This window comes from Bufo bufo, chromosome 3, assembly GCF_905171765.1.
Source record: "Bufo bufo chromosome 3, aBufBuf1.1, whole genome shotgun sequence".
Taxonomy (NCBI): Eukaryota; Metazoa; Chordata; class Amphibia; order Anura; family Bufonidae; genus Bufo; species Bufo bufo.
In genome coordinates this window covers 248,061,812-248,133,900 of record NC_053391.1, presented here as the reverse complement: position 1 = coordinate 248,133,900, position 72,089 = coordinate 248,061,812, and the positions used below count along the sequence as shown (strand labels likewise).

General features: G+C 43.3%; 1 protein-coding gene across 1 annotated transcript; it reads right to left on the bottom strand.

Moving 5' to 3' along the window:
- Positions 1-28,879: 28,879 nt before the first annotated feature.
- On the bottom strand, positions 28,880-71,458 carry LOC120995089 (glutathione S-transferase Mu 4-like). Its single transcript, XM_040424082.1, has 9 exons — positions 71,442-71,458; positions 69,844-70,029; positions 69,690-69,765; positions 45,530-45,594; positions 45,298-45,379; positions 42,566-42,666; positions 32,642-32,737; positions 32,403-32,513; positions 28,880-29,305 (listed from the first exon to the last, which is right to left on the bottom strand). Exons 2-9 carry the CDS (start codon positions 69,874-69,876, stop codon positions 29,216-29,218), a joined length of 654 nt encoding a protein of 217 aa, XP_040280016.1. The 5' UTR covers positions 69,877-70,029; positions 71,442-71,458; the 3' UTR covers positions 28,880-29,215.
- Between the last annotated feature and the right edge of the window lie 631 nt (positions 71,459-72,089).

Genomic DNA, 72,089 nt, shown 5'->3' with positions numbered 1-72,089 from the left:
TTATGGACTATTGATACAAAATGGATACTTGCTTGTTGAGGACTATGTTTAGCTAAGATGGCGGCCAGGCATTCAGCCAACACCTATAAACTAGAATCTTATTTTGTATTTTATCATGTGTTTCTTTGTGGTTTCCGTTCAGCTCAAGCAAGCAGTTACAGAGAGGTTTCCGTTCAGCTCAAGCAAGCAGTTGCAAAGCATGAGAAGTAACGGTATCTCCCACGAGCCAGGGGATTTCTTCTTCTGGCCGTCAAGGTTACAGAGAAGCATAGAGTAGTGTTTGTAGCCAATAAGAAAGATATACTTTATCTTTCACCCCCCCTCCCTGTCGTAAAACCTATGTATTGTGTGTTGTTTTACTAAATAAACTAGAGATCCTGTTTAACCCCGTGCTGTGGGTTGTCTCAGTTTGATCTCTCCGTGCACGTACACTAATTGATTTGGATCAGTACATCAACCGAACTGGCAGCTTGGCCAGAACCAGAACAATTTTGGCGCCCATCGTGGGGCTCGAGGATTGGACCCTCTGTTCCCGTACCCCCAGAGACCAGACGAGGAGAGGCGCACTAACGGACACCGGGATCGCAACCCGTGATATGAGGTGAGAAAATTGAGTCATCTTGCCTATAAAGTGTCCCCTGGTGTAGCCTCTTGGAGTTCGTCTGAGGGAGGGGTGCGGAAGCAGTCTGGGACGTCCTCGAGGGCATGAAAGTAAGAACCCCATATGTTTTTTTAAAGTCTTGATGTACTGTGTTGTGCCTATAAAGTTGTGTAGACCCTGTTGACAAGTATCACTGACTGAGACACGGAGTTCTCCTGTGTGCCTGTATCGGAGTTCAGCCCGGCGTCTGACTCAAATCTCCATAAAGGGGACGATCACAGATGGGTGGAGAGCGGTTCGGGGTAGCCCAGAGTGTGCTGCCGGGACTCAAAGGTCTTCACGTCCAGTGATTACTTTATACAGAGGTCTTTAGGCGGCTCCAGTAGGTGCGAGAGACGATTAGACAGTACGCAAGGGTTCTTCCTTGATGTATTGTGGTTTATTGTTTTTAATGTGCGACCCTTTGTAACGGAAACACAGACTGATAGAAACCCAAAGGTCTCCTAAAGTGCCTGTGTCAATCGGTCACCCTGGTGTTGTGACCGAGAGGCGACAGAAGGGAGGAGACCGGCCAGTGTCTACCCAGAGTGTGTAGGACATTAGGCTCAACGTGTTATATCAGGTTTCTGTGTTGTCCAGAACAAGGTGAAGGATCCAGATAATGGGAAATGAGGAAAGTGTCCCGAAGGGTTACTGTTCTCCTGAACAGTACGTGGCGGACAGGAGAGGCAAACGTTTCATAAAAGGATTAACTAAGTTGGAGAAGAGTTATAGTGTCTGTAAAGGAGGCATCCTTTGTAGTGCTACCTGGCAAGTGTTGTTAAACGAGAAGAGGGGGAAGTTAGAAGATGATAAATTGACAGACATGGTCCGTGTGTGGTTGGACTGTAGTAAAGAATTTGAACAGACCGGGGGGGAACTAAATTTTGATGAGAAAAGACAGAGATATTTCTGTAAACCTGGTGTTGCATTGATACATGACTTGCCAACACCCTATAAATGGCGCCGGGAAGAAAGCAGGTGGGTTGACCTGCAAAACATGTGGTCAACAGAATCCCTCCTCCCGAAATACGTGCCTTCACTGTGGGGCTCCCCACCCACAAAACCACACCTTGGTAACTACTCCCCGGCACGTCCCATCACTTCCCGTGTTAGCTACAGCGCCATCTTGTCCCCAGGCAACGCCCATGAACGGACCTTTAATATCATTCGGGCCGGACCCCCCCCCCCCCCCCGTCACTCCTATGTCACCCTTGCCCCTTCCTACTACCTTGTACCCCATGGTTAACCCGGACGGTACATTCATGCTACCACACTCACCTGCCACCCTTACTCCTATAATGGTAGGGGGGCAACCTGATGAAGCAGAACAGGGGGATGCAGACGGTGCTGCAGAATCCACATCCCCACAACAGTTATTCACCATAGTGAATTTACTGCCTGACCCTGAGACCCATCCCATGCCCTTTTTCAGGAAACTGTCTCAAGTGCACCAAACCTATGGGTGCACATGGTCGGAACTGCAAAGTATAGTGGAAAACAAGACAGGTGAATACTCCACACTGGTAATGGATCAAATCCACATCCCTGAACTTAAAGGTGCTAACTTTGACCCCCGGGATCATGAGTCTGGAGAATTCTTTATAGAACAATTACAGACAAATGGGCGAAAGCAAGATTAGCAGATCATTCCACCACATTGCAGGACAGCTACGGGGGATCAGTTGACCCCCACTTTTTTTTTCTTTTCACAGAAATGTTAGTTTCTGCTGTGTTAGTTTAAGATCCTCTTTCTGATAAGAAACTGTCTTGCTTCTTGGTCTTTGTGGTTTTCACTCAAATTATGTGACACCCACGGCTGCTGGATGTCTGACAATAAAATTCTGCACTGATTCATATGAACAAGGGGATTCGCTGCAAACCATTTTGCACCTCATCCCCAATACTCTCTGGACCAAAGGACCCCATGATATCGGACGCCTCAATGTCCCACCGGTCACTGTGACCCTGAAGGATCCCAAGGTTCTGCCATACAAAGCGTAATATCCGCTTTCTATCTCACAACAGGATGCTATTACCCTCCAGGTGCAGGCCCTCCTGCAGAATGGGGCAATCAAGATCACTACTTCTCCCTGTAACTCACCCCTTTACCCAGTACGGAAGAAAAGGGAGAAAGGACAGCCTCCAACGTACCGCATGGAGCAGGACCTCCGAGCTGTCAATGAGGCTACTGTTCTTGAGACACCTATTGTCCCCAATCCGCACACACTCCTTGCTGGCATTCCACCCACTGCCACAACTTTTACTGTCATTGATCTGGCCAATGCATTCTTTTCTGTTCCCTTACATGAGAAATGTCAGTTTCTTTTTGCTTTCACACATGCAGGCAAACAGTACACCTGGACTGTTATGCCTCAAGGGGCTCAAAACAGCCCTTCCTGCTTCAGCAAGGCTATGTCCTCTGTTCTGCAACCCTGGCAAGCAGATCACCCGGATGTGGAACTCCTCCAGTATGTGGATGACCTTCTCCTCTGTGCGGTCTCTCCCCAAATCTGCATGACAAAATCTGTCTCACTTCTCTAGTTTTTAGCCTCTGCTGGATGTCGAGTCTCACAAGCCAAACTACAACTGTGTCTCCCCAAAGTTGTCTTCCTAGGTCATTGCATCTCTCAAGGTCACAAGCACCTAACTGAGGCGAGGAAGAAGGCTATCTCTGACATCCAACTCCCGGACACTCGTCATCAGCTGCAAACCTTTCTGGGACTCATCTCCTACTGCAGGCCCTGGATCTCTGATGCTTCTATCCTCATGCAGCCCTTATATGACTGTATACCTCGCAATGCTGCTACTCCTTTCCAGATGACAATGGAGGCCGGAGAAGCTTTTCAGTCATTGAAGGCCGCCATTGCATCTGCCCCTGCTCTTGGCATCCCCAACTACAACCTTCCTTTCCGGCTGTAAAATCCTGCTGCACTCCTTCCTCTTCCAAGGGGGGAGTATAATGGAGATTCTGAAGATTTTATTGATCTACATGCTGAAGAGGATCTTCAGGAAGAAGAACTATGGGCCTCAACCGACTCTCTTTACAAGGAACAAGAACATGATTGCATCACAATGATGGAAGCTGAAGTAGGGACACCACCATCAGTCCAAGACACTCCTCTGACAAACCCTCATTGGATTTTCTTTGTGGACGGCTCAAGGTACGCCGATGACAAGGGGAAGTTCTATACAGGCATGGCAGTCACAAGTGAGCATGAAGTGCTGTGTGCAAGACAATTGCGCCCAGACCAGTCAGCACAAGAAGCTGAACTCATTGCCCTCACTGAAGCCTGCCTCATGGCAAAAGACTCTACCGCCAATATCTACACAGATTCTAGATATGCCTTTGGAGTGGTTCATGACTTTGGACTAATATGGAAGGCCCGGGATTACATCACAGCTGCAGGAACCCCGATTAAGAATGCTGCAGCAGTAGCAGCCCTAATGGCAGCAGTACTCCTGCCCAACCAAGTGGCAGTGATCAAAGTAAAGGCCCATACTCGAGCTGACACCCCTGAGGCCAGAGGAAACGCCCTAGCTGACCAAGCGGCCAAGGAAGCAGCAGTGAAAGAGGAAAGAGTCCAGTCAGACCAGATTATGATAACACAGGAGGACCTGGAACAAGAAGAAATCACATGGGACCTACTGAAACAAATGCAGAAACAGGCCACTCCCAGGGAAAAGGAAATCTGGCTGAAAGAATCAGCCCTCGAAGAAGAATCTGGACTCTGGACACAAGGAAAAAGAGAGTCTGCCTACCCAGAGCTCTTTATCCCCTAATAGCCTCAGTGGCCCATGGACCCACCCACCAATCCAAAACCATCATGAAAGAACTAATTGACAAAATATGGGTGGCCCCAGGGATAACCCCTGTCCTGGTGAGACATACCCAAGCGTGTCTCATCTGTGCAGAGTGTAACCCCGGCAGAACCGAGCCCACTCCCAGAAAGTGTCTCCCGAAAGCCTTATATCCCTTTCAGAGGATACAAATCGATCATATCCAGATGCCAATGTGCCAAGGGTTTCAATATGTGCTAGTAGTGATAGACTTGTTCTCTGGGTGGCCAGAAGCCTACCCCGTCCGAAACCAGACAGCAACCACTACTGCAAAAAAACTGATGCAGGAGCTTGTCTGTAGGTTCGGAGTACCTGAGGTCATTGAGAGTGATCAGGGCCCAGCATTCACTGTTAGTCTAACCCAAGAGGTCTGGAAGATGGTAGGGTCACACCTGGCGTATCATACCCCATACAGGCCCAAAGCAGCGGCAAAGTCGAAAGATTGAACGGGGTGTTAAAATCTAAAATGCTGAAGATGACCAGGGAGACAGGGCTTAATTGGGTTCAGTGTTTGCCTATAACCCTCTTTTCAGTTAGGCATACACCAAGGCCCCCACACAAACTAACCCCATATGAGATCTTATTTGGAACAGGGCCAAGAATGGGACAGTATTTACCACAACAGTTACAAATGCATTATGAATCTGTTGCAAAATATGTGATAGCCTTGAGCAAGCAATTGTCTAATATACATGCACAAGTTTTCTCTTCCATTCCAGATCCTAACTCCCTGGAGGGAAGCCACACTCTCAAACCTGGAGAGTGGGTGGTGGTCAAGAAACACGTCAGAAGCACCCTCGAACCACGATACGAGGGACCTTACCAGGTGTTGCTGACCACCCCAACCTCTGTGAAACTCGAAGGGAGACCCACCTGGATCCACGCTTCACATTGTAAAAGAGTGAAGGCTGTCCCACCGTCCCAGGAACCATAAGCCATGAGGATTCACATACTGATCATGACTTTGACAGTGGGCATATATGCAGTATTCACGCCACTGGGTGATGAATGGGACAATTCACTGATACGGCACCATCAAATTTTAGTCCAGGGGTTGAAGGAGACTGAAACTCTGAGAGATTGTTGGATCTGTACCCACAGTCCCGTGAGTTCAACCAGTATGCCTTATTTTGCAATACCCCTGGACCTTTCTGAACTGATTGACCTGTCTAATTCTACCATCTTTCTCACTAGTATACACCAAGTTAAATCCAGTACAAACAAGGACAGGGAAGTAGCCTTACCTGTTGCAGGGTGGGCAGATGCCCCATGGCTCATGATAAACAGATCAGGACCCTCGGTAGATCATAGCTCTACTCCTTGGCAAGAGGGACACTGGGCTAATGTCACATGTTTTCCTAGCTGGACACACTGTTATTGTCTCCAAGTACAAACCAAAGGTATGACATTTAGTCCACACATACACTCAGGTTGCAATGATTCAAAAAAACAGACAGCCACGTGCAGTGTATTGGTGTAGATGCTGTGAACGGAAAGGATCTGCCCTGTAACAACCGTACTGTACAGGACCTTATCACAGGTATATTAGCTAACGACACCGAAAGTTAGTCAAAAGGTATTGGGGGTTGGCTCATGGGAATTGTCCAAGTAATATTACAGGTAGCCCTAATAATATTGGTGATATATGTAGTGATTAAGCTCGTTCTTATTTGTGTGACCCGCTTTTCAAAAAGAATGAAGAAAACTGATGAACGACCTATTATGCTCCTCTACGATGAGGAAGGACAGAAGGAAACATCGTTCAACACAGCTCCCCCTCCTCACAATGATGCCTGGCTGAGATAGGGTGAGATGAATCCCAGGGTATTACCACAAGTCCGAGCAACCGGGAGCCTACCTATAAGGGGTAGGTTGTCGCCACTGCGGGTGAAGAGGATACGAATGGTATGCCCAGGGGATTCGCTAGGCGAAGGGAAAGTCTACAATCAAGTTTCCAAGGGGGGACTGTTATGGACTATTGATACAAAATGGATACTTGCTTGTTGAGGACTATGTTTAGCTAAGATGGCGGCCAGGCATTCAGCCAACACCTATAAACTAGAATCTTATTTTGTATTTTATCATGTGTTTCTTTGTGGTTTCCGTTCAGCTCAAGCAAGCAGTTACAGAGAGGTTTCCGTTCAGCTCAAGCAAGCAGTTGCAAAGCATGAGAAGTAACGGTATCTCCCACGAGCCAGGGGATTTCTTCTTCTGGCCGTCAAGGTTACAGAGAAGCATAGAGTAGTGTTTGTAGCCAATAAGAAAGATATACTTTATCTTTCACCCCCCCTCCCTGTCGTAAAACCTATGTATTGTGTGTTGTTTTACTAAATAAACTAGAGATCCTGTTTAACCCCGTGCTGTGGGTTGTCTCAGTTTGATCTCTCCGTGCACGTACACTAATTGATTTGGATCAGTACATCAACCGAACTGGCAGCTTGGCCAGAACCAGAACACCAGGACTTTGTAATGGACATACTAGAAGATGTCCTACGTATAATGAAAAAAAAACTTGCAACCTCATGGCAATCTCAACAGTCATCTTACCCACCAAATATTGCAACAATTCCTAAACCGGATAGACAAGAACTTATTCAAGAACATCAATCCAGATTCTGAATACACAACTTTACACTAGTTGAAACGTCTGTTTAACAAATTGATTAAATGGCTAAATATATTGTTATTTATTGTTATGCATTAATATTTACCTGTTACCATATAGATTTATAATATAAAAACAAAGGCTTTTTGTTGAAACATTTTTTATTTTAAAAATAACATACATATTTAAACCATACAAAATCGATCCCATATATTGCAACAACCAAGATCAGAAACGATTCTTTTGTATAGAAATATACCTATTTTTTTTAAAATGTATATGGGATGGATAAGAACTAAAGTCATGCATTGCAAACCATTTGAAACCAGTATAGGTTTGATTTTTTTCTGGAAAAGTTAGTCAGATTTTGTTCACTACACAGGATGGTATTGGTACTCGATGTCGTTTTCCCAGGAGTCCATACACTATGCTGGTAAATTTACGATATGCAGTTAGACATAGAATCCTATGGCAAAAAAAATGGGTAATATGCTTTTACACTTGCAGATGAGGCGCGGATTGTATAGAGAGAAGCGTTCCTTCCCGACAGTTGGCTGCTTGTTCACTGAAGGAGACCGCACCATTTACATACAGCGATCTCCGTTGCAGTCTGAGAACCATCAGTCGCTATTTTGATTGATCGTACCCATACAGAATCATGGTTTCTGGGCAGCAGATTGCTACATAGAAGTCATGATTCAACATCTGTCAACCTAATTATTGCTGGGCCGACATCCTTCACTGCAGAATGCATATGCTGTTTCAGCTATCCCAAATCATTTATTTGAATTTAATAGAGAAGGAACTTGGGTAGAATGTGTAGGTGCATGGCTTCCTGCTGCCGCTGCAGTACACTAATACACTCGGATAGATGATACGATGTTATTACAATACAGGTAATACCAGGGGCACTGGATGGCAAACGGGGGAACTGGATGGCAAACGGGGGCACTGGATGGCAAACAGGGGGCACTGTGGATGTCATTGTTATGGGGGCGGTGTGGATGTCACTGTTATGGACGCACTGTGAATGGCACTGTTATGGACGCACTGTGGATGTCAATGTTATGGGGGAGTGTGGACGTCACTGTTATGGGGGCGCTGTGGATGTCATTGTTATGGGGGCACTGTGGATGTCACTGTTATGGGGGCACTGTGGATGTCACTGTTATGTCACTGTTATGAACGACTGTGGATGACACTTATGGGAACACAGTGGATGTCATTGTTATGGGAGCACTGTGGATGTCATTGTTATGGGAGCACTGTGGATGTCACTGTTATGGGGGCACTGTGGATGTCATTGTTATGGGAGCACTGTGGATGTCACTGTTATGGGAGCACTGTGGATGTCACTGTTATAGGGACACTGTGGATATCACTGTTATGGGGGCACTGTGGATATCACTGTTATGGGGCACTGTGGATGTCACTGTTATGGGGCACTGTTGATGTCACTGTTATGGGCGCTGAGTATAAGTGAAAGGGCTCGTGCACAGAACCGTTTCGGTTTTGCGGTCCTAAAGTTGCGGATCCAATAAATAAGGTTACTGTACGTGTGCGATTCACATTTTTATTGCAGTCCCATTGAGTTCTATGGGTTTTAGATCTGCATTATGAGGACCAGAATAGGACATGTTGTATCTTTCACAGAACTGACACACGGATGTGGAAAGCACATGGACGTCCTTCAGTGTGTTTTTTACATCCGTATGTCAGTTCCAGTAAAAACAGAACATGTCCTATTATGTTCCTCAAAATGACCACCTCAAATCCATCGAACTCAATGGGACTGCAAAAATTGTGAATCGCAAAATGGATAAGGTCGTGTGCATAAGTGTTTAGATAAACAGCTCAGCAGGCAGGATCATACAAGATGTGATTAGATACACAGTTTAGCAATGTCAGTGATGGTATTAGATACACCGCTCTGCAAGCTGTATCACACAGGATAGGATTAGATACACATGAGAGGGCAGAGCCTGTGGACTGTCAGCAGGGCCGTCTTTAATATTGATTGGACCCTGGGCAAGAATTTACTTGGGCCCCCTGGATCCCGCCCCCCCCCCCCCCCCCCCCCCCGCACTTTGCTGTACTTGCTATACAGCAGCACTTACCTGTCACATCCAGGGCCTCCAGGTGACGTCTCCTCTCTGTCATCATCTTCTCTGTAGATCTTCTCTCTCATCATCTTCTCCACTCGGTCCGGACAACATCTCTCAGCCGCTTCATCTATGCAGAGTGTGACACACAGACATCTTAGCTTCCTCACATTCTATCATTATCCCCCAACTGGAGTCCCCACAGTGTTATCCTGCTGCTTGCTGTGCCCCTCCCCCCCAGGGGTGTAGCTATAGGGGGTGCAGAGGTAGCAGTCGCTACCGGGCCCAGGAGCATGAAGGGGCCCAAAGACACTTGTGCCGCATAAGAAGACACACAAAGCACTGAGGGAAGGGGGGCCCAAGCTGAACTCTTGCACCGGAGCCCATGAGCCTTTAGTTACGCCCCTGCCCCCACCCCAATACCCCCAAATACTATCCTGAAGAAATATTACTGCCCCCCATAGTAATAGTGCTCCTCTTAGTCCCACCAATAGTAATTCCCTTCTAGAATGCCCTCATTAGTAACACTGCCCCAACCGTGATAATGCTCCTCAACAATGCCCCCATTATTAGAAGAGCCCTCCCATATTAATAATACCCTCACAGAGTCCCCAGTAGAAATAAGGCCCCCTATTGTTCCCCCAGTGGTAATAAAGATCCCTACAGACCCCTCAGTAGTAATAAGGCCCCCATAGTGCGCTTAGTAGAAATAAGGCGGATCTATAAGACCCTCCTATAGAGCCCCCAGTAGTAATAAGACCGCCTATAATGTCCACTGGATCTGCAGTGCCCCCTGCAGTTATAATCCTTTCTCCACCATACAGTCCCATGTAAATAACATCACCTCCTCCCCAGCCGCCTACAACGCACAATCCCATGTAAACATCACCCCCTAAGGCTACTTTCACACTTGCGTTCGTGCGGATCTGTCCTGTACTTGTACAGGACCGATCCGCACCGATAATACAAACGAATGCATCCGTTCAGGACCGATTCGTTTGTATTAGATTTGAATTTCTAAGTTTCAATACGGATCCGTCCTGACTTACATTGAAAGTCAATGGGGGACGGATACGTTTACAATTGCACCATTTTGCGTCAATGCGTCAAAGGCATCCGTCCCCATTTGTTTACATTGTAAGTCAGGACGGATCCGTTTGGCTTCGAAAGGCCATGCGGACACTAAAACGCTGTTTGCAGCATTTTGGGGTCCGCCTCCAAAAGGGAACGGGGGACTGTACGGAGCCAAACGAATGCATACTGAATGGATCTGCATCCATTCAGAATGCATTGGGGTTAAACTGATGCATTTGGGGCTGCTTGTGAGAGCCTTGAAACGGATCTCACAAGCGGATCCCCAAACCCAAGTGTGAACGTAGCCTAAACATTAAGTCCCATGTACATAAGCATCATTCCCCCCCACCATCCACTTTCAATATACAGTCCCATGTAAATAACATCACTCCCTCCCCCAGCCACCTCAAGCACACAGTTCCATGTCAATAACATCCCTCCCTTCAGCCCTAACATACATCCTAGTTAAATAACTACAACTCCCAGCATTGCTCTGCCTCTCCCTTCACTTACCTCTCCAGTCCTCATATACAGACATCAGCATTAGGCCTCATGCACATGACCGTTGTGTGCATCCGTGGCCGTTGTGCCGTTTTCCGTATTTTTTCGCGGACCCACACAATTAACCCTCTATGTAAATGGCAACTTTTTAAATTGTTTTATACAAAGTTGTCAATTTACAGAGATATATTTCTCTCACCCAGCATTGGTATATGTAAAAATACACCCCAAAACACATTGCCCTACTTCTCCTGAGTACGGCGATACTACATGAGTGACACTTTTTTGCAGCCTAGCTGCGTAAAGGGGCCGAAAGTCCAACGAGTACCTTTAGGCTGGGTTCAGACCTGAGCGTATTTGATATGCGCGTTTAACGCGCGTTTTTGTTTGCGTTTGACGCGCGTTTGTGTGATTGACTGCAGTGTCCTATGGCCACAAACGCGCGTCAAAACGCCCCAAAGAAGCTCAAGAACTTGTTTGAGCGTAGGGCGTTTTTCAGCACGTTCAAACGCGCTGTAAAACGCTCAAGTGAGAACCAGGGCCATAGGGAAGCATTGGTTTTCATGTGTTGAGCGTTTTACAGCGCGTTTGAACGCACTGTAAAACGCTCAAGTGTGAACCCAGCCTTAGGCTTTACAGGGTTGCTCACAATTTAGCCCCGCCCAAAATGCCAGAACAGTAAACACACCCCACAAATGACCCCATTTCGGAAAGTAGACACCCCAAGGTATTCACTGAGGGGCATAGTGAGTCCATGGGAGATTTTTTTATTTTATTTTTTTTATTTATTTTGCCAGAAGTTAGCAGAAATGGAAACTTTATTATTTTATTTTTTTTCCTCAGAAAGTGTCATTTTCCGCTAACTTGTGAAAAAAAAAAAATCATACATAAACTCACCATGCCCCTCCGCGAATACTTTGGGGTGTCTTCTTTCTAAAATTGGGTCATTTGAGGGGTATTTATACTATCCTGGCATTCTAGCACCTCAAGAAACATGACAGGTGCTCAGAAAGTCAGAGCTGCTTCAAAATGCGGAAATTCACATTTTTGTACCATAGTTTGTAAATGCTATAACTTTTGCGCAAACCAATAAATATACACTTATTGGATTTTTTTTATCAAAGACATGTAGCACAATAAATTCTGACACAAACTTGTATAGAAATTTTATTATATTTGAACAATTTAACCAGAGAAAGTTAAAAATACACTTTTTTTTTTTTAAATTGCGGTCTATTTGGATTAATATCAGAAAAACGAAAAATCTCAGCAGCAATCAAATACCACCAAAAGAAAGCTGTATTTGTGAGAAGAAAAGGAGGTAAAATTCATTTGGGTGCCAAGTTGCATGACCGAGCAATAAACTGTTAAAGGGCTTCTGTCACCACCCTACAGTCATTTTTCATTTTTTGGCTACTTAAAATCCTTATACTGCGATTTATCAATATATAGTGCTCTTACTCTTTTTCGTTCAGTAGTTTCTTCAAAAAACGGACTTTTATAATATGTAACATACCCCTCTACCAGCAAGTAGGGCGGCAACTTGCTGGTAGCAGCCGCATCCTCCTTTCATAATGACGCCCCCTCCTCATCTTGATTGACAGGGCCAGCGAGCGCGAGATTTAAAACGCAGACAGGGCCAGCCAGAGGACGAGAGCGTTCGCTGGCCCTGTCAATCAACATGAGGAGGGGGCGTCTTTATGAAAGGAGGATGCGGCTGCTACCAGCAAGTAGACACCCTACTTGCTGGTAGAGGGGTAGTTTACACATTATAAAAGTCAGTTTTTTGAAGAAACTACTGAACGAAAAAGAGTAAGAGCACTATATATTGATCGCAGTATAAGGATTTTAAGTAGCCAAAAAATGAAAAATGACTGTAGGGGGGTGACAGAAGCCCTTTAAAGTTGTGAAGTGCCGATTTGTAAAAAAAAGGGCCTAGTCACTAGGGGGGGTATAAACCTGTGGTCCTTAAGTGGTTAATGGAAAATGGAGATGAAATTTCAGAATTTCACTTTTTTGGCAGATTTTACATTTTAATCCATTTTTTTCCAGTAGCAAAGCAAGGGTTAACAGCCAAAACAAACTCTATATTTATTACCCTGATTCTGTGGTTTCCAGAAACACCCCACATGTGATCGGGCACACGACAGGGCGTAGTAGGAAAGGAACGCCATATGGTTTTTTGAAGGCAGATTTAGCGGAACTGGTTTTTAGATGCCATGTCTTATTTGAAGCCACCGTGATGTACCCCTACAGTCGTGGCCAAAAGTTTTGAGAATGACACAAATATTAGTTTGCTGCTAAACTGCTTTTAGATCTTTGTTTCAGTTGTTTCTGTGATGTAGTGAAATATAATTACACGCACTTCATACGTTTCAAAGGCTTTTATCGACAATTACATGACATTTATGCAAAGAGTCAGTATTTGCAGTGTTGGCCCTTCTTTTTCAGGACCTCTGTAATTCGACTGGGCATGCTCTCAATCAACTTCTGGGCCAATTCCTGACTGATAGCAACCCATTCTTTCATAATCACTTCTTGGAGTTTGTCAGAATTAGTGGGTTTTTGTTTGTCCACCCGCCTCTTGAGGATTGACCACAAGTTCTCAATGGGATTAAGATCTGGGGAGTTTCCAGGCCATGGACCCAAAATGTCAACGTTTTGGTCCCCGAGCCACTTAGTTATCACTTTTGCCTTATGGCACGGTGCTCCATCGTGCTGGAAAATGCATTGTTCTTCACCAAACTGTTGTTGGATTGTTGGAAGAAGTTGCTGTTGGAGGGTGTTTTGGTACCATTCTTTATTCATGGCTGTGTTTTTGGGCAAAATTGTGAGTGAGCCCACTCCCTTGGATGAGAAGCAACCCCACACATGAATGGTCTCAGGATGCTTTACTGTTGGCATGAAACAGGACTGATGGTAGCGCTCACCTTTTCTTCTCCGGACAAGCCTTTTTCCAGATGCCCCATACAATCGGAAAGAGGCTACATCGGAGAATATGACTTTGCCCCAGTCCTCAGCAGTCCATTCTCCATACTTTCTGCAGAAGATCAATCTGTCCCTGATGTTTTTTTTTGGAGAGAAGTGGCTTCTTTGCTGCCCTTCTTGACACCAGGCCATCTTCCAAAAGTCTTCGCCTCACTGTGCGTGCAGATGCGCTCACACCTGCCTGCTGCTATTCCTGAGCAAGCTCTGCACTGGTGGCACTCCGATCCCGCAGCTGAATCCTCTTTAGGAGACGATCCTGGCGCTTGTTGGACTTTCTTGGACGCCCTGAAGCCTTCTTAACAAGAATTGAACCTCTTTCCTTGAAGTTCTTGAAGATCCTATAAATAGTTGATTGAGGTGCAATCTTAGTAGCCACAATATCCTTGCCTGTGAAGCCATTTTTATGCAATGCAATGATGGCTGCACGTGTTTCTTTGCAGGTCACCATGGTTAACAATGGAAGAACAATGATTTCAAGCATCACCCTCCTTTTAACATGTCAAGTCTGCCATTTTAACCCAATCAGCCTGACATAATGATCTCCAGCCTTGTGCTCGTCAACATTCTCACCTGAGTTAACAAGACGATTACTGAAATGATCTCAGCAGGTCCTTTAATGACAGCAATGAAATGCAGTGGAAAGGTTTTTTGGGATTAAGTTAATTTTCATGGCAAAGAAGGACTATGCAATTCATCTGATCACTCTTCATAACATTCTGGAGTATATGCAAATTGCTATTATAAAAACTTAAGCAGCAACTTTTCCAATTTCCAATATTTATGTAATTCTCAAAACTTTTGGCCACGACTGTACAGTAGAAACTCAAAAAACTAACCACATTTTGGAAATTACGGGATAAGGTGCCAGTTTTATTGGTACTATTTTGGGGTACATATAATTTTTAATTGCTCTATATTACGTTTTTGGTGAGGCAAGGTAACCAAAAAATTGATGTTTTGGCACCATTTTTATATTTTATTTTTAACAACATTCATCTTACAGGTTAGATCATGCGCTATTTTTATAGAGCAGGTTAAGGACGCAATGATGTCAAATATGTCTACTTTCTCTGATGTTTGCTTCAGTTTTACATAATTTTGAAAAAAAAAATGGTTTTTGTATCTCCATTTTCTGAATGCCCTATTTTTTTAATTTTTCTGCCAATCATCTTGTGCAGGGGCTCGTTTTTTGCAGGAAGAGTTGACGTTTTTATTGGTACCATTTTTGGGTACATATGATTTTTTGATCATTCATTATTACATTTTATGGGGCAAGGTGACCAAAAAATTGGTTGTTTTGGCACAGTTTTTATTTATTTATTTTTATAGCGTTTACCTGAGGGAATAGGTCATGTGACTTTTTTTATAGAGCATATTGTTACGGATGTGGCAATACCTAATATGTCTACTTTTTCTTATTTATTTAAGTTTTAGGCTACTTTCACACTGCCGTTTCTGGGTACGCCTGTGAGATCCGTTTCAAGGCTCTCACAAGCGGCCCAAAATGGATCAGTTTAGCCCCAATGCATTATGAATGGATAAGGAGCCGTTCAGAATGCATCAGTCTGGCTTTGTTCCACCTCCATTCCGCTCTGGAGGTGGACACCAAAACGCTGCTTGCCTGGCGATGCAGAGCCAAACGGATCCGTCCTGACTTACAATGTAAGTCAATGGGGGACGAATCCGTTTTCATTGACACAATATGGTGCAATTGTAAACAGATCCGTCCCCCATTGACTTTCAATGTAAGTCAGGACGGATCCGTTTGACTTACACTTAGACTTAGATTATTTTTTTTACAGAGTAATGCAACGGATACCAGCGTTTGCATTATAGGTGCGGATCCGTCTGTGCAGATAGCAGACAGATCCGCACCTAAACGCAGGTGTGAAAGTAGCCTTACACAATAATAGCATTTTTTGAAACCGAAATAATGATATTTTAGTGTATCTATAGTCTTAGAGCCATAGCTTTTTTTTTTATTGACCAATTGTTTTAGGTAAGGACTCATTTTTTGCGGGATGAGGTGACGGTTTGATTGGTACTATTTTGGGGGGTATATGCCTTTTTGATCGCTTGGTGTTGCAATTTTAGTGATGTAAGGTGCCAAAAAGTATAGAGCTGGTTGTTACGGACGTGGTGATACCTAATATGTATATTTTTTTATGTATTTCACTTTAGCACAATAATAGCAATTTTGAAATAAAAAAATGATGTTTTAGTGTCTCCATGTTCTGAGAGCTATAGTTTTTTTTATTTTTTGGGCGATTGTCTTAGGTCGGGGCTCATTTTTTGCAGGATGAGGTGAGGGTTTTATTGATACCATTTTGTGAGACATACGCCTTTTTGATCGCTTGGTGTTGCACTTTATTAATTTTATTAAAAACACTTGTTTTAAACTTTTTTTTCTTTACTTTATTTCTGATAATCACTTTTGGGGGTCTGATCCCCTCTGCAATGCATTACAATACATCTGCATTGCCTGTTCGTGTACTACAGTAAATAGTAAGTGAACAGGTTGCCTAGGAAACCCAGCCTGAGACTGGATCTCCTCGGCACCCGTAGAAGGCAGGTCCCGATGCCGTGCAAGGCATTGGGCAGCCTCTGCATGGCATCGGGCTGCCTTCTGACACATAGAGTCCCCGCCACAGAAGCTCGGGGACTCGATGCACTCCCTCACCCGACACAAACCCCTTCTATGACGCGGCCCGCAGCATAGAAGGGGTTAATCCGCCAGCATCGCTGTAAACAGCGATGCCGGCGGATACAGCAGGGGCCCGGCTACCAGGGACTGCCGGGCCCCTGCAGGGATCGCTCGTGCACCGCTCCGGTGCCCGCCCGATCACCACGACGTACTATTACGTCAAATTGCAGGAACGCGGTGGCTTCCATGACGTAATAGTACGTCGTGTCGGGAAGGGGTTAAACCACAAGGGCATTTGAGGATATAGATCACATATCGACTATCACATGTAAACATGCCCCGTACTGGTATACTTTCACCTGAATGTGGATGGGAAAAATGTGTACCTTTTTATTACGCTTAAACAATTTATACAGTTTAAATAAGGGAAGGTGCCATTTTTAGGGGAATATAGTACATTCTGTCTCAATGCGGTCTTATTGCTCCCGGTGTCCTCCCTACTGTAAGATAAGATTGGATGAAATGACCACAACGTTTAAGGAGAGAGGTTATCCCATACACCTATTGCAGGAACAGAGAAATAGGATTGAGATGACACAGGGGGTTAAACCTAAAAAAGAACCACGTATTCCATTAATTGTCAAAGACCATCCCTGGACCCAGAAATTAAGGGGAATTGTTAATAAACACTGGCATGTTATTTCCAGGTCGTATCCACAGATAATGGAATTCCAACAGCCACCTATGATGTGTTAAAAAAGAGCCAATAATATTAGGGATAGAATAGTTAGGGAGGACACCGGGAGCAATAAGACCGCATTGAGACAGAGTGTACTATCTTCCCCTAAATATGGCACTTTCACCTTGTTTAAACTGTATAAATTGTTCAAGCAAAAAACAAAATGGCTGCACACCGTTATATATACAAACAATAGACCTAAGAAATGGGGGTCATTCTAGATAAAAGTGGTACAATACAGACTATAAATGAGTATACATGAATAAAGGAAGCTCTTAGCGCACATACGTGTCGGGCCCACCTACCAGGCGTCAAGGTGACTTCCGCAGATGGGTCCCTATCACTAAATATACTGCCTCACTTTGGACTTATTTAAGCCTACAATATTCAGGGCATTATAGGAACCAGCTACAAACATATTCTGCTCAGAAGTCCCAGGTAGATGGGCGTGTCCAGTCTAAAAGGGGTGCCACCCCCAATATATTGCAAGAAAATTTAGATTAAAACCTTCAGGATCACAGGTGCATATCCATGAAGCATTAATTGTTTTTTGTAATTATGTTTGCTTCATGGATATGCACCTGTGATCCTGAAGGTTTTAGTCTAAATTTTCTTGCAATAAATTGTTCAAGCGTAATAAAAGGTACACATTTTTCCAATCCACATTCAGGTGAAAGTATACCAGTACGGGGCATGTTTACATGTGATAGTCGATATGTGATCTATATCCTCAAATGCCCTTGTGGTTTAATATACGTTGGGGAGACTTCAATGAGGATGAAGGACAGGCTTAGTAAACATAAGTCCACTATCAGAAAGGGCAATTTGTTGCTCCCCATACCATACCATTTTCACCAGCAGAAACATACGGTAGCACAGTTACATTACCAAATCATTGAGGGGGTCTCATTACCTCGTTGCGGTGGTGACAGGAAGAAGCTACTATTAAAAAGGGAGGCTTATTGGATCCACCGGTTACAAACGTTGTAACCAAGAGGTCTCAACCATGATTACAATGTGTATGGCTTCCTATGATTTGTTACTTTAATGTAATTTTATTTTATTTTTCTCTTACCGGATTGAAACATAATGCTATTTTTTCCATCGCACATCTATGAACTTCCACGTTATGGTTCGTGCTGCTGATTTGATGTTCACTCATGTATTTGTATATACAGTTGGAAGAAAAAGTATGTGAACCCTTTGGAATGATATGGATTTCTGCACAAATTGGTCATAAAATGTGATCTGATCTTCATCTAAGTCACAACAATAGACAATCACAGTCTGCTTAAACTAATAACACACAAAGAATTAAATGTTACCATGTTTTTATTGAACACACCATGTAAACATTCACAGTGCAGGTGGAAAAAGTATGTGAACCCTTGGATTTAATAACTGGTTGAACCTCCTTTTGCAGCAATAACTTCAACCAAACGTTTCCTGTAGTTGCAGATCAGACGTGCACAACGGGCAGGAGTAATTCTTGACCATTCCTCTTTACAGAACTGTTTCAGTTCAGCAATATTCTTTGGATGTCTGGTGTGAATCGTTTTCTTGAGGTCATGCAACAGCAACTCAATCGGGTTGAGGTCAGGACTCTGACTGGGCCACTCCAGAAGGCATATTTTCTTCTGTTGAGGCCATTCTGTTGTTGATTTACTTCTATGCTTTGGGTCGTTGTCCTGTTGCAACACCCATCTTCTGTTGAGCTTCAGCTGGTGGACAGATGGCCTTAAGTTCTCCTGCAAAATGTCTTAATAAACTTGGGAATTCATTTTTCCTTCGATAATAGCAATCAGTCCAGGCCCTGACGCAGCAAAGCGGCCCCAAACCATGATGCCCCCACCACCATACTTCACAGTTGGGATAAGGTTTTGATGTTGGTGTGCTGTGCCTCTTTTTCTCCAGACATAGTGTTGTATGTTTCTTCCAAACAACTCAACTTTTGTTTCATCTGTCCACAGAATATTTTGCCAGTACTGTTGTGGAACATCCAGGTGCTCTTGTGCAAACTAAACGTGCAGCAATGTTTTTTTTGGACAGCAGTGGCTTCCTCTGTGGTATCCTCCGATGAAATCCATTCTTGTTTAGTGTTTTACGTATCGTAGATTCGCTAACAGGGATGTTAGCACATGCCAGAGACTTTTGTAAGTCTTTAGCTGACACTCTAGGATTCTTCTTCACCTCATTGAGCAGTCTGCGCTGTGCTCTTGCAGTCATCTTTACAGGACAGCCACTCCTAGGGAGATTAGCAGCAGTGCTGAACTTTCAGTCACTGATAGCCGGACCCCTGCTGTATGCGCCGGCATCGGTGAAATCACCGATGCCGACGCATTAACCCCTGAACGGCCGTGGTCAGCGCTGACCGCGGATTGTTCGAGATTCAGACATGTCACTGCTGTGATGGCAGGGAAGGTAGCCCGATGCCTTCCTTAGGCATCGTGTTTGCCTTCCATGAGGTCCTGTGAGATCCAGCCCCCCTGTATTACACCGGTAATACACTTACAGCCAATGCATTAGAATACAGAAGTATTGTAATGCATTGTAAAGGGGATCAGACCCCCAAAAGTTGAAGTCCCAGAGGGGGACTATATTGGGAAGCTCACCAGAATAGAGCACGACCGGCTACCATCCCATAGCTGTTAAAACCTAATAAATATACTTATGGTCGGCTCACAAGAAGTCAAAAATACTTATTTTTTATTTTCTCTAAAAATGCAACTATAATAAAATAGTCAATTCAATTGTGATAAAAAATGCATTTAAAATAAAAACATATATGAATGACAATATACAATAAATTGTAATTGGTCACGGTCCCTCCTATGTGGTGGGTTGCGGAGCTCACGCAGCGAACAGTTTTATAATACAGCTGCAATCCTTTATAAACTGAAGAAACAATATCAAATGTTTCATTCAGATTGATTTGTGAAAAAAACCTTCAAAAGCGGATATATCCTGCGTTTTTGAGTGCACTTGCTACCCTGTCAGTGAGTTTAGTTGCAGTATCCTGCGTTCTTGTTCTGTATAGCCAGACTATAGCGCTCTTGTTAACAGATGGAGAAAAAGTAACAAGAACCAAAGAAAAAAAAAACACGTATTTGTATTATTTCTATTTTTATTATTATTATTTTAATTTTTACTTTCAATTCCATTTTTATTATTTTGTATTCTTTATTCTTATTTTTACAATTTTTATTTTATTTTTGTTTGTATTTACATTGTATCTTTATATATATTTCTCAGGCCACCGTCAGCCTTTATATCAATATTTATTAAATAAGTTTATGATTGATAGGACATATGTTAATATTATAATAGATATAAGCTATAGCGAAAGCTAACATAGCAACTGTAAATGCAAAGACGCATAACGTGAATAGCGTATCGAAGTATGTAAGACATGACACCATAAGTCACGGTCCGGTCCAGGTTTTAACTTAGTCACTGGCTCTTTAGAAGTAGCGGTGTGTCCCTCCTCTTTTATACATATTTTTCTGCCACTGAGGAAGAAACCCTTGGTGATATTATCTTAACAGCTGCATCCTTTTGAAGATACCCTGCCACATCACAGACCGCTATATCACAGATCGCTACAAAAGTATATGAAAAGTTACACCTTGGCGTTCGGAAATCTACACTACGCATGCGTGAAGTGCCGCTACCAGCGAGAGACGACTTGTGAGACTGCTAGCGTACCAGCCCTACGCAACACGGATTCCAGCAGGTACCACTCCACAGACAAAGCCATAGACAACTAGTAAGAAGCGCTGTTGCGCTCAATGCTGTGTGAGAAAAAGGAATCAAGCATACGGCAGCATATGCAAGGCGGGTGAACCGGCATACACGTGAGTGAACTCATACACAAGTATTGTGTGTATATCAGTCTATCACAATCAACCTAAAAACCATATAGCTCACTCATCTCCCGGGGAGGTATATATATATATCTTGCCTCATTCAGCCATTTTTTATGCGCAGCTATACTGCACATTATTTCAAGGTGTGCAGGACATTCTTGTTACTTTTTCTCCATCTGTTAATAAGAGCGCTATAATCTGGCTATACAGAACAAGGACGCAGGACACTGCAACTAAACTCACTGACAGGGTAGTAAGTGCACCATATGCTGCATAAGTGCACTCCAAAACGCAGGATATATCCGCTTTTAAAGTTTTTTTTTCACAAATCAATCTGAATGAAACATTTGATATTGTTTCTTCAGTTTATAAAGGATTGCAGCTGTATTATAAAACTGTGGGCTGCGTGAGCTCCATAACCCACCACATAGGAGGGACCGTGACCAATTCCAATTTATTGTATATTGTCATTCAAATATGTTTTTATTTTAAATGCATTTTTTATCACAATTGCATTAACTATTTTATTATAGTTGCATTTTTAGAGATAATAATAAATATTTTTGACTTCTTGTGGGCTGACCATCAGTATATTTATTAGGGGACAAAAAATAAACTGAAAATCCGTCCGTATCGACCACCTCTATAGAAATATCACATGACCTAACCTGTCAGGTGAATACCCTTAAAAAATCAAAATAAAAAGTGTGCCAAATTATTTGGCACATTACCTCACTAAAATTGCAACACCAAGTGATCAAAAAGGCGTATGACCCCCAAAATAGTACCAATCTAACTGTCTCCTTATCCCGCAAAAAATTAGCCCCTACCTAAGACAATCGCCCAAAAATAAAACAAATATGGCTCTCAGAATATGGAGACACTAAAACATGATTTTTTGTTCGGTTCAAACATGCTATTATTGTGTAATACTGAAATACAAAAAAAAGTATACATAATAGGTATTGCTACGTCCGTAATAACCAGCTGTATAAAAATATCACATGACCTAACCCCTTAGGTGAACACTGTAAAAAAAAAAGAAAATAAAAACTGTGTCAAAAAATCCATTTTTTGTCACCTAACATCACAAAAAGCGTAATACCAAGAGATCAAATTTTTGTTAACTTTTTTTTTCTAAATAACAATGAAATTTTGTGGCAGAATTTTACCAATGTCATGAAATACAGTATGTGACAAGAAAACAATCTCAGAATGGCCTGGATAAGTAAAAGCATTTTAAAGTTGCTACCACATAGTGACACATGTCAGATGTGCTAAAAATGTCCTGGGCAGAAAGGTGAAAATGTTCAGGTCATTAAGGGGTGAATTTGCATTTGTTATGAGTTCTGAGTTGTTTGTCTAAATTCTGAACATTGTCTAATTACAGGGGTTCCAGATCCCACTGTGTGCCGCCGGAGGTTGTGGTGGTGTCTGCAGAGGAGGAGGACGAGGGAGAGCAGGCTGGACCCTCCCAGTATGCCGATGCTCCACCACCACCTGATGTTGGAGAAAATGTGGAGGTGGTGGCCAAAGAGGCTGGTCCTTCTCACCAGCCGCATTCCTTCCCCCCCCCCAGTTCCTGAAGAGGAGGAGGAGGATATCACCAGCCCCCGTCAGGAGGGTAAATATATGCACACAGCAATATAATTCTGTATCCATAAGGCCTCATGCACACGACCGTATTTTTTCACGGTCCGCAAAACGGGGTTCCGTTGGTCCGTGATCCGTGACCGTTTTTTCGTCCGTGGGTCTTCCTTGATTTTTGGAGGATCCACGGACATGGAAAAAATTTTGTTTTGGTGTCCGCCTGGCCGTGCAGAGCCAAACGGATCCGTCCTGAATTACAATGCAAGTCAATGGGGACGGATCCGTTTGACGTTGACACAATATGGTGCAATTTCAAACGGATCCATCCCCCATTGACTTTCAATGTAAAGTCAGGAGTTAATATACCATAGGATCGGAGTTTTCTCCAATCCGATGGTATATTTTAATTTGAAGCGTCCCCATCACCATGGGAACGCCTCTATGTTAGAATATACCATCGGATTTGAGTTAGATTAAAGTGACAATAAAGCTGGTCGTGGCCAGTTTGTACCCAAATCTGCAGTGTTGAAGTGGCTTCTTGAGGTGTGCCAACCGTATAAGATGAGAAGATGGCGATCCTGGAGAGATAAGTGACCCCGAGTTGTCACAATACATATGGTATACATATGGAATACATTATGGATATATTAGACCTTTTAAGTACTATTTAGTGAATTTCCTTCTAAAACCTGAATAAGGCTGTGTTCACACTTCAGATATTTGATCAGTTTTTGCCATCAGTTATTGTGAGCCAAAACTAGGTGCAAGTCAAAAACACAGATCTTTTCATCATACCTGATCTTTGTCGAAGCTTCACTACTGGTTTTGGCTTACAATAACTGATGGAAATAACTGACCAAATAACTGAAGTGTGAACTCAGCCTTATGACAAACATCTTCCTCTAGACTACCAATATACCTCCTCTCTGACATCATACATATGTGCAGGCTTAAATGCAACTTCTTATAGTGTATTGTGGGGATTCGCTCTGGTAGTTAGGATAAGCGGAAGGTGTGGGATACGCTAAAATGTAACTTTTATTGGTATATCAATAAAATAGATAGAGGATAGAGATTGTCAGACCTTCTCCTAGAGGGGGCAACCTGGATCAGAGGGTCCTTCAAAAAGAGGAGCAATTGACCTTTAAATTGGGGACCCTTTGCCCTAACGGGCTGAATGACCATATTTTATACCTCGGTTTCATTGAATAGTCGCCTAAAAATGGGTGCTATTTTTTGATTAATGAGTGCTGACTTTTTGTATGCATCCCCCTGATTAAAATTTAATAGATTTGACATATATTTGGCACTTTTTGAACGTTGTTCCGTTCTTCCTCCCGTGGTAACCAATGGTAACCAACAGCGATTGTTTACTGTTTTTGTGATGCAGATAGTTTCAGCTTGCAGTGTGCTCTCTATGGATAATGACATCTACATAGGCGGTTGCTGTTGTTTTTCGTCGTTTCCTTCCCATATCCTTTCTCGATGTTCCATCCAGCATTATTAAATATTTTGCCAAGCATTCGTCTGTACACATACACTATACCTAGATGCAGGCATTTCTTACTTTGGTCTAGCCAGCACGATGTGGGAGGTTTACAGGCATCCCGCCCCTTCCACACGTGATTGGCTAACATGCGATCCCTGCGTCATCAATGGTTGAGGGCTTTCCTCCTTAAATCAGAGCACTTTCGGTCACCGCTTCACGGCCGTACTAGCGCCGGATATGCTGTCATGCTGTTGCTTTGAATGAATGAGATAGCTCAGCTTACATAGGCAGGTTATTTTGGCTCCTGATGATTCTTATATAGAATAAACGCGTTGAGGGAGTATTACTGCGATAGCATGAGCTAGATGACAGTCCACTTGGGAAGTAGGATTGGGTGCAATCCTGCAGGATACCTTTGGCTGTGTTGCTATAGCCTGAATCATACAGCACAGAGGTGATCCATGCTTGACACAGTGTATCAGGACGCCATATCACCAGGGCACCCTGATCTGCACCCAACCCTGTTCTTCCCAATTTAATCACCACAGCTGGTCTGAGAGCGCTGGGACATTGTAGTGTCTATCACACAAGTACACTCTTGTCTCCTGGCTCTCATGCTACCACTATAGCATCAGTTGTTGGTGATTAGCTTGTATGTGATTCCTATCGCACCTCTCCACAGTTGTACCTGGATATCTTTCCAGGCTCAGGGAGTTGGTTTGATATTGGGACACATTCTCATATCCCTTTGGCTACAGAGTGGAGGTGGCGATACTACACACATGGTGGGTTCACATGCCACAAATTTGTTTGAGCACTTGGTTAGTGCCACCCCACCTGCCTATAATTATTAGGGATTTTTTAGGTCACGTTCTTCCCCCTATTTTATTGATATACCAATAAAAGTTACATTTTAGCGTATCCCACACCTTCCATGATTTACATTTATTAGGGACGCTTTACTTTATCACCTATTAATTTCGGTGAATAGTTAGGATAAGCGGGCGCAGTACAAAGGCAAAATACAAGTTCGTAATTCAAACTTCAGTTTTTATTCACACATGATGCCAAAAACAAAACATCACTTTTGCAGTGTTGGTGTTACTTCACACCCAATGGCAAGTTAATATAACAAAAGTCACCTTGGTGGCAGTTCTGCCTCAGAAAGTTCAAATACAGGCTCGGGTCTCCGCTCTCCAGCCCAGCACAAGCCTCAGATCCCAGCACACAGACCTCCTGAGCTCCACTGTCAGACGGAGGTAATCCTCCCCACCTGGCGGTGCTGGCTGGTTTTATGCCTGGCAAAACCCGGCCTGGAACGTGGGTAGTAGTCACCCACCCAGCACTTTGACTACTCCCAGTAAGAGCTGTCCCGGATCAGCTATTACAGCCATGCTAAGTACCAAAGTGTCAAACAGCAACTGCTGCTGCTGACACATAAAAACCGTCTCTTACTCCACCAAGGCCAGGAACCTCGGTGACACGTACCTATTATCCACCTATTATTACGGCTGAGGAAGACAATGGGATGCTCCTCCCCGTTGACTTTCTGAGACAGTACAGCACCAAGGCCTACTTCGGAGGCATCGGTCTGTACTATAAACTCCCTTTTAAAGTCGGGCATCACCAAAACCGGGGACCCGCACAGGGACACTTCAAAGCGGAGAGAGCCTCTCCTGCTCAATCATCCCAGCGAACCATCACTGACTTGTGCCCCTTCAAGAGCCCTGTCAATGGCGCGGCCACTGTAGCAAAGTGGGGGACAAACCTCATGTAATAGCCCGCCATTCCCAGAAATGACTTTACTTGCCTAGTGGTGACAGGTCGGGGCCAATTTCGTATTGCCTCTATTTTGTTCATTTAGGGTTTGATGACTCCGCGCCCAATGACATACCCCAGGTACTTTGTCTCCTCTAACCCTATTGCACATTTTTTTGGGTTAGCGGTTAGTCCCGCCTTCCAAAGGGAGTCCACTACAGCCTGCACTTTGGGTAGGTGACTTTCCCAGTCGGTACTGTGGATGACAATATCGTCCAGGTAAGCTGAAGCGTACCGACGATGTGGACGCAGCACAATGTCCATGAGCCATTGAAAAGTGGCGGGGGCACCATGCAGACCAAAGGGTAGCACCTTGTACTGATACAGCCCTTCAGGTATGATGAAGGCAGTTTTCTCTTTGGCAGCCTCCGTTAAGGGCACCTGCCAGTACCCTTTTGTGAGGTCCAAAACAGAAAAATACCGGGCTTGTCCTAACCTCTCGATAAGCTCATCCAACCGGGGCATGGGATACGCATCGAATTTGGAAATCTCGTTCAGTTTACGAAAATTGTTACAGAGCCGTAACGGCCCGTTTGGCTTGGGTATTCAGACTATAGGACTGGACCACTCACTTTTAGACTCCTCAATGACATCTTGTTGCAGCATTAACTGCACTTCCTCCGAGATGGCTTGTCGCCGAGCTTCGGGTACCCGATATGGTTTTAACCGGACTTTGGCCTGAGGCTCCGTGGCAATGTCATGCTGGATTGTGAAAGTGTGTTGGTGTCCTCTAGCGGACTTCGGTACTGGGCCTACGAGGTCCATAGCGGTATGCTCAAACGGTACATAGATGATCGGGAGAGGTACTAAGGGACTACGGAAAAGGTGCTAGGGGCTAGTTGCCTGGCAGGTTGGGCAAGACTTACAGAATTCGTCCACCTCCCTTAACACACTGGGCCAGTAAAACCATTGTAGAATCCGGTCTCTTTTTTGTAGTCGGCCGCTTGATCGTCCGGCAACTTGAAAAACACGCACTGGGAATTGGATGCTAGGAACAGAGCGACAACTTCAGCCCACTGCCTCGGGGTAGCTTCTCCCTTGTGGCCACTTTCTCGTACATCGACACAGGTAGGTTTCGATGTTGTCTGTGGGTGTCATCTTAGGAATCACTGCACGGCCTGCCTTCCGGGCATCATGGATGCTTGGGGTTGCTCCTTCTGTCTGCAAACCCATCACGTGTTGTAGCAGCAACTATTTGGTCTCTTGCTGCTACTTGTTAGCCTCCCATTGTTGCAGGTTTGTCTCTCGCTGCTGCAGATTAGCCTCCATGAGGGCCTTCACAACAGCCTCCATTTTGTCGTGGGACATGGGTTGTAATACCTCTGGTTTGATGTATGACATACCATCGTTCCCAAAAATGCAAACCAAGAAATATTTTGGCGTTCATGCCAGCCTCACTGCTCTTGCCCGCATCCTCCACCAATTGTGGGGATTCACTCTGGTAGGTAGGATAAGCGGGTGCAGTACAGAGGCAAAATACAAGTTCGTAATTCAAACTTCAGTGTTTATTCATACATGATGCCAAAAACAAAACGTCACATTTGCAGTGTTGGTGTTACTTCACACCCAATGGCAAGTTAATATAACAAAAGTCACCTTGGTGGCAGTTCTGCCTCAGAAAGTTCAAATACAGACTTTAGATGGCCTGTTCCCCTGACACACGGGTCTCCGCTCTCCAGCCCAGCACAGGCCTCAGATCCCAGCACACAGACCTCCTGAGCTCCACTGTCAGATGAAGTTAATCCTCCCCACCTGGCAGTGCTGGCTGGTTTTATGCCTGGCAAAACCAGGCCTGAAACATGGAGAGTAGCCACCCACCCAGCACTTGGAGTAGTCAAAGTAAGAGCTGTCCCGGATCAGCTATTACAAACATTCTAAGTACCAAAGTGTCACGGCCTATGGTGTGCGCTGTGACACTGTTGCTACACTTGCAGTTGCCCGCGGCAACGTGTTGCTGTGTGTGCATGCGGTGGCAGTGTCTCGGCCTTCTGGGTGATTGATGTGACATGGTTGCCACGCATGTTGTTGCCTGCGGCAATGTGTAGCTTTCCATGTTTGTGTGCACTTCCCCTTTAAGTGGCTTCCTCCCCTTGTCTGGTGTTGGAAGGGTTAACTCCCTTCCTAGTGTTTTAACACTGGATTTGTGTGTGTGTGGGTGTGGCTGCTTGGGCTATTTAGCCTCTGCTGGATGCCTGAAGCTGAGGGGTACTCCAGCTATGGTGTATGCTGGAGTTATCCTCCTGGTCTTCATATGCCATCTGTCCAGTGAGGGCCACCCTTGTGGTCATAGAAGATGTTTTTATGGTGTCTTATGTTTATTGCAGCTAGCGGTGTCCTGGGTTCCTGTGTGGTTTGTGGTGTGTGCTGTGTCCTTTTATGTTGGTGTGGACATCAGCACTTGTGCACGGGTTCCAGTCAGTGTGTCTGTGGCAGGTAGGTGTGTTACTGGTTTCACTTACCTGCCATCTCCATATGCTGTATGTGTTCCCCTCTCCTTGCAGCCTGGCCTCAGATAGAGACTCCTGTTCCTCCATGACTGGGATGAACAGGTTGTCTCTCCCCTGCTCCTAAGTGAGGAATTACCAGGGCGACTTAGGGTTTCTAGGAATCCTGAGTATGAGTCGTCCTACCATCGGGGTCCGCTCATACAGTGAGGAGTCAGGGAAAGGATTAGGGACGCGGTAGGAGGTGACCTGCTCCCTTATTACCTCTTTTGGCCCTTTACCCTTTGATACCGCACGGTGGGGGGTTTCCCCCACTCCCCGCCGTGACACATGGTGTCAAACAACAACTGCTGCTGCTGACACATAAAAACCGGCTCTTACTCCACCGAGGCCAGGAACCTCGGTAACACGTACCTATCATCCACGATGATTCCTTGTACCTTCTTACAGCATGTGCATAGTATATGTATGTTCCTTGCATGAAAGTAGTCTGTCCTCGTACGTAAAGCTAACACAGACATATATATTTCGGTAAACAACAATTGAAAGTACTGGGCAGGTTCTAACCATGCTGGGAGGCTAAATGCATGGCAGCCTGGGAAAAGTAGTTCAGGGCTAAGTTTTGCAGAGATGACATGCAATTATCTTTACTTCTAATGTAAGCATGATTTCATAGTGCTGTAGGAATTTATCAGTCTTTTAATTCACCACTTTAGTTTTCACAACTATTGCCAATAACATGCATTTAATTCTAAAGATATCTACAGAACATACTACAGTTATGAAGAGAAATGGAACAAACATTTTAGGCTTCCAATGTGCAAGAATAAGCAGTCGAGCAAATCACTGGCCTACAGGTTCTGCAAGATTATTTATTATGTATTGGCCCAAAAAGCCATTCGGTTGTTAATACGTGTTTTTATAAAACGTGGTGTTTTCATGTATCCAGTAATAGCAGGCAGAACCTAAAGGAAAAAAGGTAAAAAAAAAAAGGTTAGCAACAATTCATTAAGTAAACCAAAAATCTTTTTTCCACCCTCTATTCTTAACTCTCTCCCACAATACGGCTTAAAGGGCTGCGAGCCCGGCCGTTGAAGCACCATTGTCTCATTGCCAGATGAATTGGAGGGCACTGTGGACAGGTGAATGTTTTTGTTTGTGTTCTTAATAGGCACACCTCCGGATCACTGGGGTTGACATCTGCTAGGCCGGACAACTCCCTTGACTGTTTGAAATTGTAAATGATTTACCACATCTCAAAGTTTTGTGCTGCATGCTCAAAAACTGTGCCCACGCCATTCACAGTGACACTCAGTTGTAGAGTTCAGTTGGGCTCCAGCAGCAGATAAAAAACACTATGCAAATTTGATAATGACGTAAGTGTATTGACATTCAAAATAAAGTTAACCTCATCCAAGGAGGGTGCCATATAAAATGACCCCCCCCCCCCCCCCCCAAAAAAAAAAAAAAAAAAAAAAAATCAAAGTACAAAATATAGCTCTGCTACATTTTTTCCCACCTGACCCTCTCCCTCCCCCAAAAAAGGTTTAATACCTTAAAGGTTATGTACACCTTTGGGGGCATTTTTGTTTTTATTATTGCATTGTACTCACTTTGAGCTAAAAATAATTTTTTTTCTGTTGGCCTTTTCTCTGTACAGCCTTGATTTTCTAGATGTAGGTTCTGTATTTTTACTGTTTCCATCAGGTAACTCAGCTGACAGCTCCTTATCTCTGACCTCCTAAACACTCATTATAGCTCAATTCTTATCCTACTCTCTGTCCTCTCTGTCACATTTTGGGAGAGAGGCTTTAAAGGAGTGAGAAAAGGGCAGTTATACATGTTAGCACCTTTTGCATCTAAACAGACCAGTTGTCAACTGAAAAAAAAAATCAGTTTACTTCTGGTTGACAATGTGACGTTATGTGCATACAGACATTGTCATAAGCCACACATCTCAACTTTGAACACCTAGTACTTTTTATTTTTAGGAGTGATAAAATATGATTTATTCATTTTATAGTTGAGGGGTTGTACTTGCCAAAATGTTGTCATGGCAGCATAAAGTTTAATGGTTAGCTGTTGACTGCATCTACACTTTGGAGGCATCTCAATGCCTGTACATCATTATAGGTTGTTAGTAGTGTTGATCGAGCACCAAAGTGCTCGTGTGCTCTGGCCAAACACATCAGTATGCTCCTGTGCTCTACCGAGCACCTGAGCACAATGCAAGTCAATGGGAGAACCCCAGGCACCCCCTGCTTGGAAGAGAAGAGGGTGTCTGGTTCGCAAAAAAAGGTTAGAAATTGATGGGAACCCCATCAAAATGGTTTGGAAACAGCATTAAGAGGATGGATGGATGCGTCTTGGACTCCTATTATCTATGACATACAATAGACAACCACACAAAGGCTATATGCCAAAAGCCAGGTATGTGGAAGCCAACAATCTATCCATGAGACAGATAACAGTCAGCATACCTTACAATGGCAGCCTTGTGCACTATGAGACATTCCAAACCAGCTTCTTTTTTTCCCCTCAGATAGGGATATTTACGATCTATCACTCAGAAACGTTCCATCCCTTCATCATTCGACTTTATTGCATACTTTCTTATCAAGTTCTATCACTCCCAAAGGTTCCATCCCGTCTGAGATATTACAAACCAGCTCTCATCTGGCTGAGAGCCTGTAAGCCTCAAAGTTGCTTCACATCTGTTGGATGGCTTGGTGGACTTGCACACCTAGATCAATATCATTAAGGTGACAAAAAGTTTTATGATTGTCCTAACATAATATTCAATAACCTCTCTATACAGTTTTGTCATGTAAAAACTCATTTTCATAAATGGGCATATGGGAAAGACATGCAAATGAGCAGAATCTGCCTTGTTTTTCAGTTGAAAAACCATTTGCATGGAAAATTTGCGATCTACACTACTCATGAACAGCGCCATCTAATGGATTCATAGTCTTGTCAAAAGACTATGAAACCAATAGATGGCGCTGTTCATGAGTCATGAACAGCGCCATCTATTGGTTTCATAGTCTTATGACAAGACTATTAGTCTTGTCATAAGACTATGAAACCAATAGATTGCGCTGTTCATCTTGTTGGGGCGCTAGTAAGTGAGGCCTATAATAGCCTGCGCTAACACTGAGGTGTATGTCGGATTGCTGCTATCATTCACACATCTTCTAGCACTTTATCTGCGGTAATATAAGCTTGCTAGGGTGTATCTGAGGACTATTTCCCTGCTTGTAATGACTCATAAAAGTGCCATCTATTGGTTTCATAGTCTTATGATAAGACTATGAATCTAATAGATGGTGCTGTTTATGAGTAGTGTAGATCGCGAATTTTCCATGCAAATGGTTTTTCAGCTGAAAAACCAGACAGATTCAGCTCATTTGCATGTCTTTCCCATATGCTCATGTTTATGCAAATGAGTTTTTACATGACAAAACTGTATAGAAAGGTTATTGAATATTATGTTAGGACAAACACAAAACTTTTTGTCACCCTAATGATATTGAGCTAGGTGCGCAGGTCGATCCAAGCCATCCAACAGATGTGAAGCAACTTTGAGGCTTATTGGCTCTCAGTCAGATTAGAACTGGTTTGGAATGTCTCATAGTGTACAAGACTAACATTGTAGGGTATGCAGACTGTTATCTGTCTCATGGATAGATTGTTGGCTACCACATACCTGGCTTTTGGCATATAGCCTTTGTGTGGTTGTCTATCGTATGTCATAGATAATAGGAGTCCAAGACGCATCCAGCCATCCTCTTAATGCTGTTTCCAAACCATTTTGATGGGGTTCCCATTAATTTCTAACCTTTTTTTTGTGAACCAGACACCCTCTCTTCTTCAGAGCAGGGGGTGCCTGGTTTGATGCTCGGGTCTCCTATTGACTTTCATTATATTAAATTATACTCGAGCACCAGCAGTATTCGGCTGAGCACTGCAATGTGCCGAGCATAGCGATGCTCGGGCCGAACAGCAGTTTGGCCGAGCATGCTCTCTCAACACTATTGTCTAGCATAAATAGCACAGTACCTCAAATCTTGAATGGAATTCCTGCAGATTGTTGAACTTTTGCAAGCATGTAGGATCCAACATAATGTGCTTATCGAGTACATCATACATCAGAAAGTCTGCAAATGTAATCTTTGGGATAGAAGAGAAATTAAGTGGATGTACTGTATTTAGTCATGCACAGTTCTGCCATTCCTATTTATACAAACCGTTGCTAGTATCTATAGCACATAAAAAATGTACTGTTACAGTTTATTTACCTTGTCCCCAGCAAACCAGTGCCTTTCTCCCAAAAATCGAGAGTATCTTTCCAACACAGTTGGTAGGTTTTCAAGATATGGTCCCTTAAGCTGTTCCTGAAAAATTTAAGTTGATGAGTTCTGTATCTGTTTTGGCTGCAGTTTGCATCTATCGTTATGTAAAAATTTGTAATTTTATATCTGAATTTAAAGGGAACCTGTCACATTGAATATGGCACCTGAGTTGTAGGCAGCCCGTTATAGAGCAGGAGGAGCTGAGCAGATTATGTAGTTTTATGGGGAAAAGATTCAGTATAACCTGTGTTTTAATCATTTATATCCCTTCTCATTCTGGGTTTTAAAGTCAAGGAGGGGGTCCTATCAGTGATTGTCAGCCTTCCCTCTATGACTGAGCATACAGAGATGGCAGTCAATCACTGATAGGAATGCCACTTCAATCTCAAAGCCCAGAATGAGCAGTAATTAAAATCAATAAAATACACGTTTAACTGAATCTTTTCCCATAAAACTATATATCAATCTACTCAATTCATCCTGCTCTATAACATTCTGCCTGCTGATTATTTCACATTTTCATGGGGAAGATTCCCTTTAAACCAATAAGTAAAAGGTATAAAGAAATGTATTAAAACCTTAAAGGGCATCTGTCAGCAGATTTGTACCTATGAAACTGGCTGACCTGTTGCACGTGCTCATGGCAGCTGAAGGCGTCTGTACTGGTCCCATGTTCATATGTGCCTGCATTTATGAGAAAAATTATGTTTTAATATATGCAAATGAGCCTCTAGGAGCAACGGGGGTGTTGCCATTACACCTAGAGGCTCTACTCTCTCTGGAACTGCCACACCCTCTGCACTTTGACAGGACCAGATAGTGAAAGCATCATAAAGCCTTGTCCTGCTAATCTGAGATGACAGGGTGCAGCAGCTGCAGAGAGAGCAGAGCCTCTAGGAGTAATGGCAACGTCCCTCTTGTTTCTACAGGCTAATTTGCATATATAAAAACATCATTTTTTTCCATCAATGCAGGCACACAACGTGAGACTAACATGTATGTCTTTAGCTGCCAAGCACATATGCAACAGGTGAGCTAGTTTCATAGGTACAAATCTGCTCACAGATGCCATTTAATTCCACCACTACTTCCCTGGTGGTTCCTGTTAGGCCTGCAGGATGGTATCACATACATCATTTATATGACTGCTGCAGTGGAATTAAAGGGGTTTTACCAGGTTCAGATAGTGATAACTGATCTTCAGGATACAGTGCATTTGAAAAGTCTTTCGACCCTTTCAGTTTTTTCACACTTTATTTTGTGGCGCTAAAACAAAAATAAAATTCACATTTTTCCCCGTCAGTCTGCACTCAGTATCCCATAATGAGAAGGAAGAAAGAACTGTCTGTAGAGCTCGGAGACAGGATTGTGTGGAGGCACAGATTTGGAGAAGGGTAAAAAAAAAATAATAATAAAAAGTTCCCAAGAGCACAGTGACCTCCAATAATTCTTACATAGAAAATTGAACTACCAGGACTCTTTCTAGAGCTGGCTGCCCCACCAAAATAATTGGGGTAAAGGGGCCTTAGAAAAAAAGATGAATAAGAACCCAGTAGTCACTCTCGCTGAGCTCCAAAGATCCTATGTGCAGATGGAAGAAAAGAAGCCACTCCCTACTTACTAAAAGACATAGATGTTTGCAAAAAAAAGCACCTAAATGACTCTTAGGCTACATGCACACCTCTCCCCCGCATACAGTGGGTCCACAATACATGGGCACCGGCCGCGTGCATTCCGCATTCACTTGAATGGGTCTGCAATCATGGAGATGCGGAACGGAGGCACGGATCGGAACCCCATGAAAGCACTACGGAGTGCTTCCGTGGTGTTTCTGGCCGCGCCTCTGCACCGCAGAAAACTAGCGCATTCACAATTTTTTTGCAGTGCGGACCGTCAGATGCAGATCGCTCACCCCATTCAAGTGAATGGGTCAGTGATCCGCATGCTTCTACCCCACAGTCTGTGCCTGTGCATTGCGGACCACAATTTGAGCCCTAACGTTTGTGTGCATGTAGCCTTAGACTGTAAGAAACAAGATTTTCCAGTCTGATGAAACCAATATTGAACTTTTTGGCTTCAATTCTAAGCATCATGGCTAAAGGGAAACCAGGTACTGCTTATTACCTGCCCAATACCATTCCTACAGTGAAGCATGGTGGTGACAGCATCATGCTGTAGGAGTGTTTGTCAGTGGCTAGGACAAGAAGACTGATCAGAGTTGAGGCAAAGCTGAATGGAGCAAGGTTTCCTAATGAAAACCTGATTCAGAGAAATCCGGACCTCAGACTGAGTCAAAGGTTTTGCCTCCCAACAAGACAGTGACTCTGCAGAGAAGATTTGCAGAAAATCCCTAAATCCAGATGTGCTTCAACTAAGTACATAGTAAAGAAAGGGTCTGAATACTTATGTTAAAGCAATATTTTTGTTTTTCCTTTTGAATAAATTAGCAAACATTTTCTTTTTACTTTGCCGCATTGCCAGCCACTATACCCCATAATGACAAAGATGACACTCAGAAACTTGGTAGCTGGTGCTGTCCCTCTCTAGATTCCTTTACCTATGGCATTACTCTGGCAACTGTGACTGTAGGTGTCCACTGAATGATGTAGACCTGTATACATGCCTGACCGGACTCTCATGATGGTGTCTTAACATGTTTCCCACCACGTTTGCAGCGGAGTTGTGATAGCTCGGATGCTTGATCACTCTACTGACTAATATACCGTAGGTTGCTAATCTTCTGTGTCCTAGGACCCTGTAGGCTCTCTAGAGTGGTGGTCCTAACAGATTAACTGCCTCTGTTGGCCTCATGGCCTAGAGAAGCGGGAGATAGATCACATTCCCCCTCACTTCTCACTCTCCATTCTAAGACTGACTCTCCCTAGCCCAGCCCCAATCTGGGCAGGAAGTCGGACTAGCCTACTCCTACCAAGGGGGAGAAGAACGGAATGGTAAGTTACATTCCTGTTACCGAACATTGCCAACCATAATCTGCTGGTGAACAAAGTGCATTATATGTCTTTACATTCACATTGCATATATAAATATAAAAATGCAGTAACCAAAGTACAAAATAGTAATACCCCCAACTCTGAGGTATTACACCCACACTGCCAAAAGTACCAATACCTGGTTTAATAACCACGGTATCACTGTGCTTGATCGGCCAGCAAACTCTCCTGACCTAAATCCCATAAAGAATCTATGGGGTATTGTCAAGAAGAAGATGAGAGCCACCAGACCCCAACAATGCAGACTAGCTGAAGGCCGCTATTAAAGAACCTGGGCTTCTATAACACCTCAGCAGTGCCATAGGCTTATCGCCGCCATGCCGCATTGATGCAGTAATTCATGCAAAAGGAGCCTCGACTAAGTATTGAGTGCATATACTGTATATACTTTTCAGTAGTCCAACATTTCTGTATTAAAAATCATCTTTTAACCTGTTACGGACACAGGACGCACGGCGGGCGGAACTGGGTGCCTGCTGAAATCAATCAGCAGGCACCCTGGGTCAATGCCAAGGTGGGTCCTGTGACCCCACGTATCAGCGATCGCTGGAAACCGCAGGTCAATTCAGACCTGCGGTTTGCAGCGCTTTCGGAAGTTTCTGATCCCCACGGTCACATCAGAAACTTCAAAATGCTTTTTTTTTATGTTTAACCCCCCCCTGCAGCCCTCTTTGTCATGTGCAGTCGGGCTGTGCGGGGGGGAGGTGCGGGCGGGGGGGGCGGTGCTTGGGGGCACGATCATCCGCTGTATGGAAGAGGTTAACAGGGAGGTAGCTCCCTCCCTCCCCATCACCTGCTGCTCTGTTGTTGCAGCGAGTGATGGTTACCATGGCAACCGGGTGTCTTCACAGGCTTCCGGCTGTCCATGGTGCTTATCAGACTAAGTAAAGTGAAAATACAGTACAGTACACTATATATTGTACTGTAGTATACAGAGTACAGACATCAGACCCACTGGATCTTCAAGAACCAAGTGGGTCTGGGTCAAAAAAAAGTTTAAAAAAAAGCGAAAAAAAATAAAAAAACACTTATCACTGATTAAAAATTAAAAAAATAAAATTCCGTACACATGTTTGATATCACCGCGTCCGTAACGACCTGATCTATAAAACGGTCATGTTACTTTCCCCACAAGGTGAACGCCATAAAAAATAAAAACTATGATGAAATTGAAATTTTGCCCACCTTACTTCCTAAAAAAGGTAAAAAAAGTGATCAAAAAAGTCGTATGTACGCCAAAATAGTACAAATCAAACCGTCACCTCATTCCGCAAAATATGAGCCCCTACATGAGACAATGGCCCAAAAAAAATAATATGTCTCTCAAAAAAAAAAAAAGTAGATATATTAGGTATCTCCGCGTCCGTAAGAATCTGCTCTATAAAAATACCACATGACCTAAACCCTGAGGTGAACACCGTAAAAAAAAAAAAAAACGGTGTCAAAAAGAAATTTTGGCACCTCACATAAAAAAAATGTAATAGCAAGCGATCAAAAAGTTGTATACCCCCCAAAATAGTGCCAATCTAACCGTCATCTCATCCCACAAAAATGATACCCTACCTAAGAAAATCGCCCAAAACTTGAATAAATTATGACTCTTGATGATATTATTGTGTAAAACTTAAAAAAAAGTTAAAGAAAGTGTACATGTTAGGTATCGCCATGTCCGTAATGACCGGCTCTATAAAAATATAATATGACATAACCCCTCAGGTGAACACTGCCAAAAAAATAAAATAAAAACTGTGCTAAAAAAAACATTTGTTTTGTCACCTTACGTCACTAAAAGTGCAACACCAAGCGATCAAAAAGGCGTATGCCCCCACAATGGTGCCAATCTAACCCTCACCTCATCCCGCAAAAAATGATACCCTACATAAGACAATTGCCTCCAAAAAATAAAAAATATGGCTCTCAGACTATGGAGACACTAAAACATGTTTTGGTTTTGTTTGAAAAATGATATTATTGTGTAAAACCTAAATAAATAAAAAAAAGTATACATATTAGGTATTGCCACATCCATAAGAACCTGCTCTATAAAAATACCACATGACCTAACCCCTCAGGTGAATACTGTAAAAAAAAAAAACGGTGTCAAAAAAGCTATTTTTTGTTACCTTACATCACAAAAAGTGTAATAGCAAGCGATCAAAAAGTCATATGCACCCCAAAATAGTGCCAATCATCTCATCCCGCAAAAATGATACCCAACCTGAGACAATCGCCTAAAAACTGAAAAAACTATGGCTCTGTCGACACTACTAAAACATGATTTATTTTGTTTCAAAAATTATATTATTGTGTAAAATAAAGTATACATATTAGGTATCGCCACGTACGTAAGAACCTGCTCTATAAAAATACCACATGATCAAATCTTTCAGATGAACGTTGTAAATAATAAAAAATAAAAACAGTGCCAAAACAGCTATTTTCTGGCAAATTTTCAATTTTAATCCAATTTTTCCAGTAACAAAGCAAGGGTTAACAGCCAAGCAAAACTGAATATTTATTGCCCTGATTCTGTAGTTTACAGAAATGCCCCATGTGTGGTTCTAAACTGCTGTATGGCCACACGGCAGGGCGCAGAAGGAAAGGAACGCCATATGGTTTTTGGAAGGCAGTTTTTGCTGGACTGGTTTTTTGACACCATGTTCTATTTAAAGCCCCCCTGATGCACCCCTGGAGTAGAAACTCCAAAAAGTGACCCCATTTAAGAAACTACACCCCTCAAGGTATTCAAAACTGATTTTACAAACTTTGTTAACCCTTTAAGTGTTCCACAAGAGTTAATTGCAAATGGAGATGAAATTTCAGAATTTCTATTTTTTGTTACTTTGCCTCACAAAAAGTGTAATATAGAGCAACCAAAAATCATATGTACCCTAAAATAGTACCAACAAAACTGACATCTTATCCCGTAGTTCAGGGGGCTTCAAATGGGACATGGCGTCTAAAAACCAATCCAGCAAAATCTGCCTTCCAAAAACCAAATGGCGTTCCTTTCCTTCTGCGCCCTGCTGTGTGCCCATACAGCAGTTTCTGTAAACTGCAGAATCAGAGTAATAAATGTTGAGTTTTGTTTGGCTGTTAACCCTTGCTTTGTTACTGGAAAAAAATTATTAAAATGGAAAATCTTCCAAAAAAGTGAAATTCTGATTTATTTTTCTCCATTTTCCATTAAATCTTATGGAACGCCTATAGGTTTAATAAAGCTTGTAAAATCAGTTTTTAATACCTTGAGGGGTGTAGTTTATAGAATGGGGTCATTTTTGGGTGGTTTCTATTATGTAAGTCTCACAAAGTGACTTCAGACCTGAACTGGTCCTTAAATAGTGGGTTTTTGAAAATTTCTGAAAAATTTCAAGATTTGCTATTAAAAACTTCTAAGCCTTGTAACGTCCCCAAAAAATAAAATGTCATTCCCAAAATGATCCAAACATGAAGTAGACATATGAGGAATGTAAAGTAATAACTATTTTTGTAGGTATTACTATATATTATAAAAGTAGAGAAATTAAAACTTGGAAATTTGCTAATTTTTCAAAATTTTGGGTAAATTTAGTATTTCTTTTATAAATAAAAATGAATTTTTTTGACTCCATTTTACCAGTGTCATGAAGTACAATATGTGACGAAAAAACAATCTCAGAATGGCTTGGATAAGTCAAAGCGTTTTAAAGTTATCACCACATAAAGTGACACTGGTCAGATTTGCAAAAAATGGCCTGGTCCTTAAGGTGAAAATGAGCCCGGTCCTTAAGGGGTTACCGTATTTTTCGCTTTATAAGACGCACTTTCCCCCCCCCCAATAGTGGGGGGAAAATGGCAGTGCGTCTTATAAAGCGAACACTGCCATGTTTACTTTGCTGACGCTGATACATCGCAAGCCGAAATGTATCAGAGGGGTGGGAGGAGGGGACGGAGGCTGGCAACACTCGCGGCGGGGCCCGATGCAGTCACTGTACTGTAATACATCGGACCCCGCTCACGGTAATTATCACATGTAAAGTCTATAATCTTCAAGCAGTGTCTCTGCTTTAAACTAGGGCAATCCTCTGTAGTGCAACTCACTATGAAAGCGGCAGGCAGAACGGCAGCGTAACCTCGCGATTCTCACTCATTCATGGGAAGGAAGTGGGAGGAGCATTAATGAGTGAGAATCGCGAGGTTACGCTGCCGCTCTGCCTGCCGCTTTCATAGTGAGTTGCACTACAGAGGATTGCCCTAGGACACTGCTTGAAGATTATAGACTTTACATATGAAAACGGCTTCATTACACTCTGCTTTCTTCTATACCAGTACTCACTATGAAAGCAGCGGTCCTGCCGGCGCGTGACGTCACTCACTCGGTCATGCTCCTCCCACTTCATTAATGAAGCTGGCAGGAGCGTGACTGACTGAGGGAGTGACGTCACGTGCTGGCCAGACTGCTGCTTTTATAGTGAGTACTGGTATAGAAGAAAGCAGAGCCATTAAAAGATTTTACATATAAAGTCTACTGTGTGCCCTGTGGTGTAATGGGGGTCACTATTCACACAGGGACAATATACTGTGACACATGATACTGTGACCAGCATAAGATCATCTTATGCTGGTCACAGTATCATATGTGTCACAGTATATTGTCCCTGTGTGAATAGTGACCCCCATTACATAAGATGCTATATATGATGCTACATCCCCCGTAGTAGTGCGTCACCCAAAGGTCCCCCATAACAGTGCGTCACCCACAGGTCCCCCCATAACAGTGCGTCACCCACAGGTCCCCCCATAACAGTGCGTCACCCACAGGTCCCCCCATAACAGTGCGTTACCCACAGGTCCCCCCATAACAGTGCGTCACCCACAGGTCCCCCCATAACAGTGCGTCACCCACAGGTCCCCCCATAACAGTGCGTCACCCACAGGTCCCCCCATAACAGTGCGTCATCCACAGACCACCATTAGTTCAAAACCCCTCCAAAAGCACACCATTAGTTCAAAACCCCTCCAAAAGCACACCTTTTGGTTCAAATTTTTTTTTTCTTATTTTCCTCCTCAAAAATCTAGGTGCGTCTTATCATCAGGTGCGTCTTATAAAGCGAAAAATACGGTAATTGGTCTTATATTTTCTAATTTTCTCAGATAATGACTTTTGGGTTTTCATTAGCAGTAAGTCAAAATCATCAACATTAAAAGAAAGAAATGCCTGAAATAGACCACTCTGTGTGTAATAATTCTATATAATATGGGTTTCACCTTTTGAACTGAATTACTGAAATAAATTAAATCTTCGATGATATGCTAATTAACTGAGATGCACCTGTACCTCTCAATCTCAATTTCTTTCTAACACGCATCAGTATTGTCCTTTAGGTGCTGTATGATCACCCTCATTTAAAAAGGCCAATGATATTGCAGTATAAACCCTGCTCCTATCACCATAAAAATAGAGTTGGCCCAGCTCACCAACCGCACTTGCTGTTGTCAAATGCCAGGTGATGTCTCCCAGGATCCCTTTTTAGGCTACTTTCACACTGGCGTTTTGAATTCCGTTTGTGAGATCCGTTTCAGAGATCTCACAAACGGTTCAAAACGGGTCAGTTCAGCCCCAATGCATTCTGAATGGATAAGGATCCGTTCAGATTGCTTCAGTTTGTCTCCGTTCCGCCTCCATTCCGCTCTGGATGCAGACACCAAAACGCTGCTTGACACAATATGGTGCAATTGAAAACGGATCCATCCCCTATTGGCTTTCAATGTAAGTCAGGACGGATCCGTTTTGACTTTGTTCTTCATAATGCAAACGGATCCGTTCTGAACGGATACAACCGTTTGCATTATAGGTGCGGATCCGTCTGTACAGATACCAGACGGATCCGCACCTAACTCAGTTGTGAAAGTAGCCGCTGCAGCTCGCAACAGGCCATCAACATAGTCAAACTTGAAATATCTGTCCAGGGAGCAGCTAACCTCCCTTGGTGTGCAATATCTCACTAATATCCTTAGCCACAGAGCAGCACTAGAAGGACCCTGAAAGAAAGTCATTCTGTCATTCAGCTACTGCCAGGACAAGGCTACTATCAGGATTCTAACCAAAATCAGAACAATGCTTAAAGGGGTTGTCCAGATTTTACTAAGTGATGGCCCATCCTCAGGATAGGCCATCACTAGCTTATTGACCGTTGTCTGACACCCCACAGTCATGCCAATATTGCTGTTTGGCAATAGCTCCGGAAGTACAGAGCTCCATTAACTGTGTAGTAGATGGAGCTCATCACTGCAAGCCATTTCCCGAACTCGTGTTCGGTTCCAAGTGGTACCTTGGAACCAAACCTGAGTTCGGGAAATGGTTTATTACAGTAGAACTTGATTTATGAAGTTATTATGCGAAGGCTCGCGAGACATTGTGAAGTAATAACTTCGGCTCATACAGTATTCCATACAATATTCTAACAAAAGTATTATGCGAATCGACTTCGGATGTTTCATCCGAAGTCGATTCGCTCATCCCTAATTGACAGCTACCACTGTATGCATTCTTATACAGGGAAACTAGTCAATTGTTGATTACACCGCTCACGTGACTATTGAGCCCATAATGAGCAGAGACATAACTGTATAAATTACAAGTTATATAGTTTTATTGAACATTCAGTACTGTAATATCAATCTGCTCAGCTCTTTCTGCTCTATAACATGCTGATGGCAGATTGCACTGCATTTTTACTGTACGGAGTTCACTCAGTTTACCGTAATTCATCTCATAGCCTAGCCCTAAATGACAAAAATCATAACTGTCTAGAAAAACCAATGCAAAATTCCTCTGCATGAAGAAGACACAGTGCTTTCCAAGCTAGGTTTTACTTACAAAGTCAGGGCTGTATGCCATATAGAAAAGCCGCATATGAAAATCCACAACTTCATTTTCAATCAATGATACAAGGATCTTTTCCTTTTCAGTATTACCACCTGCAAAGCACAGCAATACAGTAAGGGCCAATAGCTCCAAATTTAACAGTCCTTATTTCCCCTCTAATCAGTGTTTCAGGGTGTGATGGTGTATGCCCATAGCAAGCTCAGATAACTCTTAAGATTGTTGCCTGTCCTCTGACTTGTTTCAGTGGTAATGTGCCACTTCTGGCCATATTTACTTTTATTGCATTTGACCCATTAACACGTGTTGAGACATAATAGACTATTTATTTACAATTGGTCAATAGGACCAGTGATTGTCTCTGGGTTGACACGTGTTATTTTCCTTAGTATCTAAAAAATAACATTTATTTCTTGTCATTAAAATTTACTCGCTAGAACTAACATGATTAAAACTATCAGCCGTGTCTGCACTACCGCTCTTTGATAGTCTGAATTTTGCTGTAAGGCTAGCTAGAGGACTCCACTTCACTTAGGATTGCCTGGCTCACTCCTCTATTTCTACACGGAATCCACCGTGCTCTGTTTGGTGCACACTGTATCACAGTACGCTACCCTCGGATTAGTGAATGCCCTCCTAGCGCTTACTATTCCCTCATTAGTATGTCATGACTATTGCTTTAGCAGTACACTCGCTGGCTAAAAAGTATACATAGATCACACTCTGCCCCCCGACATGTTTTGCCAAACACTTGGCGTCCTCAGGGGTTTGGGCAGTGAACTGTGAAGGGGGCGGGACCAGGCTTTTAAAACCTCCCTGCAAACGTCACAACTCTGCCGGCTAATGTGTATCTCTCTTATTGCTGGGTTAGTCATTCGGCCGCATCACCCCTAAATCCAATCACTGTGTGCAGCAGAGTACGTGACCATGCCTATTCAGCACTGGATGTAAACCCCCCGGTCACTGGACCATTGACACAGCAGAGGCAGCGCAGGGGAGCGGAGGGGGGGGGAGCAGTGAAGTATGAATTTTCTGTCAGGTAGCAGGCTGCGGGCATTAGGTAAAAAGTATTGAATTCCAGAAAACCCTTTAAAGGGGTTTTACCATCACATACAATGCGGGCATATCGCTAGGATATGCCCCCATTGTCTGATAGGTGCAGGTCCCACCTCTGGGACCCACACATACAACAAGAATGGGCTATTTCCTTCTGCCCTATAGAAATGAATGGGAGCAGGGGCTGCGTTTGCGCGGTTCGCTCCTATTCACTTGTATGGGAGCAGCGGGGAGCAGCGCTTGGTTGTGGACGGACCTGTGTCCTCCAGCCACAGCTCTCCCTGCTCCATTCTCCTTGTAGGTGTGGGTCCCAGAGGTGGGACACGCACCTATCAGACAATGGGTGCATAGCCTAGCGATATGCACCCATTGTATGTGATGGGAATACCCCTTTAAGTATAACACTTTTGTTTTGAGAGGTTACTCCACTTTCTACTTCACCTTTAATAGAGTAAGACTGTGACAAGTTTTGTGACTTTATCAAAGATCAAAGTTGGTAAATCTGGCTTAAATTGGCTCGAAGGGCCAACCAAACCCACTTTTCAAAACTGTAAAAATACAAAATAATGCAACATTTGCAAATAAGTCCCCAAAGTCGCAAAGCCCTATTTTGCAACTTTCTGAAGCAAACATTTTGTAGTGTAAGGTTTCATAAATTCCAAAATAAGCTGTTTTAGATAACTATTATAGAGGAGTTCCTCTAAAAGAAACACACAAACGGAAGATATTAAAGGCTATGTACACCTTTGGGGACAATTATTTTAGGATTGTATTTTACAATTTGAGCCTCTCTTTCACAAAGGGTTGACTGTTTTTCTAGCTGTGTGCATCCTGCTTTCACTTTGTGCCAGTCATCTAATAACCCTTATCTCTAAGTTACTAAAAGGTCATAAACACTTATTTAAGCCACATTCTTATCAGTAAGATAAGGAATGAGTTTGATGAGTGTTTATAAGGTCTGAAAGCAGAGATAATCTGATGGAACAGCTGGAAAATTCTGATCCCGTAGAGCATCTCAGCTCTGTACAGAGAAAAGTACTACATGTTTTTAATAAAGACCAACTGAAAAAATTATTTTTACCTCATAATGAGTACAATGCACTAATAAAATAATTGTCCCCAAAGGTGTACATAGCCTTTAAAGGGGTTGTGTCACTTGAGCAAGTGACATTTATCATGTAGAGAAAGTTAATACAAGCCACCTACTAATGTATTGCTATTATCCATATTGCTTCCTTTGCTGACTGGATTCATTTTTCAAATTATACATTCATTTCGGTTACGACCACCATGCAATCCATCAGTGGTGGCCATGCTTGCATAGTATAGGAAAAACTGTCAGCCGGGACCATGGGAGCTCACATAGGCTGGTGCTTTTTCCTATAGTATGCAAGCACGGCCACCACTGCTGGATTGCAGGGTGATCATAACCATGGAAAAAAGCTGTGTATAATGTGATGGAAAAATGAATCCAGGCAGCAAAGGAAACAATATGGAATATAACAATGCATTAGTAAGTGCCTTGTATTAACTTTCTGTACATGATAAATGCTATTTGCTGAAGTGACACAACCCCTTCAAATCATTATCTTGTCTAAGGCTAAATATGAAAAGGCAGAATTGATAAAAGTCCCAAGTTTGTATTTAATTAACTAAAAGACTATACTCACATAACCCATGCTTGCCGGCAATGTAGCGCAGAATAGTGTTACTCTGTGTCAACTTAACGTCTCCATCCAAAAGGTAGGGCAACTGTGTAACACAAAATATGTACTGTCGCTAATTTGGCTCTAAAATACATGAATCCTGCTCACCACTCCCATGATATAAATCCGTTCAGTGACCCCCAAATATTTAATTGCATTTACAAACAATGATTTTTCCTTCTCCATTTTCACGTACATTTGGAAAGTCCAAGCCCAGCTTCTCCTTCTCATCCAACCACTGACTCTTGTCATAGTCTGGTGCTGTAAAGAGACATGGAAATGTAACAGAAATTTAACATTCATGGTTTCCCTAAAAGAACAGCTTTCCATTTTCCAGACAAGACCCCAGATTAGCACCACTGTTGTAAGCAGACCAGACACCCATACTATATAACTTTGGCAATGGTTTACACAAATAAGCTGTGCTTATGTAATCATCAGTGGATGATACCTGCAACTACAGCTGATATCCTACTGGAATGGCCAAGATTACTCATAATTGTTATCCAGACCATTTTACCCTTCAGATGCTGCAGTCAATAGGAACTACAGCATCTAGATGGATTGATGAGAGAAGAGGGTTCCCGAAGTCCTACAGTGGCACCCCACAAGGAGATTGCATGGTGGCAATGGGCTGCAAAGTCAACTTAGTATCTAACATAGTTATATATGTTTATTTGGTCGGGCCTCCATTAACCCTTTAATTATTGGGCCCATTTTTGGTTTTGAATAACTTTTTAAATATTCAGTTCATATAGATATATAAGGGTTTATTGTTGCGGGGTAAGTTGTATTTTTCAAAGGCACCATTTAATTTACCATATCTGTTAGTGGAAAACAGGTTGTTGGGTTAAATTGAAAAAAAAAACACAATTCCGCCAGGGTTTATGGGGCTTTTGCATCACGGTGTTTACTGCATGCTAAAAAATAACATCATGTCCTTATTATGTGGCTCAATACGAATAAGGCAACACCAAACTTGTATAGGTTTTTATTTGTTTTACTACTTCTAAAAAATGTGCATCAACATTTGGCTGCACTTAACTTTTTTATATTTCCGTCTAGAGAGCTGTATGAGAGTGCAACAAACTGTAGTTTTTATTGGTACAATTTTTGGTACGTACAACTTACCATTATCCTTGAAATAATGGGTAAATTCAGACTCCAGCACTCACTTTATTTGAAGTATCAAGTTCTCCATCTTTATTCAGTAATTGTACACAGACAATACAGGACTCGAATTCTCTCTGGTGTCGGCTGTTAACAGCCGACACCAGAGAGAATTCGAGTCCTGTATTGTCTGTGTACAATTACTGAATAAAGATGGAGAACTTGATACTTCAAAAAAAGTGAGTGCTGGAGTCTGAATTTACCCATTATTTCTCTGTACCTGAACAAGGAGGTTGAAAAAACCAGGACACCGAGCACGCGGATACATTCAAACCGCAGAAATAGTGAGCTGGTATTCCACTTTACCATTATCCTTACCCTTAGGGGGTTAGAACCTGGGATCTTTTGATCCCTTGTGCTATTCACCCTAATGCCTCATTCACACGTCATTGTTTTGGTCAGTGATTTCCATCGGTGATTGTGAGCTAAAACCAGGTGTGACTCTAAACAAAGAACAGGTGCATATCTTTCCCTTATACCTTATGTCTGTGGAGGTTCCAATCCTGGTTTTGGCTCACAATCACTGACGTATGAATAGGGCATAGTAGAGATCTATTAGAGTGAATAGGATTCTGACATGCTCCCTGTTGAGCTGTGCTTCATGCACAGCTTAGCAGGGAGCTTACCATGGCAGCCTAGACGCTTCAGAAACTGATTGAGTGGAGCGCCATAATTTCAATGCGGGGACTCTGATCAGAAGGCAGAGGGAGCCGCATCCCTCTGGCTTGCCTCACATATGCCCCGATTGGTGATGGAGGTTAAATTACGGGGTTCAGCGCAATTGCCATTCCCCATCAGAGAAGCCGAGTGTCTGCTATATGATACAGCCGGCACCCACCACGTATGGAGCTGGCTCACTGCAGCAGCCCACTCCATACATTCCCTCAACCACCGTGAGGTAGTGGTACATCATGGTGGTTGAAGGGGTTAATATTGTAATGCCTTATAGAGCAACTGCAGGACTGTGAAAGTTGTGGCTCTTGGAAAAGCTCAGGAATAGGGAGCAATTTTTTTTTTCAAAATTATCTATTTTTTTAATGCCCAAAATACTTAAAATGGTTGTCTTACCTCATCATGTCCTCCTTATCACACTGAACAAAAATATAAACGCAACACTTTCGGTTTTGCTCCCAATTTGCATGAGCTAAACTCAAAGATCTGAAACATTTTCTACATACACAAAAGACCCATTATTCTCAAATATTGTTCACAAATCTGTCTAAATCTGTGTTAGTGAGCACTTCTCTTTTGCCGAGATAATCCATCCCACCTGTGGCATATCAAGTTGCTGATTAGACAGCATGAATATTGCAAAGGTGTGCCCACAATAAAAGAACACTTGTGAAGTTTGATCACACAGCACAATGCCATAGATGTCGCAACGTTTGAAGGAGCGTGCATTTGGCATGCTGACTGCAGGAATGTCTACCAGAGCTGTTATGCAATTAATGTTCATTTCTCTACCATAAGCCGTCTCCAAAGGCGTTTCAGAGAATTTGGCAGTACATCCAACCAGCCTCATAACCGCAGACCACGTGTAACCACACCAGCCCAGGACCTCCACATTCAGCATGTTCGCCTCCATGATCGTCTGAGACCAGCCACCCGGACAGCTGCAGCAACAACTGGTCTGCATAACCAAAGAATTTCTGCACAAACTGTCAGAAACCGTCTCAGGAAAGCTCATCTATCGTCGTCCTCATCGGGGTCTGGACCTGACTGCAGTTCGTCGTCGTAACCGACTTGAGTGGGCAAATGCTCACATTCGATGGCATCTGGCACGTTGGAGAGGCATTCTGTTCACGGATGAGTCCCGGTTTTCACTGTTCAGGGAAGATGGCAGACAGCATGTGTGGCGTTGTGTGGGTGAGCAGTTTGCTGACGTCAACGTTGTGGATCGAGTGGCCCATGGTGGAAGTGGGGTTATAGTATGGGCAGGCGTAAGTTATGGACAACGAACACAGGTGCATTTTATTGATGGTATTTTGAAATCAGAGATACGGTGACGAGATCCTGAGGCTCATTGTTGTGCCATTTATCCACGACCATCACCTCATGTTGCAGCATGATAATGCACGGCCCCATAGTGCAAGGATCTGTACATAATTCCTGGAAGCTGAAAACATCCAAGTTCTTGCATGGCCAGCATATTCACCGGACATGTCACCCATTGAGCATGTTTGGGATGCTCTGGATCAGAATATATGACAGTGTGTTCCAGTTCCTGCCAATATTCTGCAACTTCACACAGCTATTGAAGAGGAGTGGACCAACATTCTACAGGCCACAATCAACAACCTGATCAACTCTATGCAACAGAGATGTGTTGCACTGCGTGAGGCAAATGGTGGCCACAACAGATACTGACTGGTTTTCTTCCCCTCCCCAGTAAGGCACAACTGTGCACATTTCAGATTGGGATGGGATGGATTATCTCAGCAAAGGAGAAGTGCTCACTAACACAGATTTAGACAGATTTGTAAACAATATTTGAGAGTAATGGGTCTTTTGTGTATGTAGAAAATGTTTCAGATCTTTGACTTCAGCTCATGCAAAATGGCAGCAAAACCGAAAGTGTTGCATTTATATATTTATTCAGTGTATGTATATAACTATATGTTAAGTCAGCTACTAATGTCTATTTACCATTATGCTTGTGTGACCCATTAGTTGACATTATCAAACTTTTTAGATGCTGCTCGTTTCTAGGAGTTACAGCCACCGCTGCAATGCAGCAACTAAGAAACGGCTCTCACAGAACTGCAGGGAAGTGAGCAAAGCAGGAGGTGAGACAACCCCTTTACAAGGTTAAGAAATTAAAGCCAAGCTTTATTCTTTTTATGGACAACTAGGTTTGTTACACAGCTGTGATAACTGAAGCCCAGGGAGAGTTTCACAAATAACTTTATGCAAGAGGATACCTTATACACATTTCGTCTTTTAACTCCTTTAAGTTACAGCCACACAGTGGCGTGCCTACCATATAGGCCAGTGATGGCGAACCTTTTACAGACCGACTGCCCAAACTACAGACCAAAACCCACTTATTTATCGCAAAGTGCCAACACAGCAATTTAACCTGAATCCCAATATAGTATATCTTTCATGTACTTTATCATTAAGCTATAATAGCCTGCCTGCATTCAATGCACTGCCTGTTCTGTTTATAGCACGCCCTGTGCTGATAAATGGCAGAAAAAGTCTGAGGCATATTGGTACAACATAGACTTTTTCCAGGGTGTGGGTGCCCACATAGAGGGCTCTGAGTGCCGCCTCTGGCACCTGTGCCATAGGTTCGCCACCACTGATATAGGCAGACCATGCAGCTGCTATGTGGCCCGTGAGGAGGGGGAACCCGCAGTGGAGGAGAGTCCCCGCCTCCGTCTATCTTCCTAACTGTCTCCCGTCTGCTAGCCCCACCTCCCGCCTCCTAGCTCAGCCTCCCGTCTGCTAGCTCCGCCTCACGCCTGCTAGCTGCACCATGCCTGATTCATCTGGCTTGCCACAACACCACCAGTAATGAAGTAAGTGACGACTTGTAGGTGAGGACTGTGCAGAGGTGTATGTGTGGAGGGGGGTCACTCAGCTTTCCCAGGCTATTCCTCTGCACATATGCCATTCAGAACAGGTGGAAAGCTGGGTGCTATTATGTAATGTGACTCAGCTTTCCTGATGCCCTGCATGGCACAAGTGCAGAGGCAGGAGAAGATATGAGGGGAGGTGGGAGTTGTGTTACTTAGCTTTCTTAGACTATTCTTATGTCTCTCAACATGTGCCATGCAGGACAGCAGAAAAGCTGGGTGCTGTTACATCATGTAATGTCACTCAGATTTCCTGCTATCCTGCAAGGCATAAATGCAGATAATAAGAACATGGAAAGGCAGGGGGAGGGGTTCACTCAGCTTTCCCAGAGACTCATGTCTCTGCACATGTGTCATGCAGGATAGCAAGTAATGTCAGTGTCTCCCAGCTGTCCTGCATGACACAGAGGATGGGGAAGGGGGGCACTCACTTCCTCAAACTTTTCTCATGTCTCTGCGCATGTGCCATGCTGGACAGTTGGGTGGTATAACATCATGTAATGCCCCAGATTCTTGTCAAAATATGCAGGAAAGTTGGGTGGTATTACATCATGTAATGCCCCAGATTCTTGTCAAAATATGCTGAACACCGCCAGAACCTACCAGATCCCATTCACTATAATGGGTCTGTTGGGTTCTGGCATGAATACTGCCATTTTGTAGAACAAAATACTGCTGCATGAGGTGGGGCAGGGGAGAAGTTGGGGACTGTAGTGAGAGGAGCCAGGGCACATAGTGGGGGGACTAGGAACGGGTATGGGGGCCCAATTTAAATTCTTGCTATGGGGCCCAATGATTTCTGTGTACGTCCCTGCAGCCACACATAGCAGATTTTCAGCTGATATCACCCTATGCATTGTGAAGGGTAAAATCTATGGTGGTTTTTAGTGTTGAGGACAGCAAAGCATTCAAAGCGGAATTTGGTACGAAGTTTAGGAAAACTTTGATTCTAAACGCATCCGAATTTCCTCGCTCTTCGTGGTAACGAATAATTTTTCCTAAAATAACGGCTGCATGTGTTAGAAAGTGATAGTAACTGTAGAGGAGACAAGCTTGGGAATGCAATGTCACCTATAATGCCGTGCATCCAGCCAAACCTCAGATAGACACCCCCCTGTTATGTCACAGCTAGGCAGAGCCCTATAAATTCTGATCCCTGCTGCTTGCCAGCATTTTCTTGTGAGCTGAGCATAGGGAGAGATGTGACAAGACTAGGGAAAGTGTTGCTGCAAAGTGCAAACTGTCAATAGATGGGACAGTGTATCGCCATGTGCATTACTGTGCAGTCCACCTACATTCATAGCTAATCCGTTCTGTTAGCGATACAGATGTTATACACTATGGCCAACAGTTTTTTGGGCCCTCCAAAGGAACGGGCAGTGGCAAAAATGATGTTGTAGCCCAGGGGTGCATCTAGCCTATCTGCTGCCTCAGGCAGAAACTTAAATGGCGCCCCCTCCCATGCCAAATTTTCATGCTTTATCTCGTTGCTGCAAGAGACAAGCTCAAAAAAAGTCTATGGGCTATGGGTACTTTCACACTAGCGTTTTTCTTTTCCGGCACTAAGTTCCGTCCTAGGGGCTCTATACCGGAAAAGAACTGATCAGTTTTATCCTCAAGATGCGCCCCTGCTGTAGACTGCAAAAGTAGCAGCAGAAGAAGGGGTGTGGTAGCAGCCGCAGCAACGGGACAGAGCTACCACTGTCATCCAGCGGTCATGTTTTGACCAACAATCCAGCTGTACTGGAATGGTTCACTCGCTCTTCACAATCATCTCAAGTTACAACAAATACACACATCCAGGAATTGATGGGTTCCTCTGACACCACACTTAATTGGCATGGCCCAGGAACTGCCTCTATGCCCTCACCTGTCCTGAACCTGTCTCTTGCTTTTGCTGCTCCTTATGATAGCCGCAGGCTATGCTCTTCTTTTCAGCGAGGATGAGCTTTGTGAGGGCAGTCAGCAGTTACAGGCCAGCCCAGACTTGTAGGAGAGTTTCGCTACGGACTCCATTAGCTGTGCAACAACCGATTATGACAGTCGGGTGGGAGTAAATGTTCAGAGAAGTCAGGGATGTGTGCAAGAGACAGGTGAGGGTGACATATGTGATGAGCAAACATATGTAGATGATGATGTAGCCGATCACATGTGGGATCCGGGTGAAGAGGCAGCATTGTCATCACTGGGGAGGATGACAGTGAGACAGCAGGGTGGAGATCTGGAGCCAAATGCGGGAGGGGTACATTGTCTGCTACTTAGGAGACTACCTGTGAATAACACACTAGCAGTGCAGGGGTTCATAAAAGCAGCAGCAAGCAGGCGTCAAACACTGGTGAAGGGAAAATGCAATACTCGGAAGTGTGGGAATTTTTGTCACTGGGGGACGTTAGCGCGGCGCTATGCAGGATGTGTGGGCAAAAGGTGAGGCGCAGCCAGGGTGCTAATGTTGTCATGACAGCCATGTATTAACACATGGAGTGTTACCATAAAGTGGCATGGGAAAACCACGCCACTCCTTTAGTGTTACAGCCTGATGCAGCAACTGCTGCATCTGCCACCACACCCCCTCTCCAGCAGTCAGGGCTCATCAACGTCAGCAGAAGGAAGCTGTCGTTCCTTCTCATCGACTTCAATGTCGTCTATTGCTCTTGATGCCACTCCCCCTCATTTGTTTTGACAGAAATTGATCATCAAGGCGATTACAAAAAGACAACAGTATGTCTAAATTTATCAATAGGTTCATAAGCTGGCCAATTTGCTGGTACTACAGTCCCTCCCTTTCCATGTAGTTGACTGCACATTTCTGAGAACTGATGGCTTGTGCCCACCACAGGTGGAGAATCCCAAGCCGACATTACTTTTCCAAAAAACCTGTAACAGCCCTGCACATGTACGTGCAGAAGGTGGGCCAGTCCTTGGGCCTCTCAGTGTGTCGTAGATTTCACGCCAGCACTGACATATGGAGTTGTAACTATGGTCAATGACAATATAAGTAGAAATATAGATAGGTGGTTGGCTCACAGTTGGTGGCTATGACGGGTGCTACTAACTCGACTTTGGTGCCCGACCCAAAAAGGCAAATAGAAACAGAAAAAAGGGAGTGAGCACTCGGACCACAGGATATCAGGATCAATAATATATTTATTAGGACCTACTGGATCCAATCACATACATATAAAATCACTAAAATAGACTAAAGAATGCAAATAATTGGTACCAATGTAAGGGGTGAATTACACAGTTCAGCAAACAATTGAATAAACTCCTGGTACTCGTAGTGCCACGAACTATGTCAGAGAGTGTCCAAATGTATGAGCAAAGTCCACCTGTAAACCTTATATTGCCGCAAACCGCTTCTCAGATAACCGTATCCAAAAAGTAATTATAACGGACAGTTTCCAAACAGTCTATATCAATGTAGTGGATACAATGTCCCATAGAGCACTCCGTGATTGTTTATAAATGATATAGTGCTCCGTACCGGTTTGTAAGTGGTAATGCAGCCGCTCAAAGTAGTATGTTGGAACTACTTATATCCAACTCGGGGATGAAGGTTCCTACCTGATTCCTGATGTTCGTTCCCGCTACCGCGTCTCAGAGTCCTACACGAGAGGCGAGCTGCGCCGGCTGCTTCGGCGTCTCGCGTCAGCCGTCTCGTACTGATGACGTCACACTATCGCGGGATTCAGCAGACAGTGATAATACCTTGATAATATCCAGAGTTGTGTAGTAGAGCGGTCTTTGTAAAGATGTTTCTCCTTTTTTTAAGTTCTTATCGCATGGCCATGCAATGGAGATCCAAAAGATTAGGTGGGCACTTCTTTCCTTAACACCAGACGCGTTTCGGGGCGTCTGCACCCCTTCCTCTCGTGGAGGACTCTGAGACGCGGTAGCGGGAACGAACATCAGGAATCAGGTAGGAACCTTCATCCCCGAGTTGGATATAAGTAGTTCCAACATACTACTTTGAGCGGCTGCATTACCACTTACAAACCGGTACGGAGCACTATATCATTTATAAACAATCACGGAGTGCTCTATGGGACATTGTATCCACTACATTGATATAGACTGTTTGGAAACTGTCCGTTATAATTACTTTTTGGATACGGTTATCTGAGAAGCGGTTTGCGGCAATATAAGGTTTACAGGTGGACTTTGCTCATACATTTGGACACTCTCTGACATAGTTCGTGGCACTACAAGTACCAGGAGTTTATTCAATTGTTTGCTGAACTGTGTAATTCACCCCTTACATTGGTACCAATTATTTGTATTTTTTAGTCTATTTTAGTGATTTTATATATATGTGATTGGATCCAGTAGGTCCTAATAAATATATTATTGATCCTGATATCCTGTGGTCCGAGTGTTGTGAGTGCTCACTCCCTTTTTTCTGTTTCAATGACAATATAAGTCGTTCACAGCCAACTGGGTAAATGTTCTGGCCCAGCCACACCAGCAACAAGGCTAAGTGATGACACGTTGTAATGTTGGGATTTCTGCGCCATTATCCTCCACTGCCCCCTCATCTGCCACCTTGTTCTCCCCCTTCCATCTAGGCACAGTTCACAGTGGTCCTCCATCATATCACATATGCAAAGCTAGGCATTGTCACGCTTTTCTGCACCTCGTCAGCCTGGGCGAATGGAGCCGCATTTAAGAGGAGGAACTGCTCTGCATCATCAATAAAGAAATTGAACACTGGCTGTCCCCTCACCAACTGCAGATAGGAACTGGAAATAGGAACCATGGTTACTAATAACGGGAAGAACATTTTGTCTGCACTGCATCAGGGAGGGCTGACCCCATGCTTCCTGCATGGCACACATCTTCAATCTCGTTATCACCTAGTTCCTCAAGTCTCCCACTAAACTGCAAGAGTAGTTAAAAATGTACAGGAAACTGCATGCACTTCAGCCACTCTTATCGTGAAAAATATGCCCACCTTCAGCTGCAAAGGTAAAATGCTCTTCCCCAACATCACCTGATATGCAGCAATTTCAACCTTTAGAATCCATGCTCCATATGTTAGACCACCTATAGGAGCAGAGGAAGGTGCTCAACAATTTCTTAAAGGGTAACTGTCATATTGTCATACACACTGCATGCCTGCATTAGGATTCAGAGTGAGGAGGCATGTCTCTCAATAATCCAATCTGATTGGCTGGCAGGGAGCTGCTGGCTAGAGCAAGTGTGTATGAGAAGTGAGGGAAAGCAGTTTTGGCCTCAGAGAACTGGCAAAGGAGCCATCTTGAGAAGGTCCTCATATTGTAAATGTTTAAACAGCCATAACTAAGGGAAAAACTCAAGGAAAACAGTGGTATGTGAAGAAACTAAAGACTGATTTTATGCATAATGCTGCTGCAGCAGTAACATAGGCTAAAAAAAAATATTTTTAATGAAAACATGACAGTTGACCTTTAATGCAGCAGATGGACAGGTTGACTCCCCAATGCCGTTTGCTCAGGCCGTTTAAGGAGGCCACTTTATTTGTCAATTGGCAGAACTACAGGACGAATTATGTCATTCTTCTCCTTCACATCCTGGAGAGGATGCTGAAAAATATGATTGGCGAGGGGACAGAAGATGTGGCATCTACATTTCAAGGGCACCTGAACCCAGAGGAGGATGAACTGGATGAGTTTCAGGATGAGAACATAAAGGCCCAGGAATTTTATACACAACTAGGTGGTTTATCTGCCCAAGGGACAGGAGAGGAGTATGAGGAGGTGGAGGGTGATGACGCAGATGACTCAGACAGAACTTGGCAGTATGCAGTGGAGATGGAGGATCTCCGAATCTATTGCTCAAATGACCAGATGCATGCTGTCATGTTTATGTAGTAACAGCTGCATTCTCATGATTCTGCAGAGGGATGACTACTGGCTATCCACATGGTTAGACCCGCTAGAGGTAAAAAACGGGAGCATGATTTAGACCTTCTGTGAGGGATGCAAAAATGAACTACTATAGAGAAATGCTGTGTAGTTGGTTGGTCGCTGACTACAAGCAGCATCGCCTGTGCTCAGGAAGGTCTGACCAGGGGAACCCTCTGAGCTCACGCTCCACTGCCATCACTGGTGCCCAGCACCAGCTCCATAAGCAGGAACTTAAGATCTCATGCACACGACTCTATTTATTTTGCGGTCCGCAAAACACAGATCCGCCAAAAAAGGGTGACGGCCGTGTTACATCCTCATTTTTGCAAATCCATTGTAACAGTGCCTGTCCTTGTCCGCAAAATGGACAAGAATAGGACATGTTCTCTTTTTTTGCGTAACGGACTTGCGAACATATGGATACGGAATGCACACAGAGTCATTTCCGTTTCTTATGCAGCCCCACATGATCCAGCCTCCATGTTCCTTCACCTCTCAGCTACAGATCAATAGACGGCTGAAGAAGATCCGTATGGACCGAAACATCCGGTCAAACAGCAACAAGGAGAGTGGCTATCCAATTTTTACAATTCATTAATCTTGTAACTGGATCATGAACTTTTCTGTCTAAATGTGTAAATAAATTGCCTACATTGCATAAGAATTTTCTGAGTGCCGCAATTTCATATCACTCCTATGAAGCATCATTGAAATAAATGGTTCCGCATACGGGCCGCAAAAAACGGAATTGACATGAACAAAAAAACGTTCTTGTGCATGAGCCCCGTGTGGTAGGGGGCATAGTTACCCCTAAGAGACCTCACCTTTCCTCCCAAGGAGAGACTTACCTTCATAAAGATGAATCAGGCATGGATCAACCAGGATTCCGAGACACTGGTGCCTAATATAACAAAATAGGTCATTCTGCCACCAATGATCATACTGGGTGCTTTTGGCCACATGCTGCTGCCACCATTCTGATGCTAATACACGACTGATGTGACCTGCCTGCTGCCTCTACTGCCATTCCTACAATGGGGCTTCTTGGCCTACTGATATATACATGTTATATTTTTACAAGAATATGCATGCCACTGGGCCTTGCTATCACACTGCTGTTGTTGGGTTCTGCTACTACTGTGATCTGCCACCATCTTGTGCTTTATGCAACTGCTGCTGCCCCTTCTCCCCACTCTGTCATGGGGCCACTACTGTTACTGCTGCTGCTGCCACCCTCCCCACTCTGTCATGGGGCTACTGTTGTAACTGTTACTGCCACTACTGCTGCTGCCACCCTCCCTAGTCTGTCATGGGGCCACTACTGTCTCTGCTACTGCTGCCACCCTCCCCACCCTGTCATTGGGCCACTATTGTCACTGTTATTGCTGCGGCCACCCTCCCCCCTCTGTCATGGGGCCACTACTTGAATATGTATGCACTGCACAGTTATGTACATGGTGACAAATTGTAGCAGAGTCTGTAGTTCAGCAGTCTCATACATCCTCCCTGCACTCTTCCTGCAGTTTAAAGGCTATATACACCTTTGGGGACAATTTGTTTATTATTGCAATCTACTCATTTTGAGGTAAAAATTTTTTTTTTTTTAATTGGTCTTTATTAAAAATATGGCATCTTTTTTTTCTGTACATTGCTGACATGCTCTAGTAGCACCCTTTGGATTTTCAGTTTTTTCTGTCATGGATGCTTGCTCTCTGACATTATAAACACTCATTATAGCGAAGTCCTAATCTTACTGATAAGAATGTGGCTTATTGTTTATGACCTCTAAGTAGTTTAGATGTAAGGTTTATTAGATGACAGACACAAAGTGAAAGTTAATTTACCAGTCACACAGTTAGAAAAACAGTTAACCTTTTGTGACAGAACAGCTCAATATTTTTAATAAAGACCAATTGAAAAAAAGATTTTTAGCCAAAAATGAGTAATATGCAATCATTCAAAAAAAAATCCCCCGAAGGTGTACATAGCCTTTAAGGAAAAAACACTTCCAGTTTCCTGCATATGTCCTGCACTTTACATGTGTCTGGTCGCTATAATACAGGTGGAGTAGGCTTTAGAGTATTGTCAGTGTCTGGTTGCTATAATACAGGAGGAGCAGATTCTGGTGTATTGTCTGTGTCTGGTAGCTATAATACAGGACGAACAGATTCTGGTGTATTACCGGTGGTTGCTATAATACAGGAGGAGCAGATTCTGGTGTATTGTCTGTGTCTGGTAGCTGTAATACAGGACGAACAGATTCTGGTGTATTACCGGTGGTTGCTATAATACAGGAGGAGCAGATTCTGGTGTATGGTCTGTGTCTGGTAGCTATAATTCAGGAGGAATAGATTCTGGTGTATTACCGGTGGTTGCTATAATACAGGAGGAGCAGATTCTGGTGTATGGTCTGTGTCTGGTAGCTATAATTCAGGAGGAGCAGATTCTGGTGTGTTACCGGTGGTTGCTATAATACAGGAGGAGCAGATTCTGGTGTATTACCGGTGGTTGCTATAATACAGGAGGAGCAGATGCTGGTGTATTGTCTGTGTCTGGTAGCTATAATTCAGGAGGAATAGATTCTGGTGTATTACCGGTGGTTGCTATAATACAGGAGGAGCAGATTCTGGTGTATGGTCTGTGTCTGGTTGCTATAATACAGGACGAACAGATTCTGGTGTATTACCGGTGGTTGCTATAATACAGGACGAACAGATTCTGGTGTATTAACGGTGGTTGCTATAATACAGGAGGAGCACGTTGTGGTGTGTTGTCTGCATTTGGTTGCTATAATACAGGAGGAGCCAGCTCTGATGCATTATGAGAGGAATAGCCAATGGCCTAGGACACGTTTGACCGTCAGCTATCTAAATTGTATGGACATCAATGGGGAGGGGACGGGTGGTACTAAAGTGCTTAGGGCAGCATGAACTCTAAATATGACCCTGACTGTTACCGCAGCCGTATATTAACAGCACAGTCACAGCCATCTGCAGCACTGCTGGGTGCTGACAGCGCGTAAGGTAACCTGATAATATTATAAAGTCATGTGGTAGGCAAGTGGTTAACATGATGATATATTTATTATGTTTGCTCATAATTTATGTTCTAAAAGGGCAATGACTGTTCTTCAATTATATAAATGGTAAAAAGTATAAATCTGAAGGTGTCGGCCCTTTACAGAGTGATGAGGAGGGAGTCGCAGAGAGCGACGAGGAAAAAGCAAAGCTATTCAATCTTTTTTTCTCCACTGTATTCACTGAGGAAAATAAATTGTCCGATAAAAGAATGTAAAAGTAAATTCCCCATTAAAAGTGTCCTGTCTGACCCAGGAAGAAGTACAGCGGCGTCTTAAAAAGATTAAAATAGACAAATCGCCAGGACCGGATGGCATACACCACCGTATCCTAAGAGAATTAAGTAATGTCATAGCCAGACCCTAATTTCTGATATTTGCAGACTCTATACTGACAGGGAATGTCCCACAGGATTGGCGCATGGCAAATGTGGTACTAATATTCAAAAAGGGTCCAAAAACAGAGCCTGGAAACTATAGGCCGGTAACATCTGTTGTGGGTAAACTGTTTGAAGGTTTTCTGAGAGATGCTATATTAGAGCATCTCAACGGAAATAAGCAAATAACGCCATATCAGCATGGCTTCGTGAGGGATCGGTCATGTCAGACTAATTTAATCAGTTTCACATTCAGATTGGGTCACTGTCACTAGTGGAGTACCTCAGGGGTCAGTATTGGGCCCTATTCTCTTCAATATATTTATTAATGATCTTGTAGAAGGCTTGCATAGTAAAATATCAATTTTCGCAGATGACACTAAACTGTGTAAAGTAATTAACACTGAAGAGGACAGTATACTACTACAGAGGGATCTGGATAGATTGGAGGCTATAGTGCTACAGTGCTGAGAGCTGCAGGGCAGGCTATAGGCTATACTGTAATGCTGTTTACTCTACACACATCATCTGCTTGTTCTTATTATAGGCTATAAGATATACATTCCAGGGGTTTTCTGTGTTATTTTTTGTTCTACTTTGCTATTTTGTACAACACCCAGTTATGGGTCTTCAACACAGTGAAAGCCAAAAATCCCTCCAGGGAAAAGCAAGCAAAGGGGTGTCCCCATTATAGAGATCCCCAGATCCACCAGATTAAGTGGCCCCTATGTTAGGATCCAGCTCTGTTACAAGCCTTAAAGGGGTTGTCCGAGTTAAATAAATATATGCCCAGGTGACTTATAACCTATCTAATAATACTTTTGTAATTTACATTTTATTTCTATAATACCTGGATTTTGCAGGGCCGATGCAGGTCACGTGACCAGTGACGTCATCTACAAGGCTCCGGTGGTGATGTCTCGTGTACAGGCTTCTCCCTGCCTTAAGGAGTGGCCCGGATCTGTACATGAAACGTCAGAGCCTTGTGTGCCCGCCCCCCTCTCTCTCCTATGGCTCCCTCGACTCCTGTGAGGGATCGAGCATGTGCGGACCTTACCAGTGCCGGCAGCCTTGTGAAGCCAGCATCTCCCTTATCCACTGTAGTGCCCGCCCCCCTCCCTCTGCACGTGGCTGTCGTGGCTGTCGGCCGGCTCCTGCTATCAGTGCAGGCAGTGTGTAAAACCAGAGCCCTGACCCACTTCGGACCTCAAAGCCACCTCCGCCCTCCCCCCCGGACAACCACATACAAGTAAGCCTTGCCCATGATTGAAGCTGACAAAGATCAAAGGCACAAGCCGTCAAATGTGACGGAGGTAGCTGAGCTAAATGTGTCACCTGAAGTACACCGAGTTGTTCCAATGTAGGAAAAAGATAAGCAGTAGAGCTGTGTTTTGTTAGATGTAGGACAGATGAACTGTAGCAGGGATGTAGCAGTGCTAAGTTTGTCAAATGTCGTAGCTTTTGGATCTTTACATGTGGTGCAGAGATGTAGCAGAGTGGACTTTGTCAAATGAGTTTGTCAGCTGAGCTTGTCAAATGTAATGTAGGAGAGCTGAGATGTAGTGGAGAGGTAGCAGACCTGAGTTAGTTAGATGTAGTGGTATTCAGTTCTTTACACATTGTGCTGAGTTCTACACATGTAGAAGTGCTTGGTTTGTCAGGTGTAGCAGAGATGTAACAAGGCAGAGACCCTCAAATGGGACAATGCCGGAGTTTTATTTCATAGCAGCGGAGCAAAATTTGTCACCTGTAGTAAAATGAGTTCTTCCAATGTAGGAGATTGATATGCAGTAGAGCTGGGTTTGTCAGATGTAAGAAAGCTCAGATGTATGAGGGCTGTGTTTGTTACTTGAGATTGACAGCTAAATTTATCAAATGAAGTGTAGGTGAGCTGAGATATAGCAGTGCTAACTTTGTCAAATGTAGCAGAATTCAGTTTTTCTGATGTAGCAGTGCTCAGTGTATATAAATGATATATATACATATTTATAGAGATATTTATTTACCGATCTATATCTCTATATACATTTATATAGATGGGAGATATATATATATATATATATATATATATATACAGTACAGACGAAAAGTTTGGACACACCTTCTCATTCAAAGAGTTTTCTTTATTTTCATGACTATGAAGGCTTCAAAACTATGAATTAACACATGTGGAATTATATACATAACAAACAAGTGTGAAACAACTGAAAATATGTCATATTCTAGGTTCTTCAAAGTAGCCACATTTTGCTTTGATTACTGCTTTGCACACTCTTGGCATTCTCTTGATGAGCTTCAAGAGGTAGTCCCCTGAAATGGTTTTCACTTCACAGGTGTGCCCTGTCAGGTTTAATAAGTGGGATTTCTTGCCTTATAAATGGGGGTTGGGACCATCAGTTGCGTTGAGGAGAAGTCAGGTGGATACACAGCTGATTGTCTTACTGAATAGACTGTTAGAATTTGTATTATGGCAAGAAAAAAGCAGCTAACAGTCTATTCAGTAGGACTATCAGCTGTGTATCCACCTGACTTCTCCTCAACGCAACTGATGGTCCCAACCCCCATTTATAAGGCAAGAAATCCCACTTATTAAACCTGACAGGGCACACCTGTGAAGTGAAAACCATTTCAGGGGACTACCTCTTGAAGCTCATCAAGAGAATGCCAAGAGTGTGCAAAGCAGTAATCAAAGCAAAAGGTGGCTACTTTGAAGAACCTAGAATATGACATATTTCCAGTTGTTTCACACTTGTTTGTTATGTATATAATTCCACATGTGTTAATTCATAGTTTTGATGCCTTCATAGTCATGAAAATAAAGAAAACTCTTTGAATGAGGTGTGTCCAAACTTTTGGTCTGTACTGTATATATATATATATATGATATCGGTAAATAAATATCTATATATATATCATCTATATAACAAACAAACAAAAAAATTAGCAGGTTGGAAAAACATGATATACTACACTTTCCTATCCTGCAAAGTACTAAGAAAAAAGTACTCCATTAGATGAGAAAAACAACAAAAATAAATAGCGCTGATGTGAACGGGGCCTAAGACGTGGGGATTTATACAGGGCACCATTACTGGTCTAACAGCAGGCAATTATAGCCAAGTGATAAAATCCAGTCCAATATGGCGGATCTTCCTTGTACTTTATCACTTGGCTATAATAGCCTGTCTGCATTCGCTAAATACTGCACTACATACATGCGTGTGATGTGTGTGAGGCAGCGTGTGATGTGTGTGAGGCAGCCTTGTGATGTGTGTGAGGCAGCGTGTGATGTATGTGAGGCAGCGTGTGATGTGTGTGAGGCAGCGTGAGAAGTGTGTGAGGCAGCATGTGATGTGTGTGAGGCAGCATGTGATGTATGTGAGGCAGCGTGTGATGTGTGTGAGGCAGCGTGTGATGTGTGTGAGGCAGCATGTGATGTGTGTGAGGCAGCATGTGATGTATGTGAGGCAGCGTGTGATGTGTGTGAGGCAGCGTGTGATGTGTGTGAGGCAGCATGTGATGTGTGTGAGGCAGCGTGTGATGTATGTGAGGCAGCGTGTGATGTGTGTGAGGCAGCGTGTGATGTGTGTGAGGCAGCATGTGATGTGTGTGAGGCAGCATGTGATGTGTGTGAGGCAGCATGTGATGTATGTGAGGCAGCGTGTGATGTGTGTGAGGCAGCGTGTGATGTGTGTGAGGCAGCGTGTGATGTGTGTGAGGCAGCGTGTGATGTGTGTGAGGCAGCGTGTGATGTGTGTGAGGCAGCGTGTGATGTGTGTGAGGCAGCGTGTGATGTGTGTGAGGCAGCGTGAGAAGTGTGTGAGGCAGCGTGTGATGTGTGTGAGGCAGCGTGTGATTTGTGTGAGGCAGCGTGTGATGTGTGTGAGGCAGCGTGAGAATAACTCCCTGGATCAACGACCCCCCTCTAGTAGCTATAGCCTGTAATATTATTACACTCCAGAAATACATCCAGGCCCCTCTTGAATTCCTTTATTGTACTCACCATCACCACCTCCTCAGGCAGAGAGTTCCATAGTCTCACTGCTCTTACCGTAAAGAATCCTCTTCTATGTTTGTGTACAAACCTTCTTTCCTCCAGATGCAGAAGATGTCCCTTTGTCACAGTCACAGTCCTGGGGATAAATAGCTGATGGGAGAGATCTCTGTACTGACCCCTGATATATTTATACATAGTTATTAGATCTCCCCTCAGTCGTCTTTTTTCTAAAGTGAATAACCCTAATTTTGATAATCTTTCAGGGTACTGTAATTGCCCCATTCCAGTTATTAATTTAGTTGCCCTCCTCTGGACCCTCTCCAGCTCTGTCTGCCTTGTTCACTGGAGCCCAGAGCTGTACACAGTACTCCATATGTGGTCTGACTAATGATTTGTAAAGTGGTAGGACTATGTTCTCATCACAGGCATCTATGCCCCTTCTGATGCAACCCATTATCTTATTGGTCTTGGCAGCAGCTGCCTGACACTGGTTTTTGCAGCTTAGTTTGCTGTTTATTAAAATCCCTAAGTCCTTTTCCATGTCAGTGTTACCGAGTGTTTTACCATTTAGTATGTACGGATGACTTGCATTATTCCTTCCCATAATATTCCAGAGGTATTAACACATGGTGACTGTATGAAAGAGCTGAAAAGCAGGGCAGTAGGACCTAGTATGTTTAGCACAGAGTGGGGGTACAGGAGCTGGCAGCAAGACTGGACCCTTGGAATAACAAAAATTGGTGAGTTGCATGAACCTACACACAGTTTTTCACTCATACATGGGCTGTTTCTAGGCAGTGTAAGTTCAGATTTTTTTTTACTATTATTACATTCTTGTTTGCTGGGCTTTGTTGTGTTTTACTACTTTTAGTTTCTAGCAGTGGAAACTGTAAAGTAAATTGTGGTGTGACAGTGAGTGATCCTGATGGAGCTGCTCTATCATTACTGTCTAAGGGCTGTTTCACACGAGCGGATGCCGTGTGTGACATCCGCTCCGTGAATGACAGCCAAGACCCGATGCAGACTGCAGAAGCACGGAGCATTAACATGACTGATAATGCTCCGTGCCTCTCTGTGATCTCTTTACTACGAAATCACGGTGACAACTTTATCTCCCTGTGATTTCGTAGTAAAGAGATCACAGAGAGGCACGGAGCATTATCAGTCATGTTAATGCTCCGTGCTTCTGCAGTCTGCATCGGGTCTTGGCTGTCATTCACGGAGCGGATGTCACGCACGGCATCCGCTCGTGTGAAACAGCCCTAACACTCCCACTTGCTTAAGTTCCTAATGAACTAATCTTTGTAAGAAATGTGAACTAAATGAGTTAATTCACTTTTAATTGATCGCTCTTGAACTACATATCACTACTGTGAATTAGCCTCTTCCTGCCCTAACTGTGGCAGTAAGAGGTTAATAAAAAAAAAAATCTTCGAAAAAATCATAAAGGGACTTAAAGGAGTTGTCTCATCTCACTGTTACTAAGGCAAGATAAGTCATGGCCACCAGATGACCAGTAAATAGTATAGTTTGCTGTGCTACGCTGTTTCTGTAGCTCTCATGTACTGCAAAGGGAGCTACTAGTAATACATTTAGTAATATTGTAGCACATTTTTTCCCCCTTTTCCTCTCACGAAAAATAAAAACAATATAGTCATTAGTTTTAGCAATATTATATAGTGGACTTTGTGTTTTTAACTATAATAACATACACATATTTTTTTCCCTATTTCTTTCATAAAAAATAAAAAAACAGGTATTCGTTTAACTACTACAGGACCGCCGTACGCAGGATTGCGTCTTTGCGGCGGCCCTGTTATTCTGAGTGGACACATATACGCGTCCTCTCGCGAGACGCAAGATTTCCTGTGAACGCGCACACACAGGCTCGCGCATTCACAGGAACCGGAGGTAAACTAGCTGATCTACAGCCTGCCAGCGGCGATCATTCGCTGGCAGGCTGTAGATGCGATTTTTTTAGCCCCTAAAAGGTATATTAGACGCTGTTTTGATAACAGCGTCTAATATACCTGCTACCTGGTCCTCTGGTGGTCCCTTTTGCTTGGATCGACCACCAGAGGACACAGGCAGCTCTGTAATAAGTAGCACCAAACACCACTACACTACACCCCCCCCTTGTCACTTATTAACCCCTTATTAACCCCTGATCACCCCATATTAGACTCCCTGATCACCCCCCTGCCATTGATCACCCCCCTGTAAGGCTCCATTCAGACGTCCATATGTGTTTTGCGGATCCGATCCATGGATCCGCGGATCCGCAAAACACATATGGACGTCTGAATGGAGCCTTACAGGGGGGTGATCAATGACATATAGCACATATAGACTCCCTGATCACCCCCCTGTCATTGATCACCCCCCGGTAAGGCTGGCTCCATTCAGAGGTCCATATGTGTTTTGCGGATCCATGGATCCATTGATCGGATCCGCAAAACACATACGGACCTCTGAATGGAGCCTTACAGGGGGGTGATCAATGACAGGGTGGTGATCATCCCATATAGACTCCCTGATCACCCCCCTGTCATTGATCACCCCCCTGTAAGGCTCCATTCAGACGTCCGTATGTGTTTTGCGGATCCGATCCATGGATCCGCGGATCCGCAAAACACATACGGACGTCTGAATGGAGCCTTACAGGGGGGTGATCAATGACATATAGCCCATATAGACTCCCTGATCCCCCCCCTGTCATTGATCACCCCCCTGTAAGGCTCCATTCAGACGTCCGTATGTGTTTTGCGGATCCACGGATCCATGGATCGGATCCGCAAAACACATACGGACCTCTGAATGGAGCCTTACAGGGGGGTGATCAATGACAGTGGGGTGATCAATGACAGGGTGGTGATCATCCCATATAGACTCCCTGATCACCCCCCTGTCATTGATCACCCCCCTGTAAGGCTCCATTCAGACGTCCGTATGTGTTTTGCGGATCCGATCCATGGATCCGCAAAACACATACGGACGTCTGAATGGAGCCTTACAGGGGGGTGATCAATGACATATAGCCCATATAGACTCCCTGATCACCCCCCTGTCATTGATCACCCCCCTGTAAGGCTCCATTCAGACATTTTTTTGGCACAAGTTAGCGGAAATTGATATTTTTTAATTTTTAATTTTTTTTAGTTTTTTCTTACAAAGTCTCATATTCCACTAACTTGTGACAAAAAATAAAATCTCACATGAACTCACCATACCCCTCACAGAATCCAAATGCTTAAATTTTTTTTGACATTTATATTCCAGACTACTTCTCACGCTTTAGGGCCTCTAAAATGCCAGGGCAGTATAAATACCCCACATGTGACCCCATTTTGGAAAGAAGACACCCCAAGGTATTTCGTGATGGGCATAGTGAGTTCATGGAAGTTTTTATTTTTTGTCACAAGTTAGTGGAATATGAGACTTTGTAAGGAAAAAAAAAAAAATAAAAAAAAAAAATCATTTTCCACTAACTGGTGACAAAAAATAAAAAGTTCTATGAACTCACTTTGCCCATGAGTGAATACCTTAGGGTGTCTACTTTCCGAAATGGGGTCATTTGTGGGGTGTTTGACACAATTTTTTGTCACAAGTTAGCGGAAATGGAGACTTTGTGAGAGAATACAAAAAAAAAAAAATTTCCGCTAACTTGTGCCAAAAAAAAAAAATACTTCTATGAACTCGCCATGCCCCTCACGGAATACCTTGGGTGTCTTCTTTCTAAAATGGGGTCACATGTGGGGTATTTATACTGCCCTGGCATTTTAGGGGCCCTAAAGCGTGAGAAGAAGTCTGGAATCCAAATGCCCTCCTAAAAGATACTCATTGGAATTTGGGCCCTTTTGCGCACCTAGGCTGCAAAAAAGTGTCACACATGTGGTATCGCCGTACTCAGGAGAAGTTGGGCAATGTGTTTTGGGGTGTCTTTTTACATATACCCATGCTGGGTGAGAGAAATATCTCTCTATATTGACAACTTTGTATAAAAAAATGGGAAAAGTTGACTTTTAGAGAGATATTTCTCTCACCCAGCATGGGTATATGTAAAAATACACCCCAAAACACATTGCCCTACTTCTCCTGAGTACGGCGATACCACGTGTGACACTTTTTTGCAGCCTAGGTGGGCAAAGGGGCCCAAATTCCAATGAGTACTTTTAGGATTTTACAGGGCATTTTTTACTCATTTGGATTCCAGACTTCTTCTCACGCATTAGGGCCCCTAAAATGCCAGGGCAGTATAACTACCCCACAAGTGACCCCATTTTGGAAAGAAGACACCCCAAGGTATTTCGTGATGGGCATAGTGAGTTCATGGAAGTTTTTATTTTTTGTCACAAGTTAGTGGAATATGAGACTTTGTAAGGAAAAATAAATAAATAAAAAAATCATCATTTTCCGCTAACTTGTGACAAAAAATAAAAAGTTCTATGAACTCACTATGCCAATCAGTGAATACCTTAGGGTGACTACTTTCCGAAATGGGGTCATTTGTGGGATGTTTGTACTGTCTGGGCATTGTAGAACCTCAGGAAACATGACAGGTGCTCAGAAAGTCAGAGTTGCTTCAAAATGCGGAAATTCACATTTTTGTACCATAGTTTGTAAACGCTATAACTTTTACCCAAACCATTATTTTTTTTTACCCAAACATTTTTTTTTTATCAAAGACATGTAGAACAATAAATTTTGAGAAAAATTTATATAGAAATGTAGTTTTAAAAAAAAAAATTACAACTGAAAGTGAAAAATGTCATTTTTTGCAAAAATTTCGTTAAATTTCGATTAATAACAAAAAAAAGTAAAAATGTAAGCAGCAATGAAATACCACCAAATGAAAGCTCTATTAGTGAGAAGAAAAGGAGGTAAAATTCATTTGGGTGGTAAGTTGTATGACCGAGCAATAAACCGTGAAAGTAGTGTAGTGCAGAATTGTAAAAAGTGGTCTGGTCATTAAGGGTGTTTAAGCTAGGGGGGCTGAGGTGGTTAAGTTTAGGATAGCAATTTTTTTTGAGGAGGAAGGGGCAATATATACAAACAGATGCAAAACACAGACATAAAAAAAAAAAAGCCAAAAGCTTTAAATGTCCAAATTACCCTAAAATTAAAAATAGTCGCCTTGAAGAAGTTTCTAATGTTTTGGCAGTGTACTGGAAGTCTGATCCAGCACTAGAAAAATAGGCAGCCAATATCTAAAATGCAATACAGTACTTTGAAGTCTTATTCTGAGCTCAGACAGTAGATAAATAACATAATTAGCATCCATTATCACTGTACAAACATACAGTAATAATTTTAGAAATGTTTTGTCTTGAAATCTTTTGTAACAGGAAAAGAATTGATAATACATAGAAATGTACTTTTTTTTTTTATAATTTTCACAGTATTTTCTTTAATATTATTATTTTTTAAATATTATATCTGTGAGCCAATGTCACTAAAGAAATGTCTAAGGTGTCCTGTCAAAAATAATATCAAATACATGAAGGTTGACTCAGAAATAAAATAGTTATTTGCAGGTAGATAGGCCTATTGCTAAAACAGAAAAATTGGACTCCGGGATTGAGCCAAGCCATTGGAGCTTTACCACAGCTGGACTAATGAAGGAATAGATTCTGGGAGAAACAAAGGTAGGAGTGATTTATATCATGAACCAATTGCACTATTCGTATAGGGGAATATTGGATGTGGTGGAATCTCAACAGGAGTCAATTAAGAGACAGTTTATATTTGATAGTTTGCGCAGAAACAATACTGTTTTTCATATTGCAATTATTTTAGTCGGTTGCGGTACCGACAGTTTCTTGCAGCGCTATCAGTCCGCATTGCGAAATAGCACCAGTGATCATAATTTTTGTTGATACAGAATATAATCCAACCATTGGTGTCAAATAGCACCCCGTGTTAAGCTGGCCCCGAAAACCACACCGGTGTAAACTTGGCCACTACTTTTTCTTGGCAAAGGTGCCCACATAGGAAGTTGTGTACAGCCAGAAATGCTTCACTTCCTACCAAAATTGAGAACTTTTTACAGCTGTATGCTATATTCACACCTTTAGATTTCAAGAGGATTTTAGCGCTGTAAATGAACAGTATATTTTCATATCCCATTAGCATGCAGCAAGCTTTGCCGATACTTCTGTGGCCAAAACCAAAACCGGAGGATCAGCCTCAGATTTCTGCCACTAGGATTCATAATTGCCAATGAAAAGGTAGCCAGCAGGCTCACTGCCCACCCGGACATGCAGAACTCACCATCCCCTTCCACATAGTGCTTCTCTTCATAGGGAGTCCCGGTGTATTCCAGCAGCAGGCGGATTGCATGGGCTAGCTAAGCCAATAAGAAGACAACACATATTACCATGGTGGCCTTCATCTACCTCATATAGTATAAGTATACAGCGCTCACCCCGCGTATGTCCCAGTAGCCGAGAATCATCATGTTGACCAGTAACGTCCTAACCCCAGCGCCGCTCACTGCACTCTGCACTCTGCACTCTGCTCACGAGCTCTTCAATGCCCACAGAGCTGGGTCAGCTGCTCACGTGACTAGACTCTCGGATTCCAGCCAATCACATTCCAGACACAGTCAGCCCTGGGGAATAGTGATTAGTAGTTTGCAAATGATCAGTTCAAAATGAATTAATCTCCAAAGTGAATTTACTCACTGGGGGTCATTACGAACATTTTTACTCCAGTTTTTGGTGCAAAAATTTGCTCGCCCCCACTTTTCAGAATTTATTAACACCTGTGGGACAAAACTTTGTCGCATAGGCCTTTTTGCGCTGCTTACGGCACACAGTCGAGGGTTTGGTGGGGCCAGGCCAGGGCCGGTACTTTGACCTCGACAAATCTACAAACATTTACACCTGCAAGCCGGCACATCTTCCACCAGCAAAGCCAGCCCACAAGGGGAGTAAAAGACCGATGTAAAAAATACGGTCTTTGCAAGAGACCCCCATTTAGTTCACATTCCTGAGAAAGATTAGTTTGTTGGGAACTAAACCCATACCTTTTGGACGGTCAAAGAGGGATGCTTATGGTTCATTGTGTGAAAGTAAATTTTTCCTGATTTTTATACACTTTAATAGTTAGCACAATAGCGCAAATATTATCTGAAAATAGAAATTTTTAAAATCCAAATTGCATCAAATTATGAAGTAATATATAAGGCAACAGGGGCGGATTGGGTACTTAAAGTGGCCCTGGAAAAAAAAAAATTAAATTGTCCCCTAAAAGTTAAGCATCAGATCATTATATACCTGGCCTGTGGCCATCAGGAGGGATTGGGTGGCCCCCTGGGCATCGGCCCACTGGGATGTTTCCCTTTAAGGTCTATTGCCAATCCACCCCTGCAAGGAACCAGACAAATAATTTCTGGATCAATATTGTAAATGTAACACTGCAAATCTATACCTTAGATCAAAAAGAGGGACATTTAAGGAGCAAAGAGGGACAGAGGGACTTTGGTCAAAAATAGGGACTGTCCTTCCATAAGAGGGACACTTGGGAGGTCTGTCTAAACCGAGTGGGAGGGTTAGACAGTGATGATACAGCAGCTACAGCAGGATCACTCACTGTCACACTACCATATACTTTTCAGTTCCTAACTAGAAAAACACAACAACACAGCCCAGCAAATACAAATCTAAAAATGTAACACTGAAATTACACTGCCTACATACAGCCCATGTGTGAGTGAGAGAGAGCGGGGTATATTTATCAAAACTGGTGTAAATGAAAACTGGCTTAGTTGCCCATAGCAACCTGTCAGACTCCACCTTTCATTTTCCAGAGGCCCTTTGGAAAATGAAAGGTAGAATATGATTGGTTGCCATGGGCAACTAAGCCAGCCTTCCTTTACACCAGTTTGATAGATCTCCCCCAGTGTGTGTGTAGGTTCATGCACCTCACCTGTCCAGTCTTGATGCAGCTTCCAGTCTCCCTACTGCTAGGTGCTGCTGCCCTGCTTTTCAGCTCTCTCATACAGTCACCATGCGTCCATACCTCTGAACTATTATAGATGGTGTTGCTGCACTCAGTCTTCTAAATCTGATTGAACTAGACTGTCAGGAATGGTTCTCGGAGCATAGTAGTTCAGTAATTCATCCAGTTCAGTTAGGTCACAAGTCACAGAATCCATTCCCTATCAGCCTCCTCAGAATACAGTGCTGAGAGCTGCAGGGCAGGCTATAAGCTATACTGTAGTGCTGTTTACTCCACAAATATCATGTGCTTGTTCTTATGATAGGCTATAAGATATACATTCCAGGGGTTTTCTACCAGTCAGGTTGTGTTCTACTTTACTTTACAATATGCAGTAAAATGTAAAAGTAATGGTAAGAATGACAGATATTGTCATCTCTGTTAGGCTACTTTCACACTTGCGTTGTTGTTTTTCTGATATTGAGATCTGGCAGAGGATCTCAGTACTGGGAAAAAAACTTTTCAGTTTAGTCCTCATGCTTTCTAAATGGAAAGAGATCAGTTCAGGATGCATCAGGATGTCTTCCGTTTCTGCATCATTCCGTTTTTTGACCGGACATAAAACTGATGCAAGCTGTGGCTTTGTGTTCGGTCATAAAGACAGAAAAAAACCGGATCCAGCACTGAAAACAATGTAAGTCAATAGTGACAGATCTGTTTTATATGGAG

Excerpts from the sequence above, each read along its gene's own strand:
- LOC120995089 (XM_040424082.1), bottom strand. The coding sequence starts at position 69,876 with ATGATGATTCTCGGCTACTGGGACATACGCGGG. Across the intron at positions 69,766-69,843 it reads GCTACTGGGACATACGCGGG|CTAGCCCATGCAATCCGCCT; the intron begins GTGAGCGCTGTA and ends TTATTGGCTTAG. Across the intron at positions 45,380-45,529 it reads TGGGCTTGGACTTTCCAAAT|TTGCCCTACCTTTTGGATGG; the intron begins GTACGTGAAAAT and ends TGTGTTACACAG.